The 71,933-nt window shown below is 44.4% G+C and overlaps 1 protein-coding gene across 1 annotated transcript; it reads left to right on the forward strand.

The window, feature by feature from the left end:
• The first annotated feature begins 26,556 nt into the window (after positions 1 to 26,556).
• LOC143823956 (uncharacterized) lies at positions 26,557 to 40,378 on the forward strand. Its single transcript, XM_077310740.1, has 5 exons — positions 26,557 to 26,805; positions 27,853 to 27,888; positions 27,985 to 28,183; positions 38,893 to 38,968; positions 40,228 to 40,378. Exons 2-5 carry the CDS (start codon positions 27,873 to 27,875, stop codon positions 40,246 to 40,248), a joined length of 312 nt encoding a protein of 103 aa, XP_077166855.1. The 5' UTR covers positions 26,557 to 26,805; positions 27,853 to 27,872; the 3' UTR covers positions 40,249 to 40,378.
• Positions 40,379 to 71,933: the final 31,555 nt, after the last annotated feature.

Consider the following 71,933-nt stretch of genomic DNA (forward strand, 5'->3'; position numbering starts at 1 on the left):
TTTTTTTTCCTCCCCCGGAATATTTCTTTATTATACGAAATAACAACAACAACAACAAAAAAGCCCTCTAAGCAATTATCGTCGCCTCGGGCAACCAGCATTTTTGATATAAATTTTGCCTTCCAAATGAACGTCGCGGGCAGATCCCTAATGGCTGGAAGGGAGTTAATTTTATATTAGTTTATATTAGTTTGAACTGAATATGTTTGCAATAATTATGTGGCAAATGAGATTTAAATCAGCTCTGTCTTCCTCAACCGCATGCAACCTAGGGTTGTCTCGTCAGACTTTCAGAGACTTTTCTTGAAATACGGTCTCTATCTACGCAGCCCTATCAAGTCAGGGATTTCTGAGGGATCTGCTACTTTATAGTTGTGGATTCCGCCAGGATGCTTGGGTGCTCTTCAGCCACTGCATACAATCGATAAAGCACTTTCAATGCATTTTAGAGGTAGATTTTCCTGTTCCGCACAGGAAAATCCAGCTGCCAAAGCCCATTGAAAGTGCATTATCCTACGTGTGCGGAATGGGGCCAGGAATCACTTGTCACTGGAGGATGTTTCCCCGTTCCTGTTTCAGCAGTTCTCTTTCCGTGGTGCAACAGCTTTGTATTCCACCTGATCAACCTCTGAGGAAGTCCAGTCAGGGTCTAAGAGTCTTCCCTCGCTGTGTTTGATGAGGCCCTTCAAAGAATGGATGAACATGGCGGCGCTCGGGAATGAGAGGCGGAACAACACAGAGGCAAGGCTGGATCATGAAAAAGGAACATTAGCCGCATTTGATAAACAAGACATGAGTCAGAAATGTGTTTGTGTGTGGGGGTCATCCCCCCCCCCACATCATATGTACACATTCATACAGTTGACATGTATTTGAGAAGGTAATTTGATGTGATATAAATTATAGCACACGCTCACTTTACAGAGAATTGGAGACAATAAAAACAAGACCAAGAATGACATTCCCTCTAGCCCTTTGTACTGGCTAATCTCCCGCTCCATGTTTTTGTTTTGGGGTTTTTTTTTAAGCATATATATATATTAATCTTGGAGATCTGATTTCATTCTACCCTGTAGGGGACAGTATTGGGTTAAAAAACAATGCAGAAAAATCACGTTCTTTCAATTATCCAAATTGGATTTTGCTAATTGAAGTATAAAAGGAAGGTCTGATTTTTTTTTTCATGGCTTGAAATCGCTGGGTTTGGAAAGCAGGTTCAGCCCCATCCCTGTGCTCTGACGGGCAAATATTGACAATATCGTCTCTCCTCCTGCTGCAGTCGCCATGCAGGGAATGCAGGAAAATGTCTGAGTGTCCAACAACAACGCTTTAAGCTAGCACAAACCAGAGAATGCAATGAGGTTGGAATCCTCTCCTTGCCTATATCTGCTCCCATCCCAGGGAGAAAGTGGGGGTGGATTCCTGTTCCCCACTGTTCCTCCAAGGGCCAGACTGCATGGTGCAGAGATGGAAACATTGGACTAGGATCTGGGCCACCCGGGTTCGAATCTCTACTTGTACCGTGGAAGCTTGCCAGGGGACCTTGGGCCAGTCACAACTTCTCAATGTAACCTACCTCGTCAGGTTGTTGTGTGGAGAAAAAGGAGGAAAGGAGAATGATGTAAGCCACTTTGGGTCCCCATAGTGTGGAGATAGGTGGGAGATAAAGACAATCAATTAATCCATAAGTCAATAAAATATGGAAGATCTGGAACTTGACCAGCAGCCAGTACAGCTGCTGGAGAACCAGTCCAACATGGGCTCTCAACAGGTTCTTGTAAGGACAGAGGCAGCCACATTCTGGACCAGTTGTAATTTCCAGGTCAGGGCTAAAGGGCAGGCCCACATAGAGCGAATTACAGTAATCTAGCCTGGAGGTGACTGTGGTGTGGATCACTGTGAAAAGGTGTTCTAGGGCCAGGTATGGCATTAGTCACTCTGCCTATTGATTGTATAACACCTGGGCCCATTCCCCACACATAGGATAATTCACTTTCAATATGCTTTCACAGCTGGATTTTCCTGTGCGGAACAGGAAAATCTACTTCTAAAGTGCATTGAAAGTGCATTATCTATTGTATGCAGACGAGGCCCAGCTGGCGAGCTTCTCTAGTGACCAGCACCTCCATAGTCAGGAGGTTTGAAAATCTGCTTGAAAGGGGTAAAAATAACGGAGGGGACTGAGTCATGACCCTGATACCATTTTGTATGGTCTTAAGCAGGCATCCCCTTTCAGACAGAAAGCCCATCTTTCAAACAGTGACGCTTCTGAAATTCAGATCATTTTCTCCTTGGGGTTGGGAGTTTTGAATTACTTGCTTGTGTTTCCTAAATGGAACCAATGCATTATGAGATTTACATGGTTTCATGGGTCGCCCTCATTTTAAGACCCAACTCTGTGGATGTGAACATTGCTGTAGCTGCCTATTGGGTCATCTCTTTCCCTGTCTTCCACTTTAAAACACAGCATTGTTTCTCTAAAAAAAAAGATTGCAATTGTTTTTGTGACTATGTGTTTACTTTTACCAATGTCCAGGAATGCTTGTACAGATCCTTAAAACCCTGCAAAAAGAGAATTGTGGCCTTTTTTGCTCTATAGTTATCCTCCCAGTTTGAAAATTGAGCCTAAATAACCAGAAGTATAAATAAAAGTAGCTTTTCAAAGACTTCTCTTAATCACCTACTGGAGCTGTTTGGAAATCATAGAATCATAGAGTTGGAAGAGGCCAGACAGGCCATCTAGTCCAACCCCCTGCTCAATGCAGGATTGGCCAGGGGTGGGCAAATTGTGGCCCTCCAGCTGTCAATGGACAACAATCTTCATGAGCCCCTTTCAGGGGCTTTACCTTTCAGAGGCTCATGAGAATTATAGTCCATGGACAGCTGGAGGGCCACAATTTGCCCACCCCTGCCTCTAAAGAATCCATGATAAGTAGCTGTCCAGCTGCTACTTGAAGACTGTCGGGGGGAGGGAGGAAGACCTCACCACCTCCTTAGGCAGCCCATTCCACTTAACTAGCTGGGCTATTGCATCACATTATTCAGATAAATTTGTTGAGGAATCAAGATCCTAATTGGAAGCTAATATGCATTAAAATATGTAATTACTAAGCAATAGGATTGATTTCTGAGAGGGTTTCTTTTCACGTTAGGTCCCACTCTGAGAACATAAAATTGGCCATTCTCACTGGACAATGTTCTTTTAGAATCCATTTTTGACAACCGAGAACTTTTTCACCCGCCCGCCCCATTTTTGTCACTAGTGTTGTCCATTCATGTGCTTCTTTTATGCCCTTTCCATGCAATGCATGCAAAAAAAGCACTAAACTCACATGTGTTTACTCGGGACAATTGGCGTGCAGAAAACAGCACAAAAATTAAGAGTCTCGGATTCGACATGCACAAACAAGAAGTGAAAACAAAACTGGGGGTGGCCACGCCAAACAAGGGGGTGCAGGGAGCTGCAAAATTTTAGTAGCATCACTAATTGGCAGTTGGGTGTTCCAGACAGGTAAGAGTCAGATTTTCCCAGAGCAAAACAGAAGCACCTGTCTGGCACCGAATTCAAGGAGCTTTTCCAGGGCTGCTGACACGGTCCTGTATATTTCATAAGATACATTGCACGTTCAGCCTGATCTAGCAGCCGAAGTCAGCTCTTTAATAATATTTTTTCCCCATTCTAATTTTGAAACTGTAGATGCAGAGAATGGTTTACATTTCCTGCTACTCAGCACTGAGGAAATCGAAAAGGAAGAAAAAGGGAGAAGGGGAGGGGGGAGGAACGGCAGAATCCTGCGAAGTGTCAGTGGCTTCTCAAAAAAGCACGCTCAACAATCATTCTACCCTCCCATCATCCTACTTTATTTGGTGCCAACAATGTTTGTTTGTTTTTTTACTGCTTCCATCCCCTCTCCCGGATTCGTCCCCCGACTTAAAAAAAAAAATTCGCCAGCAAGGTCTCCCCATTCCAAAATTCCACAACTGAACCCCTTCTCCACCCCGCCCCAAACATCATCCCTTTCTGCAGCTTGAGAACAAAGTTCAAGTGCACAGGTCTCTTTCAGACCAGCCAGTTTGCATTCAAGGTGCACCTTCCCTAAAGCTCATACCTTGAATAAAACTTTACTGATTTGAAGGGTGCCTCTGGGCTCAAACCTTGTCCTGCTGCTTCGGACAAACATGGTGACCCAGCAGACTGCCACTTGAGGAACATGTGTGTTGATTCCCTCCCCCCTCATTCCCCCTGTCTTCCAACATGCCCTTTGGGTGGCTGGGATGGTTTCAGATGCAGGGACTCCCCCCCCCTCCCCACCCTTCTGGGCTACAGGTATGTAAAAGATTCTCCCAGGGCTTTAGACACTCTCCGTTCAATGAAATTCCAAAGCTGCTATCAGATCCCAGCAGCTTTTTTTTTTTTGTGTGCCATCGTGCGATAATTTCTGGAGGCAAGACACCTGGCTAAGCTGGAGCAATGATTAATTTTACGAGTTTAGGGTGCAGTCATCACTCACAAAGAGGCTTAGGGTTGGGATGATGGATGATGGGTAAAGTGCAACCTGATAGGACACAGCCCATGAATCTGTTCTACATCATCAGCTCCTTTGATCACAGGCAGAAGTTCAGAGATACTTCCCCCCCCCCCCCTGCATCTGTCAAAAACAAACAGCGCTGCCGCTGTCCTTCTCTTCCCTTGGCAACCTTCCTTTTTGACGGACTCGCTTGATGGAGGTGCTAGGCGTGTCCTGTTGGTTCACCCAAACTCAAAAACTATGGGGGGGGGGGGGAAACCTTACCAGTAATTTTTGGTATGTTTACACCAAAAACAGATTTTCTAATCTGTACTCAGCTGCCCACGTAGCCATTCCCCCCAAAAGGTGAGACCATTCGTGAATACCGAATATTGCTGAATACAAATTTCTGCATTCGGGAATACTGAATGTTGCTGAATCCAAATGGTATTCGGGAATATTGGCAAATATAGCTATCTTTCAGGGCCAATATACCTGAGCCTGAAACAATACAGATCCCCCCCCCCCTTGCTCATCGCTAGAAGGCATGAGAAAAACGCACGGCGCTCTTTTCAGCAAGAAGGACCGGCATGAAAGCAGAGAAGATTGTGACATGGGCTTGATGTGCACTTTCCTTTCAGAAAAAACCTGCTTCTGTCTTGTTGATGCTTGCCCTATCAGCTGTTGTTTCCCAATGCGAACATCTCCCTTGCCTCAATGACAGCTGCGTAACACTTCACCTCAAATGACTTGGGAGACGACTAAGAGGCGACACTGGCAGTCTTCAAGCAAAGGTTGGAGACACACTTTTCTTGGATGCTTTAGGATGCTTAGGGCTGCGTTGAGCAGGGGGTTGGACTAGATGGCCTGTGTGGCCCCTTCCAACTCTATGATTCTATGATTCTAGGATAGAAGTGGGTAAAATTGCGCATGGGATAGAGAGCTGACAAAGGGAACTTTCCCCTCTTCTCCCAGATACTAGAACTGGAGAGCATCGGATGATGCTGAGGGGCAGTAGGTTCAGGATGGACCAAAGGAAATCCTGCTTTATTGAGCAAGTGATTAAAATGGGGAGTCCACCGCCAGAAGATGAAGTGATGGCCACAGGAATACACGGCTTTAAAGAGAATTAGATGGATGCATGGAGGACAGGCCTATCTATGGCTACTAGCCATGGTGACTAAGAGAACCTCCACATTCAGTGACAGTTGGAATAGCAATTTCAGGTCTACTCAGACTGACAGCAGTTCTCTAGGGTCTCGGTTTTCTGGGATCTCATCACCCACTTCTTGACCCTTTTAGCTGGAGATGCTGGGGATTGAACCTGGGGCCTTCTGCATGCCAAGCAGATGCTCTGCCACTGAGCCGACAGCCTGGTTGTGCCAATGTGATACCCTGCCCCTGAAAAGATGCTTCCAAGAGGCTCAGCTAAGTCAAGGATTCTACCGTGAGTTGATACCACAGAGCTTTGTTGATACCGATCTGTGGCAATATTGTCCTCATGTAATACCTAAGCTTCAGTTCTATTTTCAGATCTCTGGTTGGTTCCAGACTTCTACAAGTGATGGTCACAGACATAGAAAACATTCCAAAGGGATTAGACAAATTCATGGAGGACAGGTCTATCAGGAGCTATTAGCCCTGGTCACTAAAGGGAACCTCCACATTCAGAGGCAGTAAACCTCTGAATATCAGTGCCGGGAGGCAATATCAGGGAACGACTTTGCTGTTGACTCTCCAGAGTAACGGGTTGGCCACTTTGTGGGACAGGATGCTGGACTAGATGGACCAATAGGCTGATCCAGCAGGGCTCTTATGTTCCTATGAAGGCCTTGGTCTCTCTGGCCTGTTGTTGGTCCTATGAAGGAACTGGCCTCTGTGTGAGACAGGATGTTGGACTAGAGGGACCACTGGTCTGATCCAGTAGGGCTCTTATGTTCTTAGGAAGGCCTCGGCCTCTCTGCCCTGTTGTTGGCCCTCCAGAAGAACTGGTTGGCCCCTGTGTGAAACAGGATGTTGGACTGGATGGATCACTGGTCTGATCCAGCAGGGCTCTTCTTATGTTCTTACATTTCATACAAATTCTATTGGATTGTTTTACTGAGTATCCCATCCTATTGATTCTGTTGACTTGCTCTGTGTAATGCATGTTGAATCCCGGTTTATTGGCTTCTATTATAAAGCTGGGGGAAGTAGCTGCAGTATTACTATTGACACCCCCAACAAGTTTGAATGAGAATTAGGAAACTTAGCCAGAAGAAAGGGAGCTTTGACTCTTACATCCCAAAAATCTTGTTGGCCTCTCTTGTTGGACACAAATCTAGTTTTTTTTAATTACGTTGGTGGGGGTGCCAACCTCCAGTTAAGGCTCGGGGATCTTCTAGCATTACAACGATATTCTGCTTCTCCTGTTGTTGTTTTACCCATCATGGGTTCAGCGAGATTTCTATGTCACACGGCTTTGAAGAAGTGAAACAAAACCCTGAATTTTCAAAATTCTTTGCAGGACAAAGATCCAAATGCCTTCACTGTGCATGATCTGCCTAGAGTCCATGGAAAAAGTGGACTAGATATGACATAACATAAATAAATAAAATAATGTTACCAAATCAAAAAGGATGGGATTTGGGGGTTAGATACAACGAACGCTGCAGCTTATCTTAAGCCAAAACAGCCCCATTTGATAAGCTTAAACTTAAATCAGCGTACAGAATCCTAAATATGCTCACTTCTTTTTTTTGAATTATGCCTTCTGCAATAGCTAAAATGGAAACAGGAAACAGAAAATACCTCCCCCTTGCCACCCATTTACAGTTACCCACATATTGGATGGTCCTCTAGAACAGGGGTAGTCAACCTGTGGTCCTCCAGATGTCCATGGACTACAATTCCCATGAGCCCCTGCCAGCATTGGCTGGCAGGGGCTCATGGGAATTGTAGTCCATGACCATCTGCAGGACCACAGGTTGACTACCCCTGCTCTAGGAGGCCACTAAAGCTAAAGTCATTTCTAGGTGACAGCAGTAAAACAACCTCCTTATGAATTCCTTCCAAGATTAAATTCAGAAGAAGAAAACTAAGCATTTACATCTACATGGAGTGAGACGTGAACCCTGAAGTCGTTGTGAGGTAGAAACTACGGGTAACTGGGTTTTTGCCCCCATTTAGTCTTCCTCCTGTACGATTTTGCCATCTCTCGAACCACTGTTAACTTTCCAGTAGAGCTTTTTGAGCCAATAACTTTTAAAGCCCCTGGCTTGCAGCCGAGTTCCCCTTCCCCTTCCCCTTCCCCCCCCCCAAAGAACTTTAACTGTCATCCCTAAAATAATAGTAAACTTGGGAGAGCGAAAGTGGGAATGGCGGAAGAGGGAGAGATAAAAAACAAAATAATAATAATAAAGTTTACTAAGATATGCCCTGTCATAAAAAGTTCCGTCGTCTCTGCAACGAAGCGTAGGAATATCAATTGACGGAGATGACAGCTAGCTTTCAGAATATTCATGAAAAAAAGCCAGACTCATTTCATAGGTGTATTAAAGTATTACTTACCCCCTTTTGGGAAAGCCATGTCACTGGTTCCAGCAGTGAATAGCGATGCATAAAATTGAAGAAGAAAATGTGGGGGGAAAAATAAGCATACATCAGAAGCGGGGTCAAGAACCTAATTTCACAGTGACACACTAGTAATTTGGCTTTGAAAATTTTTGTCAATTCCAAATTCATTTGGAAAAAAAAAAGGGGGGGGGGAAAAAGGCACACGGACGCTCACTCACGCACGCACCCGCCCCACAGCTCAGAAAGAAGAAAGAGACGGGGCTGTCAGAATTTGAGATATGCTTCTGTCGGCATAGGAGATTCTACTATTTATGGAACAGTTTACAAATACATTACCCCTGTCACAATGAAATAAGTGACATCCTTACATGCCGAGGAGAGCCGGTCGAAAGGTGTAGGCATCAGGGGAGAAGATAAGGAGAGGAGTAATTAGTACATTAATCTTTTTTATGATATCATTTTTCAGACATATATGATCATAATGTAAATTAGAAATAAAGGAGGGTTCGCGGGAAATAGAATTAATTTCCGAGAGGTCAATCGCTCGGCAATAGCTGCTTTACAAGCGAGGGGTAATTTATGGTAACGTTTTGGGTCCGTTTCTTCCTCCCCTGCCTGCCCCTGATTACGGCGACCGCCGCTCTTCCCCTATCACAGCAAAGTCAGCCCGGGCGATAACATTCGGTGTGTCCTAATGAAATTCATTTGCGGTACAAAAATTTGAGCGAATCCAACAAGGGCTGTTACAGCCCCTAATGGTGTTCTATGGATTATTGATTTTTGATTTAGTTCCTGCTCACCAGAAGCCCATTTTAACGGCACCATTACCTCCGTAACGATTAGAGACAAAAAGTTAATTATGTAATTATAAAGCCAATAACAGACTTGTCTGGTTTACTTTGCTTTCGTCCGTTTAAACATTATCTCCAGCACACACATCATAACAGGCGGGATGTGAGGAGAGAGATTAACACCATGAAAGCAGATGTGAAATTTAATTCTCCAGGCCATGGCTGTGCGGGAAACCATTAAATAATCACAGCTTTCTCCCTCTATTAAATTCACGGCTGCTACTTCACAGACAAAAGGTGGGAAAAGGTGCACCGAAGCTTTCAATTTTTATTGACTGTAACACAGTCGCAGCCTCCGGCACTCCGAATAAACTGTTAAATAGGTTGCCTCCGTCTATTTGAAAATGAAAAGCCTGGGAAGGAAAAAAAAAACCAGTTAAGTATATGATGCTGTTTCCAAGATAAACCAAGGGACTGCGTTCACCTTGAAAAGAGACTCCACACGCCGTGGGTTGAAGGCGGACAGAGGCAGACTGCAAATAGATTGGGGGGTCGTTGGAACTCGCCGATCGGGATTTGCCCCGTTTAGTAAACGAGCCTGGATTTCCGTGTCCTCCTTGTTTGGCGAATGGCAAACATTTGTGCTAGCAGAGGGCCTCTCAAAGTATCCCCGCCGTTTTTTTGTTTTAAATGCAGGTGTGTGGAATGGGGGTTAGGTCTCATATGTCTTCTTTGGGAGGCGCGAGAAACGGTCCATTTGAGTGGTTGTGTCTTTTGGGTCCGGTCAAGGAAAGTCATCTTCTCCAGGAAAAATCAAGATGGGCCATAAGGTGAGGTGGACCATCAGAGAGAAGTTTGAAGAACTGAGGGCAATCAACACAATTTGTTGTTGTTGTTAATTTATTAGATTTGGAAACCGCCCCTCCCTAATCGGCTCGGGGCAGGATGCAACATTTTAAAATTCCCCATCAATGTAAACTCTGAGAAAGGGATAAAAACACTAGAAGTCATCGAATGATATACCCGAGGGCCCCAGCCCCGTGGGCTCTTAGGCCTTGTTCTCATTCCGATGTTTTGATGTCATCTATGTTGTTAGAAACCGGTCGGTCCTAGAGGCGATCAGTCCTGACGGTTCCTTAGAAGGCCAGATCCTGAAGATGAAACTCAAATACTTTGGCCACCTCATGAGAAGGAAGGACTCCCTGGAGAGGAGCCTAATGCTGGGCAAAAGAAGAAGGGGACGACAGAGAATGAGGTGGCTGGATGGAGTCACTGAAGCAGTCGGTGTGAGCTTAAATGGACTCCGGGGAATGGTAGAGGACAGGAAGGCCTGGAGGATCCATGGGGTCACGATGGGTTGGACATGACTTTGCATCTAACAACAACCACAATGTGGTTGGACTTTGGAGTGAGGAGGCCCAATTATTTTATTTGTTTGCCCTGGCTTTGACCATGTACCTGGTGGAAGGTGCCTTTCTACAGGCCCCGTGGATCTTTGGTAGTTCTGCCAGGACCCAGGTCTCCTCAGGCAGCATATTCCATCATACTGGAGCCAGGACCAAAAAGGCCCTGATCCTGTTCAAGGCCATGTGTACATCTTTTGGGCTAGCGGCTATCAACATATTAACGCCTGATGATCTTAATGTTCTTCTGGGAGAGCACTGGGAGAGGCGGTCCATCAGATACACAGGGCCCAGATCATATAAGGCCTTTGAAGGTCAAAAACAGTACCTTGAATGGCTAACATGGGCCATTCAGGTCTGGATGATAATTCTTATTAGAACGTACTCAAAACTGCAGCATACATGTTTAAAGGATACACCACCCAAAGCCAGTTCACTGTTGAGGACAGTATAGAAATTAAATAAAATTTAAAAATTAATAATAATAATAATATTAATAATAATAATAATAATACTTTTCCACTCTCTATTTTCTTCTCTCAACCTCCTTGTGGGACAGGGGGCACTGAGACAATGTATAAGCACAAAGTAGCTTTCCTGAACCACTTGGGGATTTGAACCTTGGCACAGATGAAGAAGAGAAAGAGGAAGAAGAGTTGGTTTTTAAACCCCACTTTTCACTACCTGTAGGAGTCTCAAAGCAGCTTACTATCGCCTTCCCTTCCTCTCCCCACCACAGACACTCGGTGAGGTAGATAGCGCCGAGAGAGCTCTGAGAGAACTGCTCTGTCAGAACAGCTCTAGGAGAACTGTGACTAGCGCAGGTCACCGAGGTGGTTGCATGTGAAGGAGTGGGGGAATCAGACCCAGTTCTCCACTACACTGAAATGCAAGGGGGTCACAGTTAATAGCATTAAATATGGCACTGCATTGCAGAATATCTTCCTACATCCTGCCATATTTTTTTTCTCCCTTCTAGCCGCTTTCTGTTTGTTTGTTGGTTTAATATGACGCCCCGGGGGAGTCTCAAAAGCTGGAAGCAACTTCTCTGCTCTGAGTATTCCAGTCTGTTCCTTGGAAGAGAATCCTCCAGGATTCACTGGGGCCAGACATCGGCGTGGGCCTGCAAGAATCGCACGATGGCCGCCCCTTTCCTTGCCAAGTCCAGCTACTCGGGGAGCAGGTCAAAAGAGCCCCAGCGAGATAGCCTCAAAAACAGATCTGTTACCATCAGATTGCCTGCGCAATTAGGACGGTCTAATGCATCGACAGGCTCACCTAAATGTTCCCTTTGTTTCCCTCCCGAGAAACGCAATCAAGGTTTCAGTGTGGGCCATATTGGCACGATCTCGGGGCACGAGGAAGGGAAGACGCCATCAAAGGGCTTGAATGCAAGTCAAACGTGCCCATCGAGAGAGACGGTCGCTTAGGTTTCCTTCTTTTGCCCAGATGGGTTAAATGTCACCATTTGATGTCTGCGGAGAAGGGCCCCAGAAAGAGGTTCATTTGTTCCAGGCATACCGAGGCGAGCCACTCGAAGGCACGCATGCATAAGTAGCCCCGTAAAGAAGGAGCCAGAGACGGCAACGAGGCATCTGTCAGCACGTACCGATTTCGCATTGACATCAATGCCTGCTTTGGCGACCATCTCTGCCATCTTGAGATCGCTCTGCTTCATTGCCCGGTGGAGACTATTCTAGGCATTTATTTAGGAGTCTAAATTGTCAATCAATGAGAAGGGTTTTTTAAAAAGGGGCTTTAGTGTGTCCGTCAATTGGCTGTCATCAAAATATGCCTTCTGCTCCCTGGCTAGCCAAGTAATTGCATGCGAAAGAGCTGAATTTTAAAAGAACATTCCGGATGACTATCGGCTCCTCAGGTGGACCAAGCCAGCCGTCTCGGTGGAACAGAAATAATTAAGCACTAGGAGAAAGAAAATATTTTTAGTGTAGTGGGTCATCAGACCAAGAGGGGTTTGATGACCACAATGCCCCAGAAAAATATCGACTGGATTCAGCTATGAAACCCTGGGTAAACCTGGTATTTTGCACATCTTCATTTTTGAAGAGAATCACACCCTACCCATTTCTTTGGTTTCTGTCAGAGAAAATGTTCTTTCATCTCTGAAGATGTCCCCTGATTTAGGGCAAGCCAATGACAAAATTCCCATAGCGACAGGTGGAGGAATTGGCCAAGGCTTGGGCAAGAGCCCGCAGAGGGGAACAGTCACAAACTTTAATTGTCTGCTACCATTGTACTAAGTTTATTAAAGTAACGCCCTCAATTACTGTTTCAGTTTGATAGCAGCCTGGTAACATGCCAATGTCCTGTTTTGCAATTCCTCTTCACCACCACTGGGGTGCTGGTGGCTATTAGAGCCCAGTTTTACAGTTCATCTTCTCCACCACTGGGGGTGCTGGTGGATATTAGAGACCCATTTTGCAATTCCTCTTCTCCACCACTGGGGGGGTGCTGGTGGGTATTAGAGCCCTGTTTTGCAGTTCCTCTTTCCAACCACTGGGGCACTGGTGGGTATTATAGGCATGTTTTACCATTCCTCTTCTTCACTACTGGGGTGCTGGTGGGTATTAGAACAATACCTTCCTGACTGGACCAGCAGCATCCTGGAAACATGTTTCCATCCTTGTTCTTCTGTGATTCATTTCCACCACTAGAGGTGTTGTTCCTAGATTAATTTTTGTCCTCCCCCTATAACAGCTATTTTGATTGCTCCAAGAGGGGCTCATCCACAAATCATAATCCTAATAAAGCTGGGGAGGAGGTGTGACTCACTGGCAGAGCATCTGCTTGGCATGCAAAAGGCCCCAGGTTCAATCCCCGACATCTCCAGTTAAAGGACCTAATGTGAAAGACCTTTGCCTGAGAGCTCAGAGAGCCACCGCCAGACTGACAATATTACCTTTGATGGACCAAGGATCTGATTCAGTACCAGGCGGCTTCACGTGTTGTTGGGTCCCTGTGCAAGCCTCATTTGTCCCCCCCCCCAACTCTGTTCCCCTTCGACACAGCTCCCTCCTCATCCGGCCTCTCCATCTCCACAATAACACGTGATTCTCCCTGCGGTCCTTGCCGCAAAATGTGTGCAGTGAACACCGTTTGACATTTCCTGACATTTCATGAACTAATTACACTACAAATAATTAAGCATGTTCACATCTGTAACAAACGAAGGCAAAGCGGGTGTCGGCAGCTGTGATTGATGACCTCCCTGAGACTTTATCTGATGAGTTTCTCATCCTTCCAACAACAACAACAACCCCCCCCCCCCGCTGCCAGTCCACCCCCAGTTCCACACAGGGCCTGGATGCCACGGTCTGTTCCTAATAATGCCTTCAGTCCTGTTCATCTGATCAGACCCATGAGAAGCTCAAAGTAAAAGGATGCAGTATCCATATTTCCCCCTCGGCTGCGGGCAGGAGAAGGAAGGGGGAGGGGATGGAACAAGAGATGTGACAACCTCAATGACTAGATGGAGCTAAAAGCGTGGAGCCAGTTTTTGCTGAACAGAGTTGGGAAGGTGAAATGGCACCCGGTCAAGGCAATTCTCTCTCTGGTTGACTCTGGCCATGAAAGTCTTCTCTCTCTCTCCTTACACAACTTTACACAAGACAGTAAGGCCAGTTCTTATATTACACTGATCTCATTACAGTTTAATTGGTTCCTACTCGATGCCTAGATCCCATGCTGGTGTTGGTTTAGAGCTTTAAATCTCTAACGGTTCGGGCAACCAGAGTGCTTTAAGAGCTTCAGTCTACCTTCAGCTCACCCAAGTCTAGAATCATAGAATAATAGAGTTGGAGTGGACCTCCTGGGTCATCTAGCCCAACCCCCACACACAATGCAGGACACTCCCAGCCCTCTCGCTCATACACTGTCACCTGCCACCCCCTTGAGTCTTCACAGAATCAGCCTCTCTGTCAGATGGCTCTCCAGCCTCTGTTTAAAAAATTCCAAAGATGGAGAGCCCACCACCTCCTGAGGAAGCCTGTTCCACTGAGAAACCGCTGTAACTTTCAGGAACGTCCAGATGTTTAGCTGGAATTTCTTTTGCATTCATTTCATCCCATTGGTTCTCATCTGTCCCTCTGGGGCAAGAGAGAACCACTCTACTCCATCCTCGATATGGCAGCCTTTTAAATACTTGAAGATGGTTATCAGATCCCCTCTCCAGGCTAAACAGACCAAGCTCCCCCAACTTTTTCTCATACTTCTTGGTCTCCAAACACCTCACCATATTTGCTGCCCTCCTCTGGACACACTCCAGTTAGACTAAAATAGGGGTGACTAACCTACAATTGACCCAGACAGCAAAGCAGGACTGCATGAACAGAAGCCATGAGCTAAGTCCATATGCTCACCTACCTGTCTGCATTAAGGTGCTACCTGTCTGCACTATATTGCTGCCTGTTCCCCCAGCTCAGTAGGCCAAAGGCTGCTCTCAAGCACAAAATTAACTGTAGCCACCACCAAATTGTCTTGGTTGTATTAATTGTCTCAGGTATTAACATTTTTAATATTTTAATGCAAACCCCCACGAGCCAGCCTGGACGAGAGTGATGGTCTATACATTTTAAAAATTAACAATAAAATAAATAAAATGACCATTTGCATCTAGGTTGGTGCTAACTCTGACTTTTCAACCGGCTTGTGCTGCACTGGCTCCCATTGATCGAAATCTAGAAGCTGTAGCTTACTCAGATTGAATTTATAATTGGTTAACCCTGGCGATCAATGGGGGTGACAGATGTCACAGCCAGATCACCTTCCCATCCATAATTGGTTCAAAATCATTATGTTTTAAAGATAATTATTGTTTCCCAGCGTACAGCCCGCATATCAACGAGAGGCATAATATGGCGTGTGTGTATGTGTGTCTTAAAGTAATCCCTTGTTTTCTAATCAGATGTGACAAGTTTTCTAGGCCTTGAAGACAAATGATTTCCCTATTAGGTCCTCTGGGAGGTTGGTAGCTCTTGTCACTAGGAAGCAAAGGTTAGTGTTGGAGAATGAGTCTGCTTCCTTTTTCCTGGCTCGGCCCCATGAAGAAAAACGTGATGTGCGGTGAACAACTGGTTTTATTCATGCCTTAGCCTGGTTCAATAGTTCAACCACTACCATAAACACAGGCTCCAAAGGAAAGTGGCCACTCCCTATTCTGTCTTTCCACATGGATTTTATTTTCTTTAGAGATTTGGTCACCTAATCAAAGGTACCTCAGTGAATTGATCTGAGGAGTCGTAATCAATTAATCAATCGATGGATGGATGAAACCCGTGTGATGTTCCCTTATGAATAAAACAATACTTCTGGTGCAGAAGAAGAAGAAGAAGAAGAAGAAGAAGAAGAAGAAGAAGAAGAAGAAGAAGAAGAAGAAGAAGAAGAAGAAGAAGAGCAGGTTTTTCTACTTCGCTCTTCTCTACCTTAGGGGTTGGGTCAAAGGCCCCCAACAAAACGTGTTGCAACTTTTGGAGAATCTGTATGGTGGATTTTTATTTATTCATTTAGATTTTTGCACCGTCCCTCTCGAAGAAGTCATCTCGGGGCCATGTACTCAGTCCCTAGACACTGGTTCCATAAAGCTAAAAACAATAAAAATCCATAATATTAATAGAATAGAATTAATTTTTAAAGTTTAAAATTATCATTAAATGTCAGCACCGATTGATATCAATTGCTGATCTTCTGAAAGTGAGAGAGCGGGCAGAGGAAACGAGGGAGGCTGAACCAGATGTATTAGATGTGTGTGTGTGTGTGTGTGTGTATGAAGTATGATCAGGTAGCAGCCAACATGCTGACCCCAGCAAGGGGCTTTCAAGGCAACACAGAAGCAGAGGAAGCTTGGCACTCCCTTCATCCGCATTATCTCCCTTGAGGGTCTCCCACCCAAGCACAAACGCTGCTTCATTTCTGAAATCGGACAAGACTGGACTGTACCATGCCATCTCCCCAGCTCCCGAGGTAGTAAGATGCCATCTTTTTTGAGCATACAAAGAGTTTTTGCATTCTTTCAGTGGTTCCCATTTCAAAGACTCCAGATCTGTAATCAACTCTCACATTTTCTGATTCCAAGATCAGCGTTTTGAATCTTTAACATTCTTGTGTTCCTTTATAGAAGGCCGGTGTAATTCGATGTCGTCGTCTCCTCCCCTGACTTGGTGGTTTAGCTGACTGCTGGAGCTCTCTGGCTGCCAATAAACCTGGATCTTGGTGACCTTCATCCCTCAACTTGACTTCAATTTCTGCTAATTCCTTTTCACAAAACAAATTGCATCAGCCCTGCCCGCATTTAGCCAACTGCTACTCAAACTGTTACTGTACTTCCTCCTAAATTCCTCCTCCAGATTAAATGCTGATGCACCAAACGGACCACTCTTGGCTGAGGTGGGCCAGGCCTAATTAGATTAGTATGGATTTTGGAAACGGGTAAGTACTGTATCAGTATCCTCCCCAGAAAAATAGGTGACATGTCACGGGATATTAAGGATGGCCATTTAATGTAAAAACTTGGGTAACACATGAGTTAAATGGAGAAAATGAGAGAATGCTTTTAAGCGCGCTCCCAGGACAGACTGCAGAATAATATTAAGGTACAGGCAAGTGGTGCTGATTGACACAGGCAGAAGGCCATTAAGGTGCTCCCGGTATAAAATCATTATAGTAAAAAGCATTTCAGAGCTGCAGAGTGATAGGACCAACATATAATGAATTATCAATAAAGAGCAGGTGATTCAGTTATATTACCTAGAAACAGAAAGCATCTCTTTATATTATTTTTAATTGGCCTTTCAAAGGAATATTCAAGGACTTCTCCAAGTATAGGAAAGATCATATACAGTATTTGCTGGCGTATAAGACTACTTTTCCCCCCTGAAAAACATGCCTCCAAGTGGGGGGGTCGTCCTATATGCCGGGTGCACTTCAGTTGGGATAGATATAGCTGCCCATAGTGGCCCATAGTACTGTAATGTAATGTAACAAACTCTATATTTTGAGTGGAAATGTTGGGGGATCATCTTATACGCCCAGTTGTCTTATACGCCGGCAAATACGGTATATATACATGCAAAATTAAATGGACTTTGAGGAATGGTAGAGGACAGGAAGGCCTGGAGGATCATTGTCCATGGCAGGGTTAGTCAAACTGTGGCCCTCCAGATGTCCATGGACTACAATTCCCATGAGCCCCTGCCAGCAAATTCTGGCAGGGGCTCATGGGAATTGTAGTCCATGGACATCTGGAGGGCCACAGCAGCCTTTCTCAACTTGGCCTCTTTGCTGGCTGTCCAATGCAACTGGTTGGCTACTGTGTGAGACAGGCTATGGACTAGATGGACCACAGGCCAGATCTAGCAGGACTCTTCTTATGTAGGCCTCAGCCTCTGTGCCCTGTTGCTGGCCCTCCAGAGGAACTGGTTGGCCATTGTGTGAGACAGGAGGCTGGACTAGATGGATTTCTGGTCTGATTCAGCAGAGCTCTTCTCATGTAAGCCTTGGCCTCTATTGTTGTCCATCCAGAGGAACCGGTTGGCCATTGTGCGAGACAGGATGCTGGACTAGATGGACCCCTGGTCTGATCCAGCAGGGCACTTCTTATGAAGGTCTCAGTCCTTATGTCCTGCTGTTGCCCTCCAGAGGAACTAGTTGGCCACTGTGTGAGACAGTATGCTAGACTAGATGGACCCTTGATTTGATCCAGCAGATCTCTTATGTTCTTAATATAAATATGTTTCTATAGTCTTTGCAGATAAGCTTCTATGTGGAACAAGCTCTCCTCCCCCCCAAGCAAGGACAGTCAAACACACAATCCCCACCTGTAGAGGATTGCTGATAATGTAATTTGGTTTTGAAAAGACTAAAGGAGCGGTAAAGGAGAGGGCAATTTGACATGAGCGGGAGCAGTGCATTCATTGCCAAGAACTGCTGAATCCTAATTTTACCTCCTGTTGCCTTGAGCAAATTACTCCATATCCTACACAAAAAAAAAGGAAGAAAGAAAGAAACTGTTTTGTCATCATTAAAACTTAGATAATACCTACTTATTAAACCCCTGAAATGCTACAAGGATTAATTAGCAAAATGCTTACGAAAGAACGCTGAAGACGAAAAGTGCTTTAAAGGTGGTATGTATTAATGATGCTTAATTAATATGGCTTAACAGCCAACATTCTTTGTCGCTGTCTAGTTCCCCCCCCCTTTTCACCGAGATCTGAGCCAAACGCAATCAGAAGTGGCTGAGTGATATGTTTTATGTAAATGAAGAAAAAACACAATAAATAATTGGAACACGCCCAGCAGATGGTATTCATGGACGAACCACACACCCGACATTTGTGTGCATTGCCCAAGTATGACATCATGTTAACCTTCGCAGGGTGTTATTAAATGTAATGGAGCCTGCCATTATCAAAGGGAAAGCAAGTTTTGATGGGTATTAAGCGCCCGTTTCCTCTTTGTTAACAGGAGATTTGGGCACCCGTCGCTGGCAGCGGGCTGGGCAGATGGGACGGTGGAAGAGCTGTCAGGAAAGACTCCAAGGAAGGTGGGCTGGGGGTTGCATTATCCTGAGAAGGATGTTCAATCAACACCGGCTTTGTGGGCGGTCCTGCCCTTCCACCCAGTGCATGGTGTAAAAGGGAAGGAGAAAGGTAGATTTCCAAACTTCCGCTTTTGAAATGGGATTGGTGTCAACAACACTACAAAGTTGAGCTATACAATACAATGTTTTATTGCGGAGGGGGGGGGAAGGTTGCTGAATCGCAATCTTGGGGGATGGGGGAAGAAATCTTGGGGGAAGGAAGGAAGGAAGGAAGGAAGGAAGGAAGGAAGGAAGGAAGGAAGGAAGGAAGGAAGGAAGGAAGGAAGGAGAAATTGAATTAAGGTAGGAAGGAAGGAAGGAAGGAAGGAAGGAAGGAAGGAAGGAAGGAAGGAAGGAAGGAAGGAAGGAAGGAAGGAAGGAAGGAAGGAGAAATTGAATTAAGGTAGGAAGGAAGCAAGGAAGGAAGGAAGGAAGGAAGGAAGGAAGGAAGGAAGGAAGGAAGGAAGGAAGGAAGGAAGGAAGGAAGGAGAAATTGAATTAAGGAAGGAAGGAAGGAAGGAAGGAAGGAAGGAAGGAAGGAAGGAAGGAAGGAAGGAAGGAAGGAAGGAAGGAGCTGTCTTTTCATTTGCAGAGCAGACCTAAGCCAATTATTTGTATGATGTGGCTGGGAGGTACAAACCCTCCTTCACTCCTTCATATCCAATATTTAATCAAAAGAACATCTGATGACGTTAAGAACCCTAGAGACACAGCAGAGAATCCCAGCCTAGTCAGGGTATTGTTAGGCTGGGCAGGTGTGCCGCAGGTGCCTCCCACTCTGTAGAGCCAGACGGGCAAGTTCATTAAGTTGGCAAAATCTATGCTAAATCCTAGGCTATTGAGCTGCTAAATTAAAAATCGTTGGGACCTTCCAGTCGAGACTGCAAGGACCCGCCGACTTGCTCTAGAAAGTTACAATTAATTAAGGAAGTAATATATTTTACTTTCAGGCAATACCTTGTTAGATTCCACTTGCTTCTAGGGGAAGTGGTTTGCTAAGTAGCACCCGAAAAGCCCTAGAGGTTAACTGAAATAATGGATTTTTTCTTGCTGGGTGGACAAGTTTTGAAAAGATGATACTTCAGGGGGAAATGTGTATTTCTCGTTTAGGACCCTGACTGGGTGGAGACGCAGCATGAAAATGGTGATGGTAACAACGGTGATGATAGATAACACAATTGTAGAAAAATTAGAAATTGATATCACAATTCTAGAAAAAAATGAGAAATTGGGTTTGGATCCGTGCCATTCTTCTCTGTATCATTCCAGTTTTATTATATGTGCTGCTGAAGTGAGGACAGGGGTTGGATCATTTACATTACAAGTCCAGGAGATGACAGGATAGAAAAGAAAGAACAGGAGGAGATCACAAATACCAAGAACTACAAATAGAGTTAGATTGCCTGTTGAACAAGGTTAGCAGTAGTAGGAGCCTTCTCCTGATGCAAGATGCTCTTTGCCAAAACACACATACACACACACACACACACACACACACACACACACCAGAATCTCTGTCTCCCAGATTTCAGAGTGCGCTATTCATTTTTAAATTGTATTTATTTATTAATAATTCTTTTAAAAAAAATATATTTTGCAATCCAGTCTAAAGATGGCTTTATCAATATTATTTCAAACCAGTCTAAATAAGGCTGGACCAGATGAGATGCTCCAAATTCCATTAGAAAACAGCAAGAGTCCAAAAGCACAGAGTCGTGTGCCAGGACTGCAATGCAAACTGGGACCAGGCAGTGAGGATAGGATGGGGCTATACTTCCCTCTATTTGCACCCATTGGGATGAATGAAGGGGTACTTGTATCTGTACTCATGTATGTGTGTGCAGAGTGCCATCTGATTGCTGACTTATGACAGCCCCGTAGGGTTTTCAAGACAAGACATAGTCCGACCCAGTTTGCCATTACCTGACTCCGTGTAGATACTCCGGAATTCCTTGGAGGTCTCCCACCAAGAACCAGGGCAAACCCTGCTTAGCTTAGCTTAGTTCCAAGAAGTGAAGAGACCAGGTTAGCCTGGGGCATCCAGGTCATGGCAGATCTCCTGTGTGGCTTCAGTAACATCCACACATACATTTTGATTCCATCGATACCTAGTCATAAGGTTAAGTGAGAGATTTTTGAACATGCAACTTCATACGGTTTGAAGGTCAAAGAAGCATGGTACCTTACCTCTGCTTAGCAGTTGTAGACTTCTTCAGGGGTCTCCCATCCAAGTATCAGGGCCGGCCCTGCTCAGCATTTGAGATGTGATGAGATCAGGTCACCCAGGGCCGCCGTTGATCAGGTGTCCCAGTCTGCCTGGGGCTGTAATCAGACTCAGAAAACCTTTATTGGCATACACAACCACAATCCAAGGAAACAAAATGAATTAGCAAGACTACGCTCCCGCAATAGCAAACCTGAGTTGTTTCTTTGGAGTACGCTTCCAAGGGCATCGGCTACCACGGTCAGTTCAACGGGGATCCTTTTCCGCAAGCATTCATTTGATGATTAGGGATTTAGAATTGACTTCCAGATTTAAATCCATCAGATATGACTGGATTAAGCCTCACTTGGGGGGGGGGGGAGAAGACTGGACACTCCAAAACAGAGGTAGTCAAACTGCGGACCTTCAGATGTCCATGGACCACAATTCCCAGAAGCCCCTGCCAGCATTCGCTGGCAGGGGCTTCTGGGAATTGTAGTCCATGGACATCTGGAGGGCCGCAGTTTGACTACCCCTGCTCCAAAACAATACATGGTAGAGTGTCCAGGACTTTGCAACCATGTAGACAGAGTCTTTGGAAGGCGGGAATCTTCCCCGGGACTATAGGAGATCTGTGTGTGCCTCTCTCTCTCTCTCTCTCTCTCTCTCTCTGTGCGCATGCCGGTCATGGAAAGATGCCCGTTAAAAATGGGCTCTTGGGTTGCTTGCCACGTCCATTAAAGGAGTTGCTATTTGAAAAGATGCCAACCTTGAATCGCCACTTACCCTACTGAGAGGGAGACTGAATGAGAAGCAATCTTAGCTCCATGTCGGCCCCGGTCTTACGCGCTTCATTCAACACGGCAATCGAGATAATAAGAGGGTGCAGGAGAAGCTCATTAATGGTCCAAGCAGGCACAGAATCAGGTTTACTTTTGGCTTGAGTGTCCGGATGATTTCCATTTATTGGATTTTTTAACGTGAAAAGGACAAATGTTATATACGGGAAACGTTCCCAGGGGAATGGTCCATGCCTAAAGACCTCAGCGGGCAAGCACACCAATAGCTTCATTAGCTTCATGTTGAAACTTTGTTTCCTTTGTTTGCTTGTTTGTTTTTAAGGTCTCGGGGATCTTAGAGGGGAAGTTAGAACTTCGCATGATCGCATGAAGGCAAAAGGGTAGGTGCTGATTGCCTGTGTCATCGGCATGAAGGCAAACGGCATCAGTCCAATTACAAAGGAGTCATGATTAAGTCCCCTTCGAAAATGACAGAGCCTAAATCAGCCTTTTCCAACCTTTCCCCCATGGAAGTGCCACTGAAATATTTTTTCAGACTTCAAGGTGCCGGGAAGTGATGTCAGCTGGTCATACCTCCCTGACAGGATGCTGTTTCTGTTGGCTGCAGAGGAGAGGACACGCAGTAATGGGTTTAAACTTCAAGTACACCGATATAGGCTAGATATCAGGAAAATGTTTTTCACAGTCAGTTCAGCAGTGGAATAGGCTGCCTAAGGAGGTGGTGAGCTCCCCCTCACTGGAAGTCTTCAAGCAAAGGTCGGTAGAAAATACCTTCAAGTCACCATTGACTTATGGTGACCCCATAGGCTTTCAAGGCAAGAGATGGACAGGGGCAGTTTGACATTTCTTGCTTTTCCGTAGCGACCCTGGACTTCTTTGGTGGGTTCCCACCCATGTACTCACCAGAGATCTGATGGGTTTGGCCTGGCCTGGGCCATCTAGGTCAGGGTTCTTTAAGCCACTGTGGAACTTCTCGGGAACTCCAGCTTGTTCAAGGGTTAGCTTAGGGGGGAAACAGGAAAACAGTGACCCAGAATCAAATCCAAAGCCTTAGCTTGCATTTTGACATTCTGGGAGGCATGACATTCACCTCCACTGAAATCCAAGGAGAAACAACTTAGGAGAAGACATATTGGGAGCCAAGGAAGAAAATTAAAAAACAAAACAAAACAGTGAAGGGATTTTGCCAGCTCAGCTTTGGATGTTTGCTGGGCCTTTCCCTAGCCTTGGCAAGAGCTACAGCTGAAGCTGCAAAGTGGAATCCATTTCATTAGGGGAAAAGGAACCTTTTTTAAAAGACCTGTTAAAATATCCTAAAGTCAGTATTTCCAAGCAGTCTTTTCTGTCCACTTCAGCAGAAACGCTTGAGGGCTGACTTGAGGCATCCCAAAACCTTCCATGAAAATTAAATCAACAGGGCCTTCGTACAGAGTAAATCTCACCCCAGAGATGGTAAGCATCCATCCCAAATGTTCAAGGTGTGATGTTGGGTCCAGCTGGTGAATGCGGCTGACGGGCAGGTGGTGGGGGGCATCCTAAATCCTGCAGTCAAGAGGTGAGGATGGTCCAGTGGTAAAACACCTGCTAGGCGTGCAGAAGGTCTCAGGCTCTTAACCCCCTCTTAATCCCATCTTAACCAAGGATGACCAAACTGTGCCTCTCTAGATATCCATAGGCTACAATTACATGAGCTTCTACCAGGAATTCTCTGGCAGGGGCTCATGGTAATTGTAGTCCACGGACATCTGGAGAGCCACATTTTGGCCACCACTAGACTACATCAAGCTGGTTCCCACAGACAAGACAAGGTAATATGAAAGACCTCTGCCAGAGACCCCGGAGAGCTGCTGATAGTCTGAGTAGACAGTACTGCCCTTGATGGACCAGGCAGTAGGTGATGTGGGTGAGATCCAGAAGAGCTGCTGCAAGTCTGAGGGACTGATGGTCTGATTAAGGCCATTTTGTGTCCTAGTGCAGGGGTAGTCAACCTGTGGTCCTCCAGATGTTCATGGACTACAATTCCCATGAGCCCCTGCCAGCGTTTGCTGGCAGGGGCTCATGGGATTGTAGTCCATGGACATCTGGAGGACCACAGGTTGACTACCCCTGTGTTAGTGTCACGGTGTGTGGCCTCGCATTGTTTTGTTCTGGGTCGAAGGTATCCAAGGGTTCAACTACACGTTACACTTCTTTCTCTGCATTTATTTAAAGTGACATCTGGGGGGGGGGGGGTTCCCCCTACCAGTTTTGCTGCCAGGATTGCTCTGGCCTCCCACTCAGTAGGGATGCGATCCAGACAGTGAGAGAGGGGGCGAGGGGGCTGATCAATCAGTTGCGACATGCTTAGTGACAAATTAACATAATTAAATCTCTGTGTCTTGGTGATCGGCAAGAAAACTTGGGTTTCTTTTCCATTGTTCTTCCGCGAAGGCTGTCGGTAGCATGCTGATCCGTTTTTAAATTTTAAAACATTTCCTTATTTAAAACAGCATGCAACAATATTAGTTCTATTCGGGTCCAAAATGACACCGTCCCAGGATTAAGGATATTTTAATTAAGTCTCCAGCTCAGCCTGAAAAGCTACCTAGTGGTCCCCCAGTATCTTCAAATTCCATTCGCTATGTCTGCAGACTTAAGTGGTAAGCTGACGCCACTCTGATTTCCTTGATAACAGGTTTTATTATTTATTTTTCTCCTAATGATTTTAAAGGTCCTACAATGAAATTGTGTGTGTTTGTGCACATGTTTGTACTCGTGCAGTTCAGGGAAACTCCAAATAAGAAAGAATAGGGAGAGGAGCACACAACATATATAGCTAATAAATGATCATGCTCTCTAAGATTTGTTGGCACCACATTTTGGGTGTTAAAAACATTCTCCCTGTTGTCCTTTCAAAAAGGTGCACACAAGTCTGGCATATGGGGATCGATTGATGGCAGCTTGACCGCAGACTTTGTGTTTGAGGAATAGAAAGGATAATAACCAGGTGTGGTTTGGACATAAGGACTTAATATATGCTAGGTTGGATCAGGCCAACAGGCCAATCAGTTCAATGCTCTGTGTCATACAGGTGCAAAACCCCAGGTGCCCCTGGGAGGTCCACCAGCAGGGCTCTGGAAGGCCTCTTAAGCACCAAGAAGACAGAGCGCCACTTCCCCAGACATTAGAACATAAGAGAAGCCATGTTGGATCAGGCCAATGGCCCATCCAGTCCAACACTCTGTGTCCCACAGTGGCCAAAACCCAGGTGCTATCAGGAGGTCCCCCAGGGGCCTGAACGCCAGCAGCCCTCCCACTGTGACCCTTGAGTAGGGGTCGGACTTTAATGGGGCATCTTTCCATAGAGTCCACCTTCCAAAGCAGACATATTCACCAGGTGAACTGGTTTCTCTTGCCCAGAGATCAGTTGTCATCCCAGGAGGCCCAATATGAAGAGATGAGAGAGATAAATGGTTTTTGTACTCCACTTTTTACTACCCAAAGGAGCCTCAAAGTAGCTTACAATTGCCTCCCTCTCCACACAACAGATACCCTGTGAGGGAGGTGGGGCTGAGAGAGCTCTGAGAGAACTGTGACTGGCATGTGGAGGAGGAAAGGGGAATCAGGCCCAGTTCTCCATATTAGAGACAGCCACTCTCAGCCACCACACCAATCTAGATAGATAATTGGATGGACAGACGGGAAGGTTGGCGGATGGATGGATGGATGGATGGATGGATGGATGGATGGATGGATGGATGGATAGATAGATAGATAGATATTAATTTTAGGTCTCAAACAAAGCAATAGAGAGTTCATTCAAGAAAGGGAAGATGCTGAAAGGGAACTCCCTAGCCAAAGTGGAATGATTACATGTATCAAAGTGTGTTTATTGATGTTTTTACCCCCCCTGCATACCTTCCCCCCTTTTCATTACTCCCCCCCCATCAGCTGCAGCCTCTTCTCCCCTTCTTCTCGCCCCTTCCTGTGTTCTTTCCCATCTCTCATCCATTCCTTATTTTTTTCAGTGCCTTCAAGTACAGTGTTGTGACACAAACCCCTAAGGCCAACTATGATCCTGCAAAATCCTGGTCAACGTTTTGTGTTTTTTTTTGTGAAGCTGCAATGTGTACACAGGTGTGCACATCACTTTTGTTCCATCCCATTTTCTCTTGGTTTGTAAATTTTTCTAAGTTTGTGGAAACATCCCCTCCCCCTTTCTGGCTCCATTGTATAATTTCTTTGATCCACACTCTTAAACCAGGTTCAGAATTAGATATGCAGATTTTGGTCCTGGGGGGGGGGATGGGTGGGTTGATTAATGGGTCAGTAAAATAACACAGGCATATCAGATAGTCTTTTAAAAAACTCTCTGTGATCTACTGGTTTCTCTCATTGATAAGATTCTGTTAGTTTAGATTCTCATTCTTGGCTGGATTGTACCATATTTTTGTAAGAACTATCTGAGAAAGCTTTTTTTCCTTCTTCTTGCACTGTTTCTATCACACAACTGAAATAATAGGGTATTTAGAACAATGCTCTTTGATTTCTGTACATCTGGTCTGCAGAAATTTCTTGTTTGCCTATTGAATATCATTTCTTCCTTTGGAGAGTTTTCTTCTTTTTTTTACTGGCCGTGGTTGTATTTTAGACAGTCCCCATCAGAATTCGAACAAACTTTCCCCTGTCTATTTTGTACACACACAAAATTACAGATCAGAACGACCATGAAGCCATGAAAGGGGTGCACATGGACTACATTTCAAGACCACAGTTAATCAAAATCGAGGAACTTTGCACCCACCCACCATCCACCCTGGAAAACGTCTGCCATACATCTGGCAAAGAAAAGACACAACTATGTAACTCTTCAGTGGCTTCCACTCCTGATAATGAAAGCATTAAAAATCACAGCTCCAAGACAAAATTTCAAGAGAAACATTCTGGCCAGCCGAAGAAGTAGAAACACAGTAAGTAGCTGTTAGCATTTTTGATCACTGCCTCATTACCATTGTTGTGAAAGAAGGCAAATTTCTCTCTTTCTCCATCCCTCCGCGTATTAGCTGATTCTCTATGAGACTTGGCTGATCTTCCAATGTGATTACTGGGTAATTCTTATAGGATACAAAGCGTCCCCCTCTCTCTCCCTGTCCCCCCTCCCTCTCTTTTTTTTTAAGCATGAAAAAGTTTTGTTTGAGAAACCTCTGGGCTGCCATTCTCACTGATAGCTTTTCACAGAGCACAGGATTCAGTACATTCAAACACAAAAGCTGAGATTATCTCCCTCTGTTTAAAGGCTTAAATTCAACAACCAGCCAATGCCGGGTGACTAGTCTCAGATTATGATAACAAGATCATGTTCAGTTATAAAAACAAGTGTCCAAACTTTTCTCATGTCACTTTCCAGCCAGCTCTCCCCCCCCTCCTGCCCCCCCCCAACACTGGGGGGTGAAAGGATCCATCTGAATGCGAGCAGGAGAAAACTAATTTTAAAGCTACCTCTTTGAACTGGATTCATGAGGTATTTGCATAAGAAGATTTGGATCGAAAGAATGGGCCCTGGCGTCCGATCTGGCCATTAATATGCCTGCTAATACAACACATTGTAAGCCTATTGAAGTCCTACAAAGGACTCGAATTCAAGGACAGTTATCCTATTGCCTGTCTTAACATTTGAATTCAAGTAATATGTTCACTCTAGGAGTACAGTTGTTACTATATATATATATATATATATATATATATATATATATATATATATATATATATATATATATATATATATATATATATATATATCAGAATAACAATAACAGGACTTCAAATTGACTGCATTCAGGAATTCATGTCTTTTGAAAAGACACAGGTGCAAACAAGCAAAAAAGAGGGGGGGGAGAAGCAAGCAAAACAAAGAATAAAATGCAGAGGGGGCATCTTGCTTTGCTGGTTGCACGAACTTTGACGCACAAATCAACTTCTGAAACTCTCCCAAGGAAGTATTTTTACTTTTCCGACAGGTGCAGCCAAAATCTTGTACATGGGCATCAACAAAGGTTGGTTTTAATCCATTCGGTGAGAAATACCAACAGCATCAGTTGGCTTGCAACACTTCCAAATGTTGTTTTTTTAAAAAACAAAATTTTTTACAGCGACTACAAATTGCTTGGAAAGTCTGCAGGTCAGCAGAGGGAGACGCACCAAGACTATTCGTGAAGTAAGAAGCACACTAGCTTTATGGATCTTCCACAACAGGAGCCGTGGTGGGCAGAAGGAAGAAAGAAAATTGCTGTTTTCAGCCGCGTCAATATTTTTACAAGCCTGCGGTGAAGCCCAAACCAGTGAGGAGAGGTGATAACAGAAAGGCAACTTTGCCCATGAAATGGAAGCTTTCCCAGCATCCCCCCCCCCCCCCGTGTGCCTTGCAGAGGGTGCCCAAAGAGATAAACCAGAGGATCGGGACACTCAGCAATTGTCAGGCAATAAAATGTCCCGTTATAAAACTAAAAGAGCTCCTTTTTCTTCAAGCCCTGCACAAAACACCCCTTGAAGAGCGAGGAGCTGGGGGCTGGGGGCGCTGGCAATCATTTTGCCGTTTCTGCTCCTGTCCAAAATGCATTGTCCCAGAATCCGTCAAATGTCTGGATCCAGGGGTAGGGCTATATGGATTCTCTCCCCCCCCCCCCGCTCTCCTCCCCACCCCTTCTCAGTCCCCCCCTCCCCTTCCTTTGCATCCCTCAGAGAAGACATCAAAGACCAGGGAGATGGGGGCTTTGATTGTTCAGTCTGTGACTCTCAACATGTGGTTTAGCAGGCCTAACCACCGGCACCTTTTAACTTATTCTGTTCAGCTTAGTCCTTAACTCCATTTGAACATTAGTGAAACTATAGTAACCAATAATCTGCCAACAACACAATGGAAACTATGTATCTTGTCACACAAGGGCTGTCGGAGGGTCACCATTCTAGACAAGTTTCTTTACGGGCTCCGGTTTTCTTTTCCCGGGAGGGTCGTCCCCCCTCCCTCGGCTGCCTTGCTGAAAGGGTGTCCAAAAAAACAAAACAAAAAAAAACCCACAACCCTTTGCTTTTCTCTGCCTTGTCATGGGGGGCGGTGATGAGGAGGCGGGCTGGGGCGGAGAGGGGGGAGAGGCGGCCTCTGTATTAATGTTAATTTATATTTAACAGCTAGAACATTGTCCCTGAAAACGTAGCCACATTGGACGGTCTGTTGCCAAATGCCTTCATGAAGTTATAAATGAGGACTCTCGGAAGAAAACGAAGAAAGGGAGACAGAACGTTTGCGGGAGAGAGGAGAACAGGCTTCTGGGAAGGGCAGAGTTCTAGGTTCCCACCCACCTCCTTAACACAACTTGGTTTTCGTTTGTGGTGGTGCCCTGTTTTCAAGGGGAGCAACGTCTTCCAGGATTGCCCCACACCTCCTTTATGCTACAGCAGAGTTTTGTGACCACCCCCCTGGGTTCGTTTTGTTTTTTGATGGCCCTCGAAGGGTTTCCTGAATGGGTGGGAGTTAATTTTTTTAATACATTTTTTAAAATGTGTTAAAAATTTATCATGTGATATGACCATATCTGGTCATGTTGATCCATTCACCCCTCTCACAATGGCCAATGATGGGCCTGGAGGGGGTCGGAAGGGGAGGGGCCCTGGGTGGCAGGATCACGCCACTTCTGGGGTTTCTTGAAGCCTGAAGAATGTTTCGGGGGTTTCTCAACAATCAAAAAGTTGAGAAAAGCTCCTCTACACATTCCCCACACCCTCGGGAATGTGAGATGCATCCCACGTCTTTGCCAAGGCCCTCCGTTCTTGGAGATGTTCAGATGGCGGGTCTAGATTACAAAATCTTGACCCAACATCTCCATCCACTTCAACATAAACAAGGTCGTTGAAACATCACACAGCATCTTGAGGGCAGCTTCTCCTTTTGGGAGGGCCGGAGCCTTATAAGTTGCTCAAATAATCATTTGCTGATGTACACATTTGTTCCTGTTTATTGACACATTTTTTCCTACTTCAGCATAGCGCACATCCTGGGATTCTGGCTGCGTTGAAACCATCTTACATGTGTCTTTCTGTTGCCCCCTCACCAACTTGTAAACCGCCATGAGCCCAGTTGGGCACAGCGGTAAATAAATAAATAAATAAATAAATAAATAAATAAATAAATAAATAAATAAATAAATAAATAAATAAATAAATAAACTCACTTTTTTCTAAACAATGTGGACTTGATGATGACGCTAAGATCATCTTCTTACTAGGAAACAATTTTCTAGTAATTGAGTCGGTAGCCAAGTTTCTACAACTGGATTTGAGGCCTCTTAATTGTTGAAGACTTAACACTTCACAATTTGTCTTCACTTTTGTATGCCAAGAAAGGTTTTCTGATTCTGATAGTGTGTGTATGTGCGTACACACACACACACAGCTTCACAGCTTGCAGGAAAAAAACATTTCCAGTCGTTATTTAAAAACAAAATAAACCCTACCCAGGAAAGGCAAAAATGCCCCAAATAAAAAAGATCACTGCTACCCAAAAGTGCAATTTGCCAGACTGACTTTCCCTTTAGCTTCACAAAGCTAAGAGACAGCCCCACTCACCACATAGATTCCCGCTGTGATATTTAACTGCAAAGAGGAAGGGAACGACTCAGAATGTGGCGGGGGTATGACCTAAATGCATTTAATGCAACGCTCAAGCTGGCCTGCTAATGCAGTCACTAATCTGTTTGAATGTTTTTAATTGTGGAACTGTAAGACATCTCGTGATGTAACGGGAAAGCGGGGTATAAATCTCTAAACAAATATATGATTTTTTAACAGTATCAGAGGTAGTTTCTTTGATTTTACTTTAGGTGTACGTTAGGAGACTGATAGGAGGGTGTCAAAGTTTTCCAACAATTTCTTCTCTTGAAAATGAACACAGATAGATGGGGGCGTGGGGGAGAACGGAGCGATCCCCCTTAAGAATATGCCGTGTGAAGCTTTCTCTATTCAAAGTGACCCAACGTCAACTGGCACCCGGCAGCCGTCTGCTTTGGCAACCTGGCATATTTGGTCATTTATTGGGTGCATGCAAAGATCAAATGGGTTAAGATTCTTCTCCTTAAACAGCAGGGAAAAGAACATCAAAAAGGTGTAAATTTCATTGCCCCAGTTTTGATGAAGTCAAGCATGAAATGAAATGTAATACTCTCAAGTGGCAAGGGTTTAGACCATTCATGTCGTTACTTCTGCTTCACAAAGCCCAATCAGCCGACAGCGAGTTGAACAAGCTAAGAGGAGTTTTAGGGGTGGCCAGATGGAGGGTTTTTTTACTCAGGTTGAAAAGGAAGCTTAGTGCTCGCCTCTTCAAGCCAAGTCAATGCCAACTGTGTGAAATTCTGGCCACAACACCTCTTCTCCCCTCCCTCCCTCCCTCCCTCCCTCCCTCCCCTTCTTCCAAAGCTGGTGGTGAGCACCGTTCACTCCTAATTAAAATAAAACACAAAGAGAATCATTCAGTCACCAAGGAACCTGCCAAATGAGTCATCTTTTCGCTTAGATCACCTTCCAAAGTTCCCAAAGCCCATCCAGTTTGACCTGGCCTTTGCCACCAAAGATGACTCCCTGTTCAAAGCAGACAGTCATTCCAAGTCCCAAATGAGTTTGGGTGGAAGGAAGTCCTACCCAAATGAATGGCACGGATTTCCACGGGGATAGGTTCAGGTGGGTCTCCATTTTGGTCCGAAGCAGTAGGACAAAGTTTGAGCCCAGAGGCGCCTTGAAGACCAACGCTTTTGGCCACAAAAGCCTTTGCCCCAGAACGAAACTTTTGGGGGCAGTCTTAAAGCTGCCACTGGGCTCAGATTTCGCTTTATTTCCATGGGGCCATTCTTAATCCTTGCTTAGAAGCACAGCACAATCCACTGCTTGGGTTTTAGTCAGATTTGGCCAAAGTCCATGCAGTTCGGAAGCTGGGGGTGGAAAGGGAGGAGGGGAAGGAAATACAATCAAACCATTTTGTTTCGAAATTGTGCTTTGATTGGTATCTGACCAAGGGAACTTGGTCTGTTGACAGCTCCCATAGTGAGACCCATGTTGGTCTCTGAAGTGCTCCTAGGCTCAAAACTACCTCTGATTCCTGGTTGTTTTTGAAGAAAACTATGTTCAAGTCCACAATTTTTTTTTCTAGAACTGGATATACCAGCAACAGGTCTTCAACACAGCCTTGTTGGTTAGGAACTGTGTCCTTTAAATAATAATAATAATAATAATAATAATAATAATAATAATAATAATAATAATAATAATAATAATAATAATAATAATAATAAGCTACAGTTCATGTCCTTCCAAACACGCTTGTTTCCTTACATTCTCAAATTTCATACTCCGTCCAGTCTTCGAGTGGCTTTGGTAAAGACTTAATAGAATCTTTAATACTTCTAACAATCCACTCCCATTGAATTGCATTAAGTAGATATTATGGGATGACAAAAGGCTAAATAGCTCAACATCGACCTCATTTGGAATGCAGGGAGGCCTTGAACCCTTTTATGGGAAAGTCTATTGTTAGCGCACTCCCCAGGTTAGCTTTAACTTGCAAATGATACTCTGAAAGGGGAGGGTGGACGAAAAGGGGGCTGGAAGAATTGCGGGGTCTCTCTCTCTCTCTCTCTCTCTCTCTCTCTTTCAGTTGCCCTCACAGAAAGAAAATAATTTTCAGCTATAAGAAAATGAAAGGCATCCTTACAATAGCCCTGACCGTAGCAAATGGAAGACATCATGGACAGAGAGGCCGAACGGGTACATTGGGGAGATTTTTTTTCCCATTCTTTTCCAAGCCGCCCTGTTTCCTGCTGTGGAAGGTGGCTTACACCAGGACATTAGAAAAACAACAATATCTGCTCAAAGGCTTAATAAGGGTGTGCAAGCTAAGGTCTCTTCCTCTGCAGTTAAGCAAATAAGAGGTGTTTCACAAGGAATGAGTGGGGAGGAGCTTTCAAACGACCCCCCCCCCTCCCCCAAATGAATGCCTCCCTGGAATCATTCAGCAAGCCGGGACTTGTGATTAGAGATGTTTAGACAACTGTCCTTGGAGCTCATTGAAAAGTGATACAGAATTTTGGATAGTAGAAGATAATGTCCACCATGTAAATCAGGGGTAGTCAACCTGTGGTCCTCCAGATGTTCATGGACTGCAATTCCCATGAGCCCCTGCCAGCAAATTCTGGCAGGGGCTCATGGGAATTGTAGTCCATGGACATCTGGAGGACCACAGGTTGACTACCCCTGTTGTAAATTAAGGACTCACGTCACCATGAGGGTATCAGGATGAAAAATGGGTTTATTGAATTGAATAATAACCCCTCATTAAGTCAACTCAGAATCCTGCTCTAATTAATGGACTTGGAAGAGTTTGGTTCAGGGGTGTCCAAACTGGCTCTCCAGATGTCCATGGACAGCAATTCTCACAAGCCCCTGCCATTGTACTCCAAGGCTATGTGGAGAGCCACACTCTGGCCACACCCCCCCCCCCCCCCGGCTTAGTTCTATTTCGGCTTGCGTGGTTAGTCTGTTGGATAGCAGCCACTCAGCTGGGGAGATCAGAAAGAAAACCAATTAGGATTCCTCCCTTTGGAAGCATAGCCTACAACGAGGCTGGCATTCCCCATGCAAATGCAGGAAAATTAACTCCAGAAATATCTTTATAATGTTTCTCAGCAATCTGTATTCAGAACCAAGAAGATCAGTGTTAACCAAAGCCACAACAGTTTCTTCACTGACCTTCCTGGGCCATCTTTGCATTTGTTTCCTTTTCTGCTGAAAGGAGTTTGGTCTAATCCAGCTTTCTTAATTCACACCTTCTTCCAAAGCCTTTTGGGTTTGTTATATGATAGCTGAGGATCATTATCCTGTCTTCCCTCCACCCTTCAATGCAAGGGGGGGTCCCCTCATTAATTTCTCTAAGAAGATTATCGAGTGCTTGTTTGCTCTTGCAACCTATTTCCCTAAGCTCTTTGTTTTTCCAACTGGTTTACACTTTAATGCCCTTGATTGAATTTCAAACAAAGGATCAACTTGATCAACTAACTCTATTTTGTATGAGAAGGGGAGAAAGAGGGGGCGGGGAGGAGAGAGAAACACATTCGTAGTTTTCAGGCTACGGATTAAAGCAGAGAGATGCTTTTAAAAATGTATTTAGTCATTTGGACCCTCTTCGAAGACACAAATCACAATTGGCACGTCATATAGGATGTCATGTTTGGGTGTGTGTGTGTGGGGGGGGGGTCGAGTGGACTTTCCGAGATGCTGAGGTTCTCCAGGGCTGATGCCAAAAAGACCACCTAAAAAAAAAATCATGTCAGGTTTAAAGCTTTTTAATATACATATGGGCGTTTACATCTTTGGGGTCTGTTAATCGATCTTCACTAAAGAAGAGTCAAAAGCTTTTCCTGGTTTAGGGCTTGGTAAAAAAAACCCAGCAGGACAGAAGAGAGGAAACCCAAAACAGTATTTCATGTCAATGGTTTATCTACTTTCATTGAATGAAAGGTCAGGCGACCACTTCTGTGGTTAATATAACCCTGAAGAAGAAGAAGAGGAAGAAGAAGAAGAAGAAGAGTTGGTTCTTATATGCTGCTTTTCCCTACCCGAAGGAGGCTCAAAGCGGCTTACAGTCGCCTTCCCATTCCTCTCCCCTGTTGTTATCACTTGTCATCACAATAATTTGTAGGGTTGCTAGGTTGCTAACATCCAGGTGGGGTTGTAGGGTTGCTAACATCCAGGTGGGGCCTGGAGATCTCCCACTATTACCACTGGCCTCAGTTGCCTTTGAGAAATTGGATACTTCGTAGGGTCGACTCCATGGCAGCCTTTCTCAACCATTTTACTCTCGAGAAACCCCTGAAACATCCTTCGGGTTTTGAAAAACCTCAGAAGTGGTGTGATGGTGTGGAACAGGGCTGGGAAGCAGAGTTGTGGACATGCTTTGTGTTTGCTCTGGCCAAGTGTCTCTTTAGCCACTAAGCCACCAGGAAGCCTACTAAAAAGTCCATGATTCCGCAAAACAAAACAGAGCATATGTGAACATACCCTGTTGCTGATCTGGGATAAAATAAATGACAAAAGAAAGGGGATTTGCTAGATTATCATTAATATCCTATGTGTTATTCCGGCACTTCTCCCTGCCCACTGCTGCCGGCACCCCTAGGACTGTCCCTTGGGTGCAACTCTGTGGTCAGTTTAAGCATGAGTCAAGGGGTGAGCCAATAACTTCTCTTTCCGCACCCAAGAGCTCATACCACACTTGCGATTTTTCTTTCCGCACGTCCTCGCGTAATTGCTACTTTGCATGCTGTTCTGATAAAACCCAGCTAGACAGCTCAAAGAGCTCCCTGGCATCTTAGCATGTGACCTTTGTACATTGTAATTTTTATGATGCCACAGAAATGTAGGAAGTCCACGACCTTTTCCCCTTAGCAAGAAAAATATTAGCAGATTTTAAAAGTGCGCGGCTTCTATTTATGTGCTGTTGAAAAGCTACCAAAGAGAGAAAAGCCATTGAAGGTTCCATTAGAGCTGGTTAGGAAGGATTTCTCCCATCGAAATTTGACTTCCCCCCCCCAGGGAAACGGAGCCATCCAGCATTGGCCTAATCATTGTGTACAACCTGTGATCATGTATTTTCCTCTAGCAGTTGGAGAATGCATCTGGCCATGACACAGGTGCTAAGGATGCATTCACAAGTCATGGAGACCCCCCAGGTTCAACCGTCCTTGGAGATTTGCTAGGTTACATGGCGTGGAAGATGTGATAATATGTGCCAGAGATGGACTGAATATGGCTTTGTGGCCTTTTTCTGGAAGTTTCCTGCAGGCCAGGGAAACACTGAAATGTGGATTTCCCAGTGCCCATAGCATCATCTTCCGTCTGACCCCCTCCAGAGCCAGCCCAAGGATTTGGGGTACCATAGGTAAATGACTTTGCCCCACCATCTGCAGAATGGGGAAGTAGCATTACCAACTCTGATTTGGAAGTTCCTGGTGATTTAGGGGTGGAGCCCGGGGAAGTCAGGGAGGGGACGGACCTTGGTGGGTTATACTGCCCTATATTCCACCCTTGATAGAAGGGGAAGGATCTCTGTAGCCCAGGGATATAATTTTGTGAGATCTTCAGCCCCACCTGGAGGCTGGTAACCCTATAGAGAAGTGAATGAGAAGTTGCTTCCCTATTGGCATCCCCCTCCCTCCCCAAAAAAGCATGGTCATGTGATGCTAAAAATTCAAGTGATGTTCCGTTCCCCCTCCCAACATCACCTCTTTTTGTCAATAGTACCATCCCTTTCCAGCTGAGCTCTTTCCCTCCCAGTTGCTAGTCAACGTCAAATGATAGTCCTTCAAGTATTGTTATGATCGACCAGAGAGGTGCCAATGTGGAGAGGTGCCTCTAATAGGACAGCGTTCAACATCGTCTCTTGAACCAGAATCATCCAACAGGCCAGGCGAATCTAGAGGGTCAGGCTACAAAGTCAATTTCCTGACCTGGGAAATCATGTTTTGTGACAAGCAATGACAAACGCTCAGCACTTGCCCCGGATAAATATGTCTAGGAACAGCGAGTTACAAAACAGTCCCGGCCTCTGACTTACTGAAGCCGAACCAGGATGGAGAGGGAGGGGGGAGGAGGAGGTTTCTCAGTGGGACAGGCTTCCTCGGGAGGTGGTGGGTTCTCCATCTTTGGGAATTTTTAAACAGAGGCTGGAGAGCCATCTGACGGAGAGGCTGATTCTGTGAAGGCTCAAGGGGGTGGCAGGTGACAGTGGATGAGCGATTGGGATGTGAGTGTCCTGCATAGTGCAGGGGGTTGGACTAGATTACCCAGGAAGTCCCTTCCAACTCTATGATTCTATGGTTCTATGATTCTAACTTTTGCCGTCTGAAGGTCCATTTCGCAGCAAAGCCTCTCTCTGATGGGCACATTTTGAAAGAGAAAACAAAAGAAAGGGGGAAGGGAGATCTGTCCCCCTCTCTCTTTTTCCCCCCAAATTATAGCCTGTGATGGTTTGAAGCATACAAAAGGAATCCAGATAAGCAACCCGGTGCAACCTTCCCTTCCCCCCAGACATCAAGCACGGCTCCTCCTGTTTCCTGGAGCACGGCGTCGGGAAAAAAAAAAGGTCCCCGTTTATTGATTTCTAAATCTAACACTCTAATTATATATTTGTAGATGACTCGACAGATTTGCAAAACTCACTCGATGATTTTATAATGGAACATGCTCCCGTTAATCTCCATCTAGGGAGAGAGCTCGAGGGGAGCTGACCTTTATCTCATATTTAAAACACAAGCAATAACCGAAATTCATTTTCAATTTCTTTTCCAATCATATAAAAGGAAAAGGAGGGGGGAGATTGCTTTATTGAATCGTCTCTCTCTCTCCCCCCCCCTTCTCTTTTGGTAGCTGTTAAAAGGTTGGCTATGCACAGTCCTGATGCTTTGCATGCGCCTATGGGGAACAGCTTTAATCGCATGAACTAATCTTTGCAGTGGAGATTAACTGGATGAGTTGGAGTTGCCGAAGCAATAGCAAAATGCAAAGTATCGGCAAGTCCCATCAGCTGCTCCCGGGGTGCAAAAGGCTTGCAGAAGGGTCCCCCCGTCATGCCCACTCTACTGATCCGGCAAATCCGGTTGACTTCGTGGAAATGCCATCATGCCATTGCACTGCATTGGACCACAGAGTCAACATGCATCCCCAAATCGGGGGTGTATGTGTGTGTGGAGGGAGGGATTGACAAGGGTTCCATTTGTTGTTGTTGTCGTTGTCATTTCAAGCAAAACAAAATACAACAACCGCCGCGTTGCCAAAGCCAGAGGCAAATGTGGCTTCACTGCATCCGGATGCTGCATCTCCTTGAGGTGAAGATTATAGGGATGTGGTTCAAAGGGGGTCTTTGTGTTGCATGCATGGCTAAACTCCAAAGAGTGTTTGATCCCGTATACAAACACCCACAAATCCATGAAGGGGCCAGGGTTTGGATTGGGGCCAGGGAAATTGGAGATCAATCATAAAATCCATCTCTTCCTTGCTCACATAGGTCTCCTTCCCTGGTACTGGGCACACAGCACCCTCCCAAGGCTGACTAGCTGAAGCGAATTCAGTAACGCCTTAGAGAAAGGATTGCAAGATCCAGGTTGCGAAATACCTGGAGATTTTGGGGGTTGGAGTCTGAGGAGGGTGAGGTTTGGGAAGGGGAGGAACTTTCATGGGGTATAAAGCCATAGAATCTACCATCCAAGGCAGCTATTTTCTACACACAAATTGACCTCTTCTGCCATTCAAGAAGAAGAAGAAGAAGAAGAAGAAGAAGAAGAAGAAGAAGAAGAAGAAGAAGAAGAAGAAGAAGAAGAAGAAGAGTTGGTTCTTATATGCTACTTTTCTCTTCCCGAAGGAGTCTCAAAGCGACTTACAATCTCCTTCCCTTTCCTCTCCCCATAACAGGCACCTTGTGAGGGAGTTGAGGCTGAAAGAGCCCTGATATTATTGCTCAGTCAGAACAGATAAAGATCAGTGCTGTGAACAAGCCCAAGTTCACCCAGCTGGCTGCAGGTGGAGAAGATAAACTGATAGATTGATTAATTGATGGTAGCTGAGACTCACTCATAGCTGTGAGACAAGGAGTTAGGCCGTGCATGTTCTTCCTCTCTTCCATGGTACTCTTGGGTTGCCAGCCTCCAGGGGGCGGCTGGAGCTCTCCTGGGATTATAAATTATCTCCAGGAGACTGGCATCTTTCCCCTTGGGAAATATCTGCTGAGGTCTCCTCCTTTCCCAACCTCATCCTCTCCATAATCTCCAGATATTGTATTAGGTAGGTTTGGTTCAGAGGGCGTTAGGGACACAAGGTCACCCAGAAAGTGGGGATTCTCAGCCCGGTCTCCCAGATCTTTGTTTGACATTCACCGTACCTTTCTGCTTGTGGGAAACCGGGGACAGGGCTAGTCATGATGTTCTGATGTTCTTAGGTTTTCTATTCTCGTTTTTCTGTTTTCCAAGGAGAAAGATGACTTCCAATCCAGAAACCTGGCTAACTTTTTTCTCCACCTTGCTGTTATTTGCACCTTTGCAACAGGTATGAGTTTAAGTGATTTTTCTCGCACTGGTTTCTAAAAGATTGTGGGAGAAAATGGAAGCTTTCAAATATGCAAGCTTCCGTTAATCCCCCAGCCTCCAGCCTATGAATTTTGCAGGATTATCTCTTATTACGGCATTATTAAAAGTGATACAAAAGTGCAGTTTGAGATTAAAAGTCTGGTATTTCTAAATATGCATCTATCTTCTACTACTACTTCTTCTCCGGCACAAATATGGCTGGAATTATTTTTTTTAATAATTTTTTCCCGTAGAAGATCTTCTTGAGGAATTTATAAAACTTCGATACAGTCCTTCATTTAGGCTCTGTCCGCATGGCCAAATGATACCAGTGAAGTTAAATCCCAAAGATTCTTCTTAGGGTTAGGACTCACTTCCTACAGGTGCTAAGAAAGTAAACTGCTAAAAATCAGGGGACCCAGACTGGTTTCATGTGTGCATACCCTGAGGCTGAAAACCTTCAGATGGTCACCTGGATGGAATTCCCAATGGAATACAGTCTGGGTCCAGTTTAATTTAGGGGCATAAACAAAGTTTAAATTTAGGTCTAAGCTTTTGTGTGCATGCACACAATTAAGCTTTGCTGGTCTTAAATGTGCCCTGGACGCAAACTTGGTTCAGACTTGGGGTGTGTGCTCAGGCTTGGTTCGGCCAACTCGGTGAGCACCGGGTTCTGTGCCTGTGTCGGCCACTGGTTGGCGCGCCACCACCACCTCTCCTCTCCATGCCGCAGCGCTGGCCTCCTACTTGCCACTTTGGGCTTCGGTGGTCCCCGAGGTGGCTGAACTGAGCTGAAGTTCATAACCCTAATTCAGACCAACACGGCGACCCACCTGAATCTCAATTCCCAACGGTTTAACCAGCCACAGAATCTTGACTGAGCCCCACTGATTCTACCAGGTCACATCCTCCCCACAATCTGCCCATCAGGACGCATAAAAGACCCTGATAAATGTTGGTGTCAATCTTAAGAATATTTTTTCCCCTCTCTGTGACACGCATGGTCTTGTTTCTCTCCTCCCTTGTTCACTTAAATAATATTGATGGCGGCTAACGGGCTCGAATAAGAGTGTATCGAAAAGAAGCATTCTATTAGAACTCAGATACGTCTTTATTCCGACATTTATTTCTGTGGTTCAGTTCCCCCTTCCTCAGCTGCGACGTTTCTCCTCCGTTTCGATGGCTCCCTCTCATTCCCTTCTCTGCAATCCATCCCCCCCCCCTTTTTTTTTTGAGCAGAGGCACGCCAGCTTTGACTGATGAAGATGAGGAGATCCGGAGCTGTTTGGCTTTGTAATTTCATCCTCGAATTTTGTGATTACCAACAGGACAACTTTTTTAATTTGCTCTTTTGTCTAGATTCCCCAGTCTGACAGTCTGCTGCAGGAGCTAGGCTTTTTAATCAATCACCTAGATAATCAAATGTCACTGGCTATCTGCTCCGTGTAATTACTTTTGCAATTAAAAATCAACCTCAAGTTGCCTCGTCTAATTAGAGGGATGGGCAGATTTTCATCGAGATTGATTTTTTAATAAATATTGACTTAAAACACCATCATCTCATCATATTCTTTTCATTTTCTTTTGTACCCAAAATCAAACAAATGGAAGAATTAAGACACGGAAGGAGAGCAGAGGTTGATTTCGGCTGGTTCGGGCTCAGACAATTGTGCAGCAGAAGCACCTAACTTATCTTAATAGCTAGGGAAAGTTCTTAGCTTTCATAAGAGAAAAAGGGAAGGGGGAAATGTTGTCCTTCTTGGATTCCATTGTCTATTTCCTAAGGGAACCCATATAACGCTCTGGGTTTCTCATAGTCTGTTTTGCTAGACTGTTCTTATGTAGCCCACAAATGTCTTAACAAAGTACAAACTAATTGATGGATAGAAAGAGCCTTGTGTTTGGCAGAAATCCCACAATTGTGCCGGGCCTGCGAAAAGGAGCTCCTCCACCAGGCATTCCCTTGAGAACGACCAAACCCAACAAAATCCATCGGTCCCCCACAGACATCCCCTCCCTGGTGTGAGCCAGTCTGACTTCTCTGGGGACATTATCTAACTTCTACAAGAGTATAAGGAGGACGGTCTAATAATTAAACCAAACAGAGAGAAACAGGCCTATCCACTGGCAATAGGATAAATATATTCGTAAAATAAAGAAAAATGTCCTATTTTTGTGGTTTTCCTTGTTTGTTTATTCTTTAGGACTTCTGTCAAAATGGAATCCAGGTAATCTCCATTTTCAGTTCTTTCATCAGTGACAAGTCCTTATATATATTAATAGTATAATACTGGCCACACGCTCACATAGGTATGGGGATACCAGTCTGTATTGGCACATTCCTTTTATTATCCTTTTTTTATTCACAGAAAATGACTTTTTTTTTGTTCTTTTTCAAGTTTTCAAACTTACGTCCACTTGAACTGAGTATATTATGAGTGGACATGATGGGACTTGCCTACAGTTGGCCAACCTTGGTTTGGAAAACACCTGGGGATTCTGGGGGGTGAAATCTCAGGAGCTTTGGGGAGGAGAGGGACTTCAACAAGGTGCAATATGATAAACCAGGGTTGGCCAAAACTGTGGCTCTCCACATGTCCAGTATTCTAGGAGAGGCTCATGGGAATTGTAGTCCCTGGATATGTGGAGAGCCACAGTTTGGCCAAGCCTGTTATATGGTCTACCTCCCAATGCGGGCATATTTTCCAAGTGAAAAGATCTCTGTCACCTCAAGATCTCCCACTGCCACTCAGACTTCATTTAATCTAGCTGTCTGAAACTTCCCGTCGCTACCTAGATGTCATAGGATTTTACTGTTTCAGATCTCCTGCCACCAGCAAGAATGCTTGAAATTTTACTGCTTCAGATCTCCTGCTGCCTCCACCAAGGCTGCATGGAATTTCGCTGTTCGATCCTCGGAGGGTTTGTTTCCATTCTGAAGCTGCTTTCTGCTGAGATTGAAGATAAGGATTATGTTATACTGAGTGCGAAAAGTCAACAGCTTTGATGAATGGGATGGTGGGTTTTTTTTTTTAGTTTTTTTTTGTTAAGAGAAATCGTATTTTGACATCCAACTGTGTAAAACAACTTGTGACGGGCCAAGGAAGGGGAGGGAGAAAACAAGGGGGAAAGCAAAAGCAAGCAAAAGCAAGCCAGCTAAATAAAGACAGAGCGCTCCTCGCAGGTTTGCCAGTCAGCTGTCTCTTTTATTCTGATTACTTGTAAGACAGGGCTGTAATGGACATTTTCCTTTGCACAAAATAATAAAAGCTGTACTTATCGCTTGTTGCCTACAGCTAGTGGCAAAAGGAAATTAGAAAAGTCCAATGAAGCTGAGTGGTAATTAATCATCATACATTGGGGCCTGTCAAATCAGAAGGGTCTTTCCAGCTGATAATGCTGCCCAGAACAATTTAGACTGGCCGAAAATTAGAATTCTTTCTCCTCCGGCGGGAGGAGGGGGAGAGAGACAAGATTTAGCACTAAATGTGGCCGACACACCGCCTTTAAGAGCAGTTTGACCCATTTATCGGATCGGAGATGTACCTCAAGTTTCTCCTTTTTCTCCCCTTGCTAAAATGGAGGAGGGGGGGCCTTGAAAGAAAGAAAGAAAGAAAGAAAGAAAGAAAGAAAGAAAGAAAGAAAGAAAGAAAGAAAGAAAGAAAGAAAGAAAGAAAGAGGGAGGGAGGGAGGGAGGGAGGGAGGGAAGGAAGGAAGGAAGGAAGGAGGAAGGAAGGAAGGAAGGAAGGAAGGAAGGAAGGAAGGAAGGAAGGAAGGAAGGAAGGAAGGAAGGAAGGAAGGAAGGAAGAATTCAGTTCCAGTGGCTTGTGACTAAAGAGTCTTTCACCCATGCTGTGGCTAAAAGCGATGTCTCCACCCAGCTCTAGGTGAGGGCCTCCTTCGCTACCACTTCCATGAGTGATGCCACCAAAGAAGCATCTAAGCACTTTTCCATCATGCCTGGTCCCAGCTCCAGCTGAGATCTCTGTCTCCTCTGGATGCTGATTGGCATAGATTTAGGGATCAGACAGAAGCCAGGAAACACCTTGGGGACCCTTCCATGATGCCTGCATCCAGCTCTGGCTAAGAATCTACCCTTTCAAGAAGATTTGTGTGGAGAAGTACCATCAACACATGAATTCACCCGGGATGACACGTTGTCCATGCTCAGGAGCCCAGCAGAAAATTTGTAGCTGGAAGGAAGGAAGGGGTTAAAGGAAGGAGCCATCAAGCTCCAGCACAGAACAATTAGGCTTACCTGTTCACCTGTAGAAAATGGCTAGTTTAGAGGGCATTATACCCCCACTGAAATCCCTCTCTTACTTAAGTCCTGCCTTCCTCATGCTCCATCTCTCCCCGGCCCCAAATCTCCAGGTATTTCCAAACCTTGAGTTGCCCACCCCTGCCTGTACTCATAGCAAAACCTTCTTTGTGGTTGCCCCAGGAATTTGGAATCTGCTGGTCACTACAAACGCATCCCTACCCATACCCAGAGGGGTTGCAAGGTGTAATAAGGAGAGATTGCAAGATGCTACCTAGAGGTCGGAAAACTTGATGCACTCACAAACACACACACAACCCCCTTTTCTAGTTCAGTTGCTCCTTGTTCCATCAGATGGTTTCTTCTAGGACTGCCAGCTCTCTGTTGAGAAATGCCTGGAGGCTTTGGGGGAGGAGCCAGGTGTGGGTGGGATTTGGGGCAGGGCAGAACCTCAGTGGAGTCTAATACTACAGAGTCCCCCCTCCAAAGCAGCCATTTTCTCCAGGGGAACTAATCTCTGTCGCCAGGAGATGAGATATAATTCCAGGCAATCTTCAGGTTTCACCTGGGAATTGGCATCCCTTGTTTCTCCTGGTCTATTTTTTCATTTGTTTCTTTCTCTCCCTCTTGTTGGATTTTGGCAGCTTCCCCACAGCAGGCATCAACGGGGATTTGCAAACTCTATTCCATGGCTTGTGGATTCTCCCCCCCCCCCCAAGCTTCCAAAATGCAAAGGGAAGCTCCTTTGCTCCCCAGAAAGGACATTCTCCTGTGATGTTACCTGTAAATAGCCAAAGAACTTTGACACCAGCTATGCAGGATGGTGTTTGAAGCAGCTTCTCATTGGGAGATCCCCCCCCCCCCCCCGCTGCCTGTTAAACAGCTCTAATGGCATTAGCCCCAGGCCGGAGGGACACCCCCCCCCCCCAAAGAGTCTCTTGTGTCAAGGGAAAGAAGCTAATCTCTAATACTAGAAACTAATCTCTTGATCTGATCTCGGAGGATTCCGTTGTTTTCCTTCAAGATAGCTCACAACCAAAGCCAGGGCTGCAGACAGCAGAGATGATGAGGTGCAGATGTTTCTCCCAAATTGGTGCCCATCCTCCGAGTCTTTTAATAAGGTTGCCGACAGGCCTGAAGGGAAATGCTCCCTTCCTCGAACAGAGACTTCAAATGTGGACATGGGCAGCTGAAGAGATTTTTGTAGCTTGGAGATAGATCACATCCTACATATGCTATGAAAGGAAGAGCGTGGCCTAGTGGTTAAAGAGTCCCAGGCGGCTGGCCCCTGTGAAATGGAGTGATCCTGGACCGGCCATAAGGTATTTTCACATCCATGGAAGAAAATACCTTCAGTTAGATCCATGGGTTTGGAGACACCAGCACACTGGGAGTTCATTTCAGCTCTGATGGTAGAAAGAGGGAAACACTGACCCAAAGAAAACCCACAACCAACCCCAACTTATATACCAAAAGTATCTTGCTGCTCATAAAAGAAATCCTGTCTTGAGCAGGGGAACTTCTTCCAGCAGTCCTTCTAAAAAGGGAAGGACAAAATTCGGATCCTAAACTGGTACCTCCAGCAGTTTGGCCCTTAGGGGGGAAAATCCCTTTGGCCAGTTTAGAGAAACCATGGTTTATATAACATATGGGGACCCCTAGCTTTCCATTAAGGTCCCACAAATGAAGTTAAACATGTGCTTATTTCCATTTTATGGTAGGGCTAATTTTTGCGACTTAAGCCCTACGTTTCGGGGAAGGCTAACTACCACCATTTGACTAGAGTAGTAAAATTTTATTAGTCCATGTATCTGACCTCAAATTGGAAATTTGTGTTGGAGCCAGTTTAGGAAATCATTATAGCTCTGTTGTTAATTTTATATGTGTCTAATAAAACACAGCAGGAACAACACAGTCGAACAGAAGCACCGCTGTTAAAGGATTACTGACTTACAAACATACACATGCACACACACTCACACCCCAAATGTCTATTTTGTCAGGGGGCAGATGAACAACCTTAATTAATCCATGGGCGATATTTTTTAAACAATTGCAGAGTGAAATTTGAATCCTAGGGTTGGATTTTACCAGCTATTCCAGTGGTGGAGAGGGAGGTGGGGCTCGCTATGACCACAAAACAGGGGCCATGATGTGGGTTATGGGAGCCACATGGATAAAAGTCATGTGAGACATGCCTTTAATAAAGAGGGGAACTGGGTGAGACTGAGAGGGCTGGATGAAACCCATACCATAAAAGGCTAGAAGAAATGCAAAATGAGAGCCCAATCTCTCTGTTCTTCTTAGATCTTTTTAGAAATTTTGGGATCATTGGTGAGGGGAAATATCGGCAAAGAAATTCCCTAAGGCCTGATTTATTAGTATTTTGGGATGAAGTAGAGATTCGAACCTGTGTCTCTCTGATCCTAATCTAACATGCTACCCCAGGGTTTCCCAGCCATGGAACTGAGATACCATACAGTACTGAGAATGCCTCTCCATTATACCCCAGTTGTGGGGTTTTTCAAAATGGCGGCTGGTGAGAGCCCTCCAAACCTGTAAAAGAACAACTGACCTCATTTCCTGGTACCGCAAAGACTGAAAAATATTTCAGCAGTCCTTCCAGGGTCAAAAAGTTGAAAAAGGCTGCTCTAACCACTATACCGCACTGGCCTTATTTTGCCTGTTTGTGAAGACGGTGCAATTTCTTTTCCTGGGCGGTGTAAAGAGGGGCCCTGAGGGAACCATTTTCTGGGTTTGTTCCCCACAGGCCCGGTACTCTCATGAGCCCACTGACCTGTGACAAAGATTTCCCACATTGTCACTTTAGTAAGAAATAACCCGATTGGGTACTGCGGATGGCAAGAAAACAAGTAATATTTCTGCTCGAGTCAACTGCTCTTTTTAGGAGTGTAGGTACAGCTCACTGCCTTTGCTTTCTGTCAGAACGTAGCCCGATAATTACTTTATTGATATTTCTTCCCCGTTAAAAACAAACAAATTTAATTTGGTTTCACTGTTATTCTGCTTACAAGAAGCTTGTGTTCTGGCTTTTTTGTTGTTCGTTGACATGCTAAGTGAAAAGCCATAAGAAAAATTACAGTAAATTAAAATTTATTTCCCACGAGAGGAGAGACGTTTTAGTCTACAAGGAGAAAACGAACAGATTCTTTTCCAAACACCATTTTTATTTAAAGAACATGCTTTTAGGCAAAGAGAATACGGCTGTCTCCTGAGGAACACTCTGTTGTTTTTTTTCTAGGGCAGGATGACAATGAGGGGGGAAAAAATAGAAAATTAAAGTTTCCTTTCAGTGTTGTGAATTGTGTATTTGCATTACTGCTACCGAGTGGGTTTTTGCCCATTAATTACATTCACTGGGAGACAATTTGTTTTTTTTTTTGCCAGCCCTTCTTTGAAGGAGCTCGGTGTGATGTATTTAATTCTCCCTTAAACACATGAAGCTCCCTTGTATGGGGTCAGATCATTTGTCCATCAAGATTAGTATTGTCCATTCTGGCTAGCAGCAGCTCTGCAGATCCTCAAGGGGGGGTCTTTTACGTTGCCTGTCACCTCATTCTTTTAGCTGGAGTTGCAGAATTGAGCCTGAGATCTTTTACATGCCAACCACTGGGCTGTAGCCCCTCTAGTATTTCACTCTGTGAAGGATGCGGAACCCAATTGGCCCCAGGTCAGGTGAGACAAGCATCATGGCAGAGGGGGGGATTTGAATGGAGATCTCGCATGTCCTCATCTAGCCCTGTCATCCTTGTATCTTTTTGCTCCCCACTTCCTTGAAGGACCTCACAGGACCTTGGTTCTCCCTTTCCTCACAATAACTATTTGAGGTATGTTTGGTTGAGAGAATGTGACTGACCTAAGGTAAGTGGGTTTCAGGTGGGTCACTTTGTTAGTCTGTAGTAGTAAAATAGAACTCGAGTCCAGCAGCACTTGAAAGACAAACACAGTTCTCCAGGGTATTTTGTAAGACAACGTTCACTTCATCGGATTCAAATGCGAATGGGAGTTTGAATTTCCCAGGTCCTAATCTGAAATCCTAACAACTACACCATACCAGCTCTCTCCTGATGGTCTCCTGTTGCTCTCAGTAAGGGTGATTATGACGTTTTAACCACCATATTACATCATACAATAACCTTCTGGATCAGGGAGGGGCCGTGGCTCAGTGGTAGAGCATCTGTTTGTTGTGCAGAAAGATCCCTGGTTCAATCCCTGACATCTCCAGTTAACAAAAACAAAAACCAGGCAGGAGGTAATGAGAAACACCATGGCTGAGATACTGAAGAGCAGCTGCCAGTCTGAGTAGACAATACTGACCTCAAAGGATCAAAGGTCTGATTTGGTGTAAGGCAGATTCATGCGGTCATGTGACTGTATGGGATCAAGAAAGGTCTGGTCATCAGGAGAACTTTACCAGTCACAAAACTCCAATTCCCAGAGGGCTCTGAGAAGAAAACAGGCTTCTGGATTAAAACAGAGGTCCATCTAGTCCATTGTGCTATTTCCCACACTGGCCAACCAGAAAGGCCCACAGAGTTTCATCCATCGTTTCTCCTCATCAGTCCACATTCAGTTATATTCTCTCTGATATTTTATTTAGTCCTCATCCCTACTACCTGTTGTGTAAATTATACCCTATGTCAGGGTCCCCACCATGGCACCTGGGCACCAACACCTTTCCTGATGCCCACCAAGTGTTTTTTTTTCCTACACAAGTGAGCAGAGGCAGGTAGGGCTTATGTAGAGTAGGGCTTCTGATTGGTCACTGGAGTTACATTTGATTATGCAAATTAGACGTTCAGCCTTCAATGTTGAGTGTAAAAATTATATGTAACCTTGCTCCCTGACATTTTATAGTTGGATCTGACTCCTGTGGCAGCCATTTTGTGGCTGGCTCCACCTTCTGGGGCAGCCATTTTGCTGGTTTGCCCACCACCTCATGTCAGAATTCCAAAGGTGCCCACATGCTTTTAAAGTTTAGGGAACCCCATCTTATGTCAATAATTTTCCCAAGCTAAATCAGCGTAAAGAGGTATCTGCATTAAAAAGGTATGATGGAAAGAACTGGAACAAAGCTCCGAAGAGGAAAGCAAGTCAAATATTCCTCCCCCACACCTCAGATCACAGCCAAAATGATGCTTTGGAAATGTCCTGTTCCACTTGCTGTGATATCTTTAATTTCTTTGTCCATTTCCTTTCTGTGGCTTTCTTCTTCCATTCCCATGACGAACAGGGAGGGAAACACAGGCGATTGCAAATCAGTTTCCGAAAGACCCCTTGCGTCGTCCGACGGGGTTCCCCCTATCTCTGCCGAGGCCTGGATGCTTGTTGGGACAACAGCGGGAAGGAAGATTTCCTCTCTCTCCCTCTCTTTGTCCTTTTTATCAGCCCATGGCTGGAAACTCAGGTGCGGATGGTAAGGACAGGAAATGTACAGCAATTAGGAGCGGCCTGTGGAGACCCAGTGGGCTCGGAAAAGCATAAGTACAATGCGTCCGTTGGGGCTGATCCAAGAGAAACTGACAATGAACATTCTCTCGGTGGAATTAAGACAGGCCCTAACAGCTGCCATTGGCTTCACCGTGACTGCTTCATTCACTTTGATGGGAGATGAAACATGAACAACACCGTCCCTGGGTTTTTTTGCACCCTTGCACACATGCCCTCTTCAGAGTGGTTCGGGGGGGGGGGGGGAGTGGTGTATGCTGGGAGAATTCTGTTATGTTTTGCCAGTTAGTGTCTCTCTCAGTCAGCCAGCCAATCAGGAAGCAAAAGAAGAAGAAGAGTTGGTTCTTATATGCCGCTTTCCTCTACCCGGAGGAGTCTCAAAGTGGCTTCCAGTCGCCTTCCCTTAAGATGCTGTGACAAAAAGAAGTGAATAAAGTTTACTTCAGTAACAATGGATAAGACTGGATCTATGATCCCCAGCTGGGTGACCTTGGGCTCACCACAGCACTGATAAAGTTGTTCTGACCGAGCAGGAATATCAGGGCTCTCTCAGCCTCACCCACCTCACAGGGTGTCTGTTGTGGGTAGAGGAAAAAGAAGGTGACTGGAAGCCGCTTTGAGCCTCCTTTGGGTAGGGAAAAGCGGCATATAAGAACCAACTCTTCTTCTTCTTCAATAATCTTCAGGGCTCTCTCAGCCTCACCCACCTCACAGGGTGTCTGTTGTGGGGAGAGGAAAGGGAAGGTGATTGTAAGCCGCTTTGAGACTCCTTTGGGTAGAGAAAAGTGGCATATAAGAACAAACTCTTCTTCTTCAATGCAAGTGTCTAAAAATTAGAGTAACATAAAAATGCCCCAGAGTTCAACAGATGAGAGCAGTACCAGATAGTCTTCAAGGGAAGCCCCACAGCCAGCACATCATTATGGATTCCTTTTCTTCCTGCCAGAGACAGCCAATGATGTATGATAGAAATGGGGAACATTAGGCTAAGGATGGCTTGGGTACTTTGATGCCCACAAGTTAATTCTGTTAGATGTTGATTCAAGCAAGGGAGATGAACAGAGTGGTTACCAGTTTCAATAACAGCCCAGCAATTCCAGTGTCTTTCTAAGCAGAGTTACTTCCTTACTTCTAAATCCGTTGAAGTCTTTGAGTTTAGAAGGGTTAATTCTGTTTAGGAAGCTGCTGCCCTCCTAAAGTCTAGTTTACCTTTGACTTCTGCATATTTCTTTTAAAATTCTTGGGTAAATAAATGTCTAGGTTGGGAGGGGACTATAAGAAAGTATTAAAAGCATTGCTTCTGTCAGAATGTTTAGCACACACTGCATAATTTATTGGCTTGCTTTTCTTCTTCTTTTTAAATAGGGGGAAAAATCCATAATCTCATTAGTAAAATGGGCAGGATTATGAGGATATTAAACAAAATCTGTATGTTTCCGCCTCAATTAAAATCTGTACTGTATTCCCTTGGAATACAGAAAATTCTGTTATATGATAAATGGATTTCTGTGCAGGCAAGTCATTTAAGATTACGTTAAAAGACATTTATTAAATTGCTTGGCTGCTTTCGTCTTGACGGAAGCCGCAGTGAAGTGGTATAAAAAGATTCAGAAGAGACCCTCTCTCCCTTTTGACAGAGGAATAACATTCCGCCGGCTTTTCTGCAGTTTGTCTTCATCAATCAAGCCGTGTTTGTTTACTAACTCTCCTCTTGTCAGAGTTAATTTTCTGCTTCTTCTAATGGGTCTAAAACAAAATCAACAATTCCAACAGGCCACGGAAGCTCAAGTTCTGCTTCTCCATTGTGGTTTCGGAGGCTGTCACTGAGAAAGATATCAGGGCAGAAAAGGCCAGAGTGCACTTTTGGATTTTTGCATATTTATTTTCATTTCTTTGGACCTCTCTATAAGCCTCCCAGCTCAGGAAACCCTGGCAGCTGTGTGTGTGTTTATGTGTGTGTGTGTATGTATGATTACAATATATTTTTTTAAATGGTCATATCTCGTGATATGACCATATATGGTCATGTTGACCCCACCCACCCTTCCAAAATGGCCACTGATGGGCCTGGAGGGGGTGGGAAGGGGAGGGGCTGTGCGTGGGCATGTCCATAGCTCTGCTTCCCAACCATATTCTGCACGATCACGCCACTTCTAGGACTTCTCAAAGGCTCATGAATGTTTCAGAGGTTTCTCTATGGTAAAATGGTTGAGAAAGTCCGGATGAATGGTTTGACTCAGTATAAGGTAGTTGTGTATGTTCGTATGTTGCCGCAGTTCCAACCGTATCAGACAGAAGGTGCAGGCTCTGGACACCAGCCAAGGCATGTATAGGATGCTTGGCCAATCCCGAGGCTTCATACTGCCAACCAATCACAGACAGTGACTTTGCACATCTCAGTTCCCTTCTGGGCTTTTAGTCTACAGATACGCAACTTTGAGATGGGAAAATATGAAGGCAGAAGTTGTTCGCGTTGGCAGTTCTACGAGGACGGCAGTTCTTCGGGCTGTGTGTTCCTGGATCAAAAGCCTTGAGCAGTGAGTTGTGTAAGCTCTGGGGCCTCTACGTGACCCCTTTCCTGGACAATCAGAACTTTTACCACATCCAGTCCACCCCTGCTCCAGCGCAGTGGCTCACACAATCGATCCTTGACCACATAGCACCAGGGACCTTCTCTAAATGAAGTGTCAGTAGATTAATGCACGATGTAATAAATGTGGCATCCTTGCTTGCCTCTGCACATTTCTAACATGTTCTGATCCTTTCCCGTGGCCGACGGAGGGTCCCACCGGCTCCGCATGATCAGAGTTAATCATCTCGATGTGTCGGCTGTAAAACAGATAAGGTGTATGAAAGGTCAACCTTGTTCAGTGGATTTCCTGCTTAATTTTGGGGTGTTTCTGATTTCTTCGAGCTCCTCATTACCTTGGTATGAGTTTTTTGGACGCTTGCAGGAATATGTCTGTCCAGGACCTCTATGCTGCAAATCACATGTATTCTTTCAGCTCCCTCCCATGAAACGGCTGTTTCTTTAAATAAAGAAGAAGGAAAGAACAGTTCAAAGGGCTTTTCTAAAGAAGAGTATTTCTTTCTGCTTAAATATATATAAGTGCCACCATATGTACATGTTATCTAGCCGTTGTTCCTGTTTCCCTGAAAAAAAGGTGCCACGATATATTCCAAGGGCGGTTATTTATGGCTTTTCTTATTGCTTTAAAAAGGCCCAAATTCTTGTCAAATTTCGTCCACGAGGTCAACCGTCCCCTTTCCTCTCATTTATCTGCTCTTTGATCTCACGTCAACCCTCAATGTTGGCATGCCAGAACCATAACAGTTTTCTTGCCGAGAGATCGCCCCCCCAAAAAAAGAAAAGAAAAGAAAAAGAAACACAAAAGACGTCGTTCGTTACATCTTTAAAAACTTAACGGGCATCCCGGCACTCCTCGGTGAGCAGATGGGGGTATTGAATTTGTCTCCCTCTCTTCGCTGCCCCTTTTGACTATTATGATTTTATAGCTTGGTTCTGCATTCCTTCCACTCAGCCTAAAGTGGATGGGAGCCTGTGGGTTTATTACTTACATATGTCTGCACCCTTTTACCTCAGCAGGAAAAGACAAAATATCGAGTCAGGCTGCAGTTTGGGGATGGTCAACTAATCCTTCCCCACCTTGAACTAATTGACGGGCTGATGTGTTATTGTGCAGAGCGGCGTTTGGCAAGGCCTAGCCAGTGGGGTTTCAATTTGTCGAAGCATAAACAGATACTAAAGCGAAAAAAAGAAATCACCCAGTGATTTGTTAGCAGCGTTCAGATCAAATTATCGCAGGAGTCCCCTGCTGACAGTCTGGACAATTACCTCCGCCCCTGCCCCCCTCCCCAGTTTTTTAAAATGTTTTTGATTTCACTAAGGTTGCAATATATATATATACACACACAGGACTTCTCATTGCTTGCTTATTATTTTCAAAGGAATTCACCCCACCCCCTATACACACAAATAAACTAATTCAGCCGCCCAAAAGCCGGCAAAATTCTGAGCCAGACATAAGTTGGCCATTCCTAGCAATTAAATGCAAGGGAAACTTTTAAAGAAAAGCTGCAAGGGTTGTGTCCCCCCCCCCCCAGTTTATATAAGTGCTTAGATTTGTTGTGGTACCCAGCTATAGAATCATAGAATCATAGAATCATAGAGTTGGAAGGGGCCATCCAGGCCATCTAGTCCAACCCCCTGCTCAATGCACGATCAGCCCTAAGCATCCTAAAGCATCCAAGAAAAATGTGTATCCCACCTTTGCTTGAAGACTGCCAGACTGCTATGCTAGAGCTATTTGGTTTTAAATAAAAAATGTGCTAAAGGCAAAAAAAAAAAAAAGTAAAAAGCTAGCAGAAGCTTGCAAATTTTGTTTTTTTTTTTTTATGCAGAAAAATAAGAACTTTAATGGCCTACATTATTAATTGTCCAGCCTTAGGGCTGCGATCCTGGCCATGCTTAGGGGCAACATCTCCTCATGTTGCTGGGGGCTCTGGTTGGATTCCCAAACATGAATTTTGCATGCACCATCATTAAATGTAGGAATGGCTGTGGGAAGCACCATCAGCTCACAGGGGACAGTGTGACCCTGCAAGGTTTTCAAGCCCAGAGGCATTCAGAGTCGGTTGCCCAAATCTTGCCTCTGGACCACCAGCCTGGACTTCCTTGTGGTCGCCCATCCAAATACTTGCCAGGACTGACCCTGCTTAGCTTCTGAGATCTGACAAGACTGGGCAAGCCTGGGCAAGTCAGGGCAAATGCAGAATAGAATAGAATCATAGAATCATAGAGTGGGAAGGGGCCATATAGGCCATCTAGTCCAACCCCCTGCTCAACGCAGGATCAGCCCAAAGAGCCCCCAAAAGCTTGGCTATGTCTTTGGGAGATTGGCATTTCTGACACACAACCCACATAAGCCATCAGAAGTGTCTTGGCTACCTATGTTAGCAAATATCAATCTCTTTATTACAATATATATAGAGAGAAAATACATCCTACATGTCTAGATACTAGAAACCAAGTTGATTGGGAGAGGGTCTTTCTTCCTTTTTTTTAGCATCTTCCACACAGAGTTGAAACAAAACCTATTTCTAGGTAATGTTGCTAACCTGGAGGACTGGGAGGGACTCTCGAACCCCCCCCCCCCACATGCTGGGCGATCTTGGGCCAGTCACAGTTCTTTCAGAACTCTCTCAGCCTCATCAACTTCACAGGGTGTCTGTTGTGGGGAGAAGAAGGGAAAGTGATTTGTGAGCCCTTTTGAGATCCACGAGGCCTGCTGGATAACCTTAGGTCAGTCACAGTTCTCTCAGAGCTCTCTCCATCTCACCTACCTCACAGGGTGTCTATTGTGGGGAGAAAGGAAAGGGGAGATGATTGCAAGCCGCTCGGAGTCTCCTTCGGGTAGTAAAAAGCAGGGATACAAACCCCCCCCACACAAAAAAACAGCTCTTTGCCTGCAGGATGCTACACACTTTTTATTGTCAGTCATAAAACATTTTGTCTGCATAAAGCTTGGGTGGCCGAATTGTCCATGGACTATAATTCCTAAATCCATGCTGGCAAGGGATCATGGTAATTGTAGTCCATGGAGCTCTGAACCATAATCTGCCCACCCCTGACATATAAGAATTCTCCCTGGTGTGCACTGAGATCTCCTTGATTCAGAGGTGAGATTACCATGGGAGGAACAGCAAGGGTTGCCTCCCATGCACATTAAAGTTCTTGGAAAGATGCACCCCAGCGTCCAAAATGCACTCCTAGAAACGGGATTGCAACTAACGGTGAGCTTGCCGAGAGGGTTTCGTCCACCCAGCAAGCAAATGGTGCCACAGAAGTGACATAAGTGCAACCATTACCCCCATAGCAGCTGCACACAAGAGTCGTTTCAGTATCTGTGGCTCCTCTTTGAAGACTCGGTTGGTCATGGCGCACTCTGTCATTTCTCTGCGCTGTCTTTCCTGGATATCCCAGCTAGGAAGCCTGGAATTAGCTTCCCACATTTGTTTCTACTCTTCTCCCGCCGCCCCCCTCCCCAGGATCCAACCCCTTGACTTTCACTCTCCCATAGTTACATTTCCCTGCTTCTTACAATTCTACTGGGATTGATTTATCATCATTTGCTAGCGGATCTGTCTCAGGATCTGAGCTTTGATCAGCTTGTATTTTACAACTTACATCTGTTCTATGTTTAACCTTTGGTAATGCTGTTTTTCAGAAATATTACCTGGTATAACAAAAGAATCATGTCAGTCCGAGGATTCTATTAAACTCCACTCGCGGTGGGGGGGGGGGGAGAAATCTCGACAAAGACTGGAGCATACCTGTCTTAATTTGCCACATTGCTGTTATTGTTTCATAGGAGAGTTTTCATTAATGCTATAAATCCATCAGGGTGAGTCTCCCTCCTCTGACTCACACTGGATCGTAAACTGTAGCTTTCTGCCTCTGACTGAGTTCTCCTCCTTCTCTTCCGCCTCGTGGTAGCTTGAAACGCTGCCTAACAATGTCCAGTTTTCCAAATAAGCCCAATCAAGTTATTAGAGAACAATTCCCAGGCCTACCTGCCTACATATACAAATATTACTGACATAATGATGATTTGGGGCCCTTTCAAAACTCAGAGATGGATAGTCCTGAACTGCCTTTTGACCAGTAACTATTGTTCTTATGCTTGGAGAGTCAGCGTGGTGTAGTGGTTAAAGAGTGGAGCACTCTAATCTGGAGAACTGAGTTTGATTCCCATATCCCTCCACATGCAACCAGCTAGGTGACCTTGGGCTAGTCACACAGTTCTTGCAGAGCAGTTCTCTCAGAGTTCTCTCAGCCTCACCTACCCACAGGGTATGTGTTGTGGGGAGAAGAAGGGAAAAGTGTTTGTAAGCCAGTATCGGATTCCTTTTGATAGTGAAAAGAGGGGTATAAAAGAAACTGTTCTTCTTTGCCTTACAAGCTAAAACTGTGACAAATTCCAAAGTGGAGATGATCAAATCTATACACAAACACACAGACACACAGGCACACATATACTACGAGGGTTCGGATTAATCATTATAGGTTCTCCTTCTTAACCAATAAAAACAAAACTCTTCACAGACATCCAAATCTCGCCCCCGCCTCCTTATTTGTAAATGCAGAAGCCCACTGAAGATAAAAAAAACCATCAACAGGCAGGCACTGAACAAATCTTAAAGTCTTTCAAATGGGTCACAGGTGTAAGGAGGTCAAAGCGATATCTTGTTCTCCCAAATATTTCAACAGATAGACCGACTTTTGATTGCATTATCTAGGAAAAAATGGCTTTGAACCTTCCACCAAAGCAGACCACTTATGCTTTCAGAAAGCAACAAAGGTTCGGTCAGCAGATAAGAATTTCAGACCAGGGAAGGGGTAGCACAGCTCGCCTTTCATGTGGCCTCTGGTGTGTACACAAATTGTTTGCTTGGCCTGGCCTTCCTATCATAAGGGCTTTTGAAAGAAAGAAAGAAAGAAAGAAAGAAAGAAAGAAAGAAAGAAAGAAAGAAAGAAAGAAAGAAAGAAAGAAAGAAAGAAAGAAAGGAAGAAAGAAGGAAAGAAAGAAAGAAAGAAGGAAAGAAAGAAAGAAAGAAGGAAAGAAAGAAGGAAAGAAAGAAAGAAAGAAGGAAAGAAAGAAAGAAAGAAAGAAAGAAAGAAAGAAAGAAAGAAGGAAAGAAGGAAAGAAGGAAAGAAGGAAAGAAAGAAAGAAAGAAAGAAAGAAAGAAAGAAAGAAAGAAAGAAAGAAAGAAGGAAAGAAAGAAAGAAAGAAGGAAAGAAAGAAAGAAAGAAAGAAAGAAGGAAAGAAGGAAAGAAAGAAAGAAAGAAAGAAAGAAAGAAGGAAAGAAAGAAAGAAAGAAAGAAAGAAAGAAGGAAAGAAGGAAAGAAGGAAAGAAAGAAAGAAAGAAAGAAAGAAAGAAGGAAAGAAGGAAGGAAAGAAAGAAAGAAGGAAAGAAGGAAAGAAAGAAAGAAAGAAAGAAAGAAAGAAAGAAAGAAAGAAAGAAAGAAAGAAAGAAAGAAAGAAAGAAAGAAAGAAGAAGGAAAGAAAGAAAGAAAGAAGGAAAGAAAGAAAGAAAGAAGGAAAGAAAGAAGGAAAGAAAGAAAGAAAGAAGGAAAGAAAGAAAGAAAGAAAGAAAGAAAGAAAGAAAGAAAGAAAGAAGGAAAGAAGGAAAGAAGGAAAGAAGGAAAGAAAGAAAGAAAGAAAGAAAGAAAGAAAGAAAGAAAGAAAGAAGGAAAGAAAGAAAGAAAGAAGGAAAGAAAGAAAGAAAGAAAGAAAGAAGGAAAGAAGGAAAGAAAGAAAGAAAGAAAGAAAGAAAGAAAGAAGGAAAGAAAGAAAGAAAGAAAGAAAGAAAGAAGGAAAGAAGGAAAGAAGGAAAGAAAGAAAGAAAGAAAGAAAGAAAGAAGGAAAGAAGGAAGGAAAGAAAGAAAGAAGGAAAGAAGGAAAGAAAGAAAGAAAGAAAGAAAGAAAGAAGGAAAGAAGGAAAGAAAGAAAGAAAGAAAGAAGGAAAGAAAGAAAGAAAGAAAGAAAGAAAGAAAGAAAGAAGGAAAGAAGGAAAGAAGGAAAGAAAGAAGAAAGAAAGAAAGAAGGAAAGAAGGAAGGAAAGAAAGAAAGAAAGAAAGAAAGAAAGAAAGAAAGAAAGAAAGAAAGAAAGAAGGAAAGAAAGAAAGAAGAAAGAAGGAAAGAAGGAAGGAAAGAAAGAAAGAAAGAAAGAAAGAAGGAAAGAAGGAAAGAAGGAAAGAAAGAAAGAAAGAAAGAAAGAAAGAAAGAAAGAAAGAAAGAAGGAAAGAAGGAAGGAAAGAAAGAAAGAAAGAAAGAAAGAAAGAAAGAAGGAAAGAAGGAAGGAAAGAAAGAAAGAAAGAAAGAAAGAAAGAAAGAAAGAAGGAAAGAAGGAAAGAAGGAAAGAGGAAAGAAAGAAAGAAAGAAAGAAAGAAAGAAAGAAAGAAAGAAAGAAGGAAAGAAGGAAAGAAGGAAAGAAGGAAAGAAGAAAGAAAGAAGAAAGAAAGAAAGAAAGAAAGAAAGAAAGAAAGAAAGAAAGAAGGAAAGAAGGAAAGAAGGAAAGAAGGAAAGAAAGAAAGAAAGAAAGAAGGAAAGAAGGAAGGAAGAAGAAAGAAGGAAAGAAGGAAAGAAGAAAGAAGAAAGAAAGAAAGAAAGAAGAAAGAAAGAAAGAAGAAGAAGGAAAGAAGGAAAGAAGGAAAGAAGAAGAAAGAAGAAAGAAAGAAAGAAAGAAAGGAAAGAAAGAAGGAAAGAAGGAAAGAAGGAAAGAAAGAAAGAAAGAAAGAAAGAAAGAAGAAAGAAGGAAGAAGAAGGAAAGAAAGAAAGAAAGAAAGAAAGAAAGAAGGAAAGAAAGAAAGAAGGAAAGAAGGAAAGAAGGAAGAAAGAAAGAAAGAAAGAAAGAAGGAAAGAAGGAAAGAAGGAAAGAAAGAAAGAAAGAAAGAAAGAAAGAAAGAAGGAAAGAAGGAAGGAAAGAAAGAAGGAAAGAAAGAAAGAAAGAAAGAAAGAAAGAAAGATTGTATTGCCTAAAAAATCAGGTTGGTTTCAGCTGTGTAATAGTTATATCTTTATACCACAAACCCGGGGGGAGGGAAAGCTCTTTTCAATACGAGGTAAAACTCTGATCCCACATCGAGTTTTAAATATATTTTATGTTTCTGCTTATTCAAAAGGGCAGAATTTACGTCTCGCAGTGTCAATTTCCACAAGCCACTGAACACTGGGAGGAAATTTCATGAATTTTGCAAGAACGAATTTGGTATTTCAAGCCTGCGTTTTATTTGCGAGGCCTGGATCTTGGGGATTCAGTGCCATTCACCTGCATTCAAAATGTGTGTGTTTTTTTTAATGCATGTGTAAAAACACATTGGCAACATATATAGCTAGATAGAGCTAGTGTGCTGTAGTAGCTAGACTAAAACACAGCAGGCCTGAGTTCCGATCCCCATTCTGCCAGCAAGTTGGCTGGTTGACCTGGGATTGGTTGTACACTCTCCAAAAAGCCTACTTACAAGATTGTTGTGGGGATAAAATGGGGAGGACAACTTGCAGCTTGGCAGAAGAAGAGATTCCCTGTGCAAAAGCATTATATTTGCTCCCCAGATATCTGGTTATCTATCTCTCCTCTTGGTTTACTGGATTCAAAATGTTTCCAGATGACTCCCGTCAACCTCCACTAGTTTGGGGTCAATCGAGTTTATTTTTTAAATAAGCATGTTTGCTTTGAATGCCATAATTCTAGGCTGCTATTTGGAGATTGTAGCTGCCTTTGCGCGTGTTGAGCAAGGCTGCACTAAGTATTTTCTTGCCCCAGGGAAATGTCCTTTTGTGCCCCCCGTAGACACATATTCTTTTATGAGAGAGGCAAATGGTGTGTTTTCTTAGCACTGCAAAAGCGAATCGGCAGTAATCTTGAGCACAGAGGATGGAAGAGCCGTTGAGGAAGCTCTAACAGGGAGACATGAAATTGCCTCTTCTTTTCAAAACCCAGGATGTTCTCTTCTGTGAAGGATTTTTATAATTATGCCCGAGTCCGCACCATTCTTCCCTTGGTGGCAGCCACCTGTCCATTGGAATGGGACAATCCTAGAAAAGAAAAATCGGATATGAATGAGCTTAATTTTTTCCCTTCCCCGAAATTCTTAAGTCGGATGGGGATATAGTGTGGTGGATGGGGATTATTTCTGGTCAAGCAACAAGTAGCTTGGGGGAGCTGTGCCAAATTTGGATATTCAAAGAAGAACAGAGAATCTCAACACCTCAGTCCCGCTTTGGTAACAAAAGAGGCAACGTGATTTGGAATGGCAGAATATGGGGAGAAATCACAAATCTCTGCAAAGCCTGCAGGCTCATGAACACATGAAAGGCCCTATACTGGATTGGATTGTTGATTCATCCTGGTCGCCGTTGTCTAATGTGAATCCTCAGTGTCTCCCTGAGGTCTCAAGGAAAAGGGGTTTCCCATCAACGACTCCCAGGATGCCAAGGATTGAACCTGGGACCTTCTGCATGCGGAACCAACATTTTATCACCAAGCCACATCTTCTCCCAAGCTTAGGAAAGCTCATCAAGAATCAGGGAAAAAATCCGAATAAAATTGACCCCCGCCAGTCCTCTTTTCCAGAAATTGCTTGGCTTCCTCTTGCGGCTGGCATGCCTTGCCTCTCCCTCAGCTATGTCAACGTCAGCCAAACGGTATGAGATTTATTTAGTCTTTCTTCTCCCAAAGACAATTAATCAAAACGAAAAAAAAAAAAGAGAGAGTCAGGTTCATCGGTCATTGCTTTCCTAAGGAAAAGGCAGAAATATAGCGGCATTACTCACAAGTAAACAAGCAAATTGTGCTATTCTTTATATTCATAACACTTGCGGCAAGAATCATTTGTCCATTTGTCTCTGTGATGTTCCGTAGGCATGTAATTTCCAGGGGAACTAACCACATCTTGCCTTAACATAACTTGATGGGTTTGTTTGTAAATTTTTTGTTGTTGTTGCGGTTGCTTAATTTTTATCACGGTTCTGCTTCTGTGGCAGCGTGCCCAGTTGTAATTGTGCGATACATTTTTCTTTAAAATGGATTTTTCTTGTCACTCAGTCAATGGCATTATTTATTCGGTCACTGAGTGCTGCATTCCAGAAATAACATTTAAGCAGTATGGAGATTTCGTTCTGAAGTTTTCCCATTACTAATTGGGCTGATGGAATGAGGCTGCCCGTTGAAGCCCGTTGAAGTATCCCGTGGAATGTAAGTAGGGACGATTTGGAGGCTTGCCATATCCTCCTCAAAGCCCCTTTTTGATTTTGATTCCTCCTTGTGCAAACCGAATTTTCGAACTAATTTCCTGTGCACTGATTTTGGGTAGGGGGGTCTTAAATATAGCATCGAAACCAAAACAAGAGCGAAAACTGTTAATGGGTTGACAAAAGACATGAAGAAAGAGGAAGTGGAATGGAAAACATTCGCTCATCTCTAAACATAAGCTGTTTGCTAGAGAGACCCACCTCACAGGGTGTCTGTTGTGGGGAGAGGAATGGGAAGGCAACTGTAAGCCGCTTTGAGCCTCCTTCGGGTAGAGAAAAGCGACATCTAAGAACCAACTCTTCTTCTTCTTCAGTAATCTCAGGGCTCTCTCAGCCTCACCCATCTCACAGGGTGTCTGTTGTGGGGAGAGGAAAGGGAAGGCGACTGTAACCCGCTTTGAGCCTCCTTCGGGTAGAGCTCTTCAGACAGCAAGACCAACTGAGCGGACTCCATTCATTTTGAGAGATCAGGCTTAGAGCATTCCAAGTTCTAACAAATGAATAAAAAGTATACACATGTTTTATTCAAACTTTCAGACTGAGCAAGGGAACAAAGAAAAGGTGAAAACATTTGCACGCCCCTTTCTCCTGAAACCTTCGCATTCCAGTTCTAGTTTTGCACTGAAGCGATGCTGAAGAATGGACTCAACATCCATAGTCAGGGGTCCCTCCCCCTGTCTCCCAAGGGTTGCCAGATCCCGGGTAATAACCCTAATCCAAGCTTTTTCAGAAATGAGCGGCATGGATCTAGTTTTTCAAAGTTTACCAGAGCGGTGCTCCCACCTTATGCACATTTTGTGCACATTTTGTGCACAAATTATGGCTACAGAGTGTTAATTATACAATATGTAATTTATTCCTGGGTGAATTCAAGTATGCCCAGATGTGCCTTATGCAGATCACTTATAATTGTATTTATTCTGTTGTTCAAAACTTTTTAAAAAATGTTTCATGCCTTCCCAAGCAGAATAATTAATACAATTCTTTCTCAGTGGCAGAAAAAACAGCAGCTATAATTAGCAAAAGTACTTATACAGACTGATACCTGATGTTCCTTAATCTAGCTACTATACTCCAATGAAGACAAAACTCTTGTATCTTGGGGTATATGCAAACCACAAGCCAAAATTCCCATGTATCTTAGGATAGAAAATGCCACACAAGAGGGGGAAAAATGTTTGTGGCTGCAGAAGGCAGAAGAAGATGGAAAAGAACTGTTTCTTGTGCCCCACTTTTTACTACCCGAAGGAGTCTTAAAGCAGCTTACAATCGCCTTCCCTTTCCTCTCCCCACAACAGACACCCTGTGAGGGAGGTGAGGCTGAGAGAGCTCTGAGAGAATTGTGACTGGCCCAAGGTCACCCAGCTGGCTGTATGTGGAGAAGTAGGGAATCAAACCCAGCTCTCCTGATGATAGGCAATCACTCTTAACCTCCACACCAAGACAATGTACCTGGAGACAAAAAAAAAAAAGTCCCCATGTCAAGTATAGACCGATGGGGTCTGAACTTGGAGAGACTGAGAGGGGGACAAAAATATCAGGGTTACAGTAGAGAGCCCAATGAAATGGTCAACCCAGTGTGATGGAGTGGTGAAAAAAGCAAACTCTATGTTTGAGAATTTCAAAAAAAAAAGGGACTGAAAATAAAATGGTCCATATTACAATGCCTCAGGAGTGCTGCCTGATTCCAAATACATCATGCAGTTCTGCCCACCATATCTCAGAAAAGAAGATGCCATATTTCACAGTGCCCAATGCCAAAGTCTGAAAACACCCTTTCATGTGAGGCACAAAAATCACCAAATTGATAATAACACGAATGCCAGCTCTATCTCTTCACGCAATACAATTGCTATAGATGAGGAAAGGAGCAACTTGTTCTGTCTCTTCGAAGCAGCCCCTGTGTTTCCACCCGACTGTTCTCTGGCCCTTGTCTCCATATTGGGGGGGGGGAGCTTTATCCCATAGCCTCCACACACTCCCCCCCCCCCCCGCCGGCCCTTCACCAAGTTTTATTCAAAGTAAAAACATCTCTCGGGGCTCCGCATTGTGTTGAGGTAACAGATTTGTGTTGGTTCCTGAAGTGAAGTGTAATGAAAAATATCGATGCTTCGGACAGCCTGGCCTCTTGAAAGAGGAAAGTCCTGAGAGAGGCTGAGGAGGGTCTCCCACAGAGCCCCTTTGTGCTTGAATGCAAATGAATGCCAGAGAAACAGACGGGGGACAATAACTCGGGGAAAGTCAGATTGGAGCAACCCATCTGTAACTATTTTGTTAACTCAATGTTCCTCGCTTTCTCCCTGTCACAACAAAACACTCCATCTTGACAGCTCTGAACTTTTTTATTTATTTATTTATTTTAGAATGACTTTGCAGGTTCTGTTTTCCTCACTTTAGAGATGCGGATGGTTTCCCCAGAAATATTGGAGAGGACCAAGTCGTTCCTGATGCTTCATTTACGGATTTCGAGAACTCGGAACTGTAATCGTGTACCAGAAACCCAAATGTCAGGGTTTAATGCGCCAACCAGTTGGACGTATATCCAAAGTCACAGAAAGGCCCCGAGCAGAAAGGGCCGAGGAAGAAATCTCTGGGGAGATGTTGTCGACTTACGATCACACAGCTGTTACCAGAAATGGTTTTTAAATGATCTTAATAATAATATTTTTTTTTAAAATCGAATTGATAAAGTTTGAATCAGAATGCCTATTTATGTATTTAATACCTAATTTATATCACCCTGAACCAAATTTTGGAAAGGTGGTATATCAATCTAATAAATAATTTAAAAAAACACAGACGTTCCATGCATACTTGAGTCTCTATTCTTTTACAAAAATGAAATCTACTCTAATTTAAATAACTTCTAGATAACTTTACTCTAATTTAAATAACTTCTAGATAAACCAAATGTTTTTAGAAGGTGGGTGAGACCAGGGTGGGCCTTGTGCACAAGAGGCCATCTCATTGGTCGAACCCCTTTCTTAAAGTCACTTTGCGACCAGCCTAGGGTAGAGAATCTTCACTGACTGGCTGAAGGTAAACCATGTGGGCATGCAAGGATTTATGTGTAGCTTTATTTTCAAAGGGCATTCTGTTTGACAAGACTTCTGCCTGAAACAGTGAAGAGTTAGTGCTAGAGCGAGGTATCACCTTACTCCCTGGCGTTCTGGGGTTGGCTCCGCCTCCCGTGGCAGCCATTTTGTGGCAGTGCCTACCAACTTGCATCAGCATCCCAAAGGAGCCAAACCGCTCTGAAAAAAAAGCTGGGGATCCGCGCGTGATACTAACCAAGCCGCAGGTTACTCTAGCATGACTGTGGAAAGACAGTAAAAGAGGATAAGAGAGATTTCCATGCGTGGTTTTTGGATGGCTCTGAAGTGATACTTCTCGAGCCCCAAGTAGAACGATTGTCCTTCAGGTCACGATGGATGCTGGCTCCAGCCAACTGGTGCAGAAGGCTCAGTCCATTCACACACGCCTGCAAGAAGAGCCCTTAATACAGATTTACATGATAGGTTTACACAAAGCTATTATGATCTATCGTGTAACGGAGTGCTTAACGACTGTTTAATACAAGGATTATTGACACAGACGATGTAACAGCTGCTCGCGGGGTACCCTCCCAGTCAAAGCCCAGACTTTCTCTTTAGAGCTCTGTCAGTTTTATTATTTATTTTCTTAACTGTCCAAAGGCACTCAGTCATATTCGCTGGGATGAAAGCTTTGAGAGGTCCGGGGGGGGGGGGGGCAGAAGGGGAAGGGGTAGAAGCTGAGGTAAATGGAGCACTTTGGGATGGAAAGAAGTCAAAGTAATAATGGCAAACCCCCTAACTTCCCCCCCCCAAGCTTCTAAAATGACACCGTCTCTTGGGTGTGTTTATTTAGCTCTACAAATGGCCGTAAAAGAGCGTAATGAGTAAATGGGGAGGGGGGAAGAAGGGGAAAAAGTGATTTAAAAAAAAAGTTTTTGAGAGACCTTAGAATTAATTTTCAGAGACATATTCTCGGTCTCTGTGCACAGAAGGAACTCCGCTGGCCTTCTAAAAAGAGAGGCAGAAAATGGAAGGCAAAAAGTGAAATCCTTGAAAGTGAAAAAAATAAGTACCCTCCCCCCACCCGGGTCCACGTAAAACTAAAAGAGTGTGTTGGGTTTTGCCCTCTCTTCCCTTTGTTGAAGGGCTTCCCCTCCCTCCCCTCCCCTGACGATGAATATTTTTTTTTTGCTAGCCCGGTCTCCCGGAGGCCGGCTCGATTTCCTTTCATGTAATTGATGTCAACTTTCTTCAGCACCCGGTCCAGATGAGCTCTCCAAGCGCAAAGCAGGAAATCGGACCGTCAAAGGGGGAAAGCAAGCATTCCTTCCACGCAGTCTAGGTCAGGCCCCCAAAGCCCCTAAAAAAATTATTAAGGACTCAATTTATACCGTGGCTGCCAAGAGCCCTTGCATGTTCATGCCCCCCTGTTGTTAAGATAAAGGATGCTTCCTACTGACTCCAAAAACTGCCCTCATTTAAAACCCCGGCTATGTTCTGACAAACCTTACCGCTGTCACCCCAAATTGAGCAAATGAGTCTACATTCTACAGTATAAAGGCCAAAAAGAGTTATTGAATATCACCCAGGGAGCAGAGACGGAGCAGGCTCCTGCTTCTGGCTGACCTTTGCGGGCATTCTCCGCCCCCCTCCCTCGCCTGAAAATTGGCCTAGCCATTCAAACCTAATTTCTCATGCCGTCTGAGAGAGACAGGAAGGACAGCTAGAACGGTTCGACTCCGAACAGATCAAGTGTTGTTTCCCCGCATCACTTTTGCTTTGCGTTGTCAAACCCAGAGGTCCAGACTAGACTCTTAAGCTAACGGGAGACGGGCTAACGGGACTTAAAACACTCTGGCAAGCTCTGGTGGTGCGAGACATGAAATGCAATTATTGACATACAGCTGGGCCAACAATAGGTGGTGGTAGTGGACTGGAAGAAGGAGAAATCCATCTAGATGGCCTTATGGGTGGAAATCTCTAAGAACCTGAGAGCAGGCCTCCTGGATCGGACCAATGGTCCATCGACTTCACTATCCTGTTTGCTCTGTGGCCAACCAGAAATCCCCGAGATGCCCACAAACGGCACACACAGGCCTTTGCCTATCCCAACACTGATATTTAGAGGTGCACTGCTTCTGAATGTGGAGGCTCTATGTTGCTCTTGTGACTAATAGCCATTGATAAGCCTGCCCTCCATGGATTATGGTAAAACAGCGCAAGCTCATGTGCAGGGAGGATAAATAATAATAATTATTATAAGAGATGGTTTTTATCCCCTGCTTTTCAATACCCAAAAGAGTCTCAAACCAGCTTACACTTGCCTTCCCTTCCACGCTCACACCCTGTTGTGAGGTAGGTGGGGCTCAGAGAGCTTTGATAGGACTACTCTGTGAGAACAGCTCTAACAGGACTGGGGCAGGTCCAAGGTCAGTCAGCTGGCTGCAGGTGGAGGAGGAGGAGTGGGGAATCAAAACTGGCTTGCCAGATTAGAAGCCGCCACTCTTAACCATGACACCAAGCTGGCTCTCATATAATAAATAAATAATCAGACAACTAAATAAATTGTGGCAGGGAATGCCACAAGCCTTATGAATGGAGAAGTTTGGGCTTCCAGGTGTCCGTCCCCATCCCCCCGGTCACCGGTAGAGGATGAGATATCAGGTTGCCAGATCCTGGATGGGAAAATTTTGTTGTGAGAATTTAACAAAAACTTAACATTGTCCACATGTTTGTCAGCCCTCTCAAAGATCTCCCAAAAGGCTGGTGAGACAGGACTGCCTTTGCCACCCAAAGCACGAGGATTCGTATTTTGCAGAACATGTCCCTCATGGCAGGGGTAGTCAACCTGTGGTCCTCCAGATGTTCATGGACTACAATTCCCATGAGCCCCTGCCTCCTGGGACCTAATAATTCGAATTTCAAAGCAGTTCCCACTAACTTATCTGAAACCGTCATTCGCCCAACTAGCCCGTAATTTAGCCTTTCTCAGCTTTTTTTTTTTTAATCATTCAGAAACTCCTGAAACATTGTTCAGGCTTTGAGAAACCTCAGAAGTGGCGTGGTTGTGCAGAATGTGGTTGGGAAGCAGAGCTGTGGACACGCCCACCCAGGGCCCCTCCCCTTCCCTCCAGGCCCATCATTGGCCATTTTGGGAGGAGGGGGTGGGTCAATGAAATCTCTCTTTTCTACAACAAATTCAGAAATTGTAGGCAATTAAATACATACATGCATACATACAGCAATAGTGACGTCATTTGTAAGTTTTTCCATTCCTGGACTTCTGAGGTTGCTTTCAAGCTTACAAAGACAACACCATGGAACTTGGGAACCATTTCCGTCTCCTCCCAAACCATTTTGGAGCACACAAATACAACTCCAAGCACAAAGCGTCCCCTGGCACTCCAATGCAGCCAGAGAGCTGAAGGGCACAGCAAAGACTTTTGCCACAGAAGGGGATCCCGACTGCCGTTAACTCTTCGTGTAAGAGTGATATGGAACCACTCAAGCAGAAGGCCTGATCTCTGACAGCTCACTCAAAAAGAGATAAGCAAACATTACCATATTGCACAGGCATCTGGAAGGGAATCGCCTTGCGTTCATTTCTCCTCCCTCGGGGATAAAGCACTACAAAGTGTGCAGTGATTTGGGGGAAAGATAGACTGGTGTTTTTTTTTAAGGCTGGGTACTAAAAATAAGGATGCCACCAGGTGTCAGAGCCACCAGCCCTTCTGTATTGTGAAAGGGCCATTTTAGAATCCTAAATGATATCTGAATGACCATTTCTATTCAAATAGAGTTCGGGAATACCTGAAGATTGGGGGAAGGAGCCTGTGGAGGACAGGGTTTGGAGAGCGGAGGGACCTCAGCAGTGTAATGCCCTAGAATAAGCTGTCCATCTTTCCTGACTTCCGTGGGACACTCACGCCTTCCAGGACATTGTCCCGCATCCTTTAAAGGTCCTTTAAAGTCCCGCTTCTGCCTCCTCTTGCGGTGCCATGGGCCATGACCCAGCATGAGAGGAGGAGTGGGGAATCAAGCCCAGTTCTCCAGAGTCCACCACTATTAACCACTACAGCAAGACGATGGATCATTCTTCACACAGCCTTATGGCTCAATGCAGCCTTTCCCAACTTTTCTACTCTTGAGAAACCCCTGAAACATTCTTCAGACTTCAAGAAACCAATGAAGTGGTATAATCGTGAGGAATATGGTTGAGAAGCTTCCGGCTTTCTGCAGGGCCCTGAAAATGGAGCTCTTCCACCAGGCTTATGGTTGAGGTCAGGACGAAGAGAAGAACCCAAAGGAGGAGTATCCCACTATGTGACAGACCTTGGCCTGAGACCATGGAAAGCAGCTGCCAGCCTGAGTAGGCAAAATTGACCTTGATAGACCAAAGGTCTGACCCAGTAGAAGGCAGCTTCATATGTTCATATGTAGGAGGCATAATTGCTTTTAGGAAGTTTGCGGTCATTTACCCCACCCCCCCTCCCAAAAAAAGAAATCTGTCTGCAACATTGCAATATTTCTTTGTTAGATATTCTGCCAGACATACCAGCATTTGATCAAAATAAATCAGGAATATGTTCAAAAATGTATGGAAAGATGCACTTAATTTTGAAATAAGAAACCTTTTTTTCCCCCATATGCATACCAAACACAAAATCTCTCAAATCCAATAATATCATCTCTCACACCCTCCCAGTATGCAGAGATTTCTCAAGAGCGAAGGGATGACCTTAGATGAAATTTGAAGGTGATACGAGGATATTGTCTGGCACAGTTAAAGGTCACCTTGACTTTTAATCTGGCTTGTCATCCTTTTCTCCTCATTAAAATATTTGATAAGAATTCTGGGCATGGCCAAAGCAGCAGGAACTTCTTAAAATGACACAGTTCATACTCAAAGGATCTTACGGTGTCATAGCGAATAATTGTTCCGCTGGATGGAAAAGGAAAAAAAAGAAAGAAAAGAAAATCATTATCCGCATCATGCAGAAGTAACAAATAAAATGGTATGTTTACACAGTGTTAATCTACTCTTGGAGACCCCAACATATTTCATGCTAGGATTTCTCCTGATAGTCTTCTGTGACCTTCTGATTAATTTCTCCACCTTATTGTCTTTTTGTTAGCTTTGGGATTTTTTTTATTAGACTCTATCTGTATAATCCAGCCAAATGGAAGCCTTGTTTAAAGTTGCGATCCTAAAACCCCTTCTCTGGGAGTAGAATCAAATGGGGCCCACTTCTAAGTATATTTATATAGGATTGCAAAGAAGGCCTACTAGATTGAGTAGAGGTTGCCACCAGGTTACGCAGGTCTGACTGGCACACAGTAGAATCTGTCTACTACAGCCTTCTTCTGAGAAGGTTGAGTTGACGGATGTGGTTCCTTTCCCCCCTGTTGTACTCTTTCAAACACATAGGTAGGGAAGAATCCCCTGGAATTATAGCTCATCTCCAGGCAACAGAGATAAGTTCTCCTGGAGAAAATGGCTGCTTTGGGGGATGAGCTTAATTGCATTATATTCCATTGAGGTCCCTCCCACCCCAAACCCCGCCCACTACTGGCTCCACCCCCTAAATCTCCAGGCATTTCCCAACCCAGACCTGGCAACCTGACACACTGGTAAGTCTGGCCCATGATCACCCAATCCAGCTACCTGGAAGAAAGTGAATTCCAGCTCATTGTCTCCCACATCCTATTCTAACCATGAAACCACACTGGCCAAATGGTGGTCAAGGGAGCTGTAGCATTATTGTGGGGAGAGGGTTTTCTTTTTCTGAATCCCCCTGTTTTATCTGCAGTCAATTCCGCTTCGTCTCTCTTTTTCTTTTTAAAATTAAAAGAGGAATTTCTCTTGTGTTTCTCTTTCATTTCTCTTTGGAGAGAAATCAGTCCATCCTTTTGTCTAGGCAGTTTTATTTTATTATTTTATTTTATTTTATTTTATTTTATTTTATTTTATTTTATTTTATTTTATTTTATTTTATTTTATTTTATTTTATTTTATTTTATTTCAGTTTATAGACCGCCATTCCCCGGATGGGCCCATGGTGGTTTACAATAATAAAAAGTAAAAACACAATAAAACCCCATAAAACCATCCCTTATAAAAATCAGCAACTAAGGCGGCAGGCGATAAATAAGCCACTGAATCCCACCCTTCTCGTCCAGCCCAAGGCCAACCCATCTGCCATTGGGAGTGAGGTGCCGGATCTGATAACAACCATAGGGGGTCCTCAGATCAAATATCAGGACCCCACCCTGTTATGCATCTAGCAGGAGGACAGGAAGGTATTAGAAGACGCAACCTGTCCTGGAGCATCTACAGCAGCCTTTCTCGACTTTTTATACCACTGAGCACCCCCCGGAACATTCTTCAGACTTCGAGGAACCCCCAAAGTGGTGTGATCATGACTGGGAAGCACAGCTGTGCACACGCCCACCCGTCTATCCAATCTAAGCCTGGTTCCTCAGCCACATGTTCGGGAGAGGAGCCCCAAATTGCCCACACAGAACTGCCTTCTGCACCGCTTCCTCCTTTTGCCCGTTGTAGTGCAAATCCATATTCAGATGCGTTAATGCATAAAGATGTACAACGTTACATAAAGAGCACAAAAAAATGACACGGGGCCACTGGCGGCTGAATGGCTTAGTTATTGCGGTATCTCTTATTCAGCTATTTTGCGGCCTCGCGGTCGCCTTTTGTACAAAGGCCTTTGGTGAGAGTCGAGCCTTTCCCGATAAGGCCTCGGAGACATAATCGCCGGGTTCCTCTCTCCATTGACGGCGCCGGGCGGCCCGTTTGCAAACATTTTCATATTAATATTAAGCAATTTCCCAACATTCTAATCCATCAAAGTAGGCTATTAATCCTTCCCCCGCACTGTCCGCTATTCAAATGCTAACCATCTTCTCCTCGCAAGCCGAAACATTTGTCCTACAGCTCCTCGCACAAAGACCACGCATTGTCAGCCTCGTGATTGATCCGAGTATTAATAAGAGAGACGTGGCGTAAATCGTATCAATGGAATCGTACGTAGGCCGCCGACCAGGGGGGCGGGTGGGTAGGGGGGGCGCAAAGAAATCTAAGAGGCAAAACAGAATGTGGAAGATGACAAAGATCTCGGTCCCAAGAGCCCTCTTTTTAACACAAGGCCCTGGTGGCAAGCTCGGAGGCAGTTTCAGAAACGCAACTTGTTTTTGTGACGTGGTTACAGAGAGATGAGGACCCCAGAAGCATTAGCTGCTTTGAAGGATGTATCCAAGGGCATTATACCCTGTCCTCCTAAAATTCCATCCACCCCAGGCTCCGCTTTCAAATCTCCAGGAACTTCTCAAGCCGGTGCTGGCAACCCTGTAATGCAGACCAGTGGCATTTGATACACACTTGAGGTGTGCTGCTTTTTTAACCACTCTTTAAGCTTTTGTATTCTGCTTCAGTAAGGAGACTGGAGCAGATGAATATGATATATATTCTGTAAATAACCATGCAGTAAAGATTCTCTCTTTTAAACCTCCCAGCGCTGTGAGTCTGGATCTGTGCCTCATCCACAAAATTAACTAATAACAGCATACTTTCGAAACACTCTGTTACTCTACAGCAGTAATTTTCTGGAAGGGCTCAGGCGCCAGCCAAGTCTTAAAACCCCGAAAAATATTCATCTCAGAAGAGCTAATATTTCGAAAGAACTTCTTTAAAAAAGACAGTTATTTCTCCGGGCAAAATAAGACATGCCATTTAGTTATTGGGAAACTTTAGATGCACACACCATGTATCCAAAAACGGTCAGGTTTATGACAGTTTAATTGATAAGATCAATTGAACTAAGATCAGAATTGTGACCATCGCCGCTATATGTTATATGTAACTTTTAATTGGGGTTTTTATGGGGATTTTATTGTGTTTTAACTATTTATGTTGTAAACCGCCCTGAGACCTATTGGGAGATTGGGAGATGTCAACCCTTTCCCTGCCGGAAAGTTTTTGAAGCCTTAGAAAGCAGATTTCTGCAGGCAGGTTGGTACCTTGAAAGGACAGAGCGCCAGGCATGGCAACAAGACCCTTCCTGTTTATTGATTGGTTGAAAAGATTTCCACCTCATGCACTCTGCCTGATTCAGCACAACGTGCCCCAGTAAAATGGTTTAAAAGCCATCAGTAGGAAAGGCTAAGAGCAAATAGTATTTCATTGCAGGCACCGAATTTGGGGTTTGGGGTTGTTTTTGATTCTCTGACGGTGTGCTAATTGTGTTAGACTCGCTGTGTTTTGAGCTGGCATTTGTGATCTTGTAAGTGCCTGTGCATTGGCAGTAAACCTGTCTATTATTTCTAAAAAGA

Source organism: Paroedura picta, chromosome 14 (genome assembly GCF_049243985.1).
Source record: "Paroedura picta isolate Pp20150507F chromosome 14, Ppicta_v3.0, whole genome shotgun sequence".
NCBI lineage: Eukaryota > Metazoa > Chordata > Lepidosauria > Squamata > Gekkonidae > Paroedura > Paroedura picta.

Bases quoted from the DNA above. Each gene is read 5' to 3' on its own strand.
- LOC143823956 (XM_077310740.1), top strand. The intron at 28,184-38,892 runs GTGATAACAGAA...CTGTTTTCCAAG, and splicing joins GCCCAAACCAGTGAGGAGAG to GAGAAAGATGACTTCCAATC. The intron at 38,969-40,227 runs GTATGAGTTTAA...TTTTTTGAGCAG, and splicing joins TATTTGCACCTTTGCAACAG to AGGCACGCCAGCTTTGACTG.